At 37.7% G+C, this 72,089-nt stretch overlaps 2 protein-coding genes across 2 annotated transcripts; one reads left to right on the plus strand and one right to left on the minus strand.

The window, feature by feature from the left end:
• Positions 1–2,932: 2,932 nt before the first annotated feature.
• Positions 2,933–19,290, minus strand: rdh10a (retinol dehydrogenase 10a). The gene is made up of 6 exons (XM_053487710.1): positions 18,409–19,290; positions 17,268–17,494; positions 7,685–7,783; positions 5,573–5,718; positions 5,129–5,260; positions 2,933–4,531 (listed from the first exon to the last, which is right to left on the minus strand). Exons 1-6 carry the CDS (start codon positions 18,695–18,697, stop codon positions 4,408–4,410), a joined length of 1,017 nt encoding a protein of 338 aa, XP_053343685.1. The 5' UTR covers positions 18,698–19,290; the 3' UTR covers positions 2,933–4,407.
• A 4,217-nt stretch (positions 19,291–23,507) lies between these two features.
• Positions 23,508–27,719, plus strand: si:ch211-171b20.3 (uncharacterized). Its single transcript, XM_053488298.1, has 5 exons — positions 23,508–23,575; positions 25,160–25,265; positions 25,851–25,943; positions 26,072–26,124; positions 27,148–27,719. The coding sequence occupies exons 2-5, from the start codon at positions 25,207–25,209 to the stop codon at positions 27,285–27,287; spliced, it is 345 nt and encodes a 114-aa protein (XP_053344273.1). The 5' UTR covers positions 23,508–23,575; positions 25,160–25,206; the 3' UTR covers positions 27,288–27,719.
• Positions 27,720–72,089: the final 44,370 nt, after the last annotated feature.

The raw sequence follows: 72,089 nt of genomic DNA on the forward strand, positions 1-72,089 counted from the left end.
GACAGCCAGTTAACACCATGTTGATTATCAGTGTCGTCTGAAGCTTCTTTTAAATTCCAAGTCCCTCCCACACCTGGAGGCGGAGCCACGAGTTAAATTAACACACAATGTACTGATCAGATTCGTGGATCAGGAAAAGTATAAATGTCTTAGAGAATCAAGGTGTGTGTGTGTGTGTGTGTGTGTGTGTGTGTGTGTGTGTGAAGATCCTAATCTTTTAAGGTGTTGTAGGATCATAAATGTATTAGGATTTGTGTGTGTGTGTGTGTGTGTGTGTGTGTGTGTGTGTGTGTGTGTGTGTGAAGATCCGAATAAGTGTGTTAGTGTTCTAAGCATTAGAATTAACCTTTTAATGTGAGTAGAATCATAATGTGTGTGTGTAAATATTCTAATGTGTTAGGTGTGTGTGTGTGTGTATATATATATATGTGTGTGTGTGTGTAAATATTCTAATGTGTTGGGGTGTGTGTGTGTGTGTGTGTGTGTGTGTGTTTAAATATTCTAGTGTGTTAGGGGTATGTGTGTGTGTGTGTGTGTTTAAATATTCTAGTGTGTTAGGGGTATGTATATGTGTGTGTGTGTGTGTGTGTGTGTGTGTGTGTGTGTGTGTTTAAATATTCTAGTGTGTTAGGGGTATGTGTGTGTGTGTGTGTGTGTGTGTGTGTGTGTGTGTGTGTTTAAATATTCTAGTGTGTTAGGGGTATGTGTGTGTATATGTGTGTGTGTGTGTGTGTGTGTGTGTGTGTGTAAATATTCTAATGTGTTAGGGGGGTGTGTGTGTGTGTTTAAATATTCTATTGTGTTAGGGGTGTGTGTGTGTGTGTGTGTGTGTGTGTTTAAATATTCTAGTGTGTTAGGGGTATGTGTGTGTGTGTGTGTGTGTGTGTGTGTGTGTGTGTGTGTGTGTGTGTGTGTGTGTTTAAATATTCTAGTGTGTTAGGGGTATGTGTGTGTGTGTGTGTGTGTGTGTGTGTGTGTGTGTGTGTGTGTGTGTTTAAATATTATAGTGTGTTAGGGGTATGTGTGTGTGTGTGTGTGTGTATATATGTGTGTGTGTGTGTGTGTGTGTGTGTGTGTGTGTGTTTAAATATTCTAGTGTGTTAGGGGTATGTGTGTGTGTGTGTGTGTGTGTGTGTGTGTGTGTGTGTGTGTTTAAATATTCTAGTGTGTTAGGGGTATGTGTGTGTGTGTGTGTGTGTGTGTGTGTTTAAATATTCTAGTGTGTTAGGGGTATGTGTGTGTATATGTGTGTTAGGGGTATGTGTGTGTATATGTGTGTGTGCGCGTGTGTGTGTGTGTGTGTGTGTGTGCGTGTGTGTGTACTGTACGTTTCCTGGCCAACACTATGATTTCATTCAGCCACCTTCAGCTTTAGATGTGATGCTCAGGTCAGTCAGTACACTCAGGTCATCCTGTAACATTGCGGAGTCGAGACCTGAACACCTGAAGCAACTCCAGATCATAACGCGGCCTCCAGAGTCTTGTACAGGGTGACGAGTGCCTCACTTCCTGTGCTTCCCTTCTTACCCTGACACGCCCATCACTCTGGATTAGGGTCAGTATGACCTCATCAGGCCACGTGAGCTTTTTTAATTTCTCTAAAGTACAATCTTTATACTTTTCTTATTTTCTGATTAGTCTCACTGACAAGTGGTTGTCCTATGCGCACACACCTGTTTAGTCCCAATTCTGTAATTCTCATCACATTGTGTGTGTGTGTGTGTGTGTGGAACTTTTACTATTAAACATAGCTGTTTTTTCCCATGCAACTTCACCAAGTGTTTAAGTCGTCTCCATTCAGCTCCAGTGAGCTGCTTTTTCCCCTGAACACATTTCCTCCATTAAGTTGACGGTTCACCACCATCCTTCCATGTTTTGATCATGTGTTGGACGGTTCTTAAACCAGTTTTAAAACTCCTTAGTTGTTTTCTTTGCTTGATGCAGCATAATAATTTGTTCCTTTAGAAAAAAAAAATTGTGACCAGACCAGGTTTGCGTGTCTGTGTGTTAGCGTTTAACAATTGTGTGTTATGGATTTTGATATGTGGTATGTTTTTTTTTTTTTTTTTTGATCATTTAATTAAGTAAGCGTGTGTGAAGTCAGGTGCTGATGAGGCCTGGCTCACACCCAGTGTTCCAGACGTGTTTAGTGAGGTTAAGGTTATGGCTGTGTGCTTGCGTGATTTTATGCACCTGTTAATAGCAAAAAGTCCGTAATTAGGATGGGCTGTCCACATACCTTTGGCCATATCATGTATCTGTACAGTGAAGGTGGGTGATGTTTGAATGTTAAGTAAAAATAAAACAGTACTGTCCAATACTATACAAACACAGACTGAAGAAACCTCAACTAAACAGCAAATCCTACTAGATGTGTTTAGCTCCAAAGTGTTCCACCATTTAATAATTTAAATTTTCCTTTTTTTTATTATTCTGGAATGTCCCATGTTCTCAGCAGGTTGTCTTTATTTCTTTTCTTTTTATTTGGCTGTCAGTTCAACTTTCCTGATCTTTTTTCCCCTCTTCTTTTCTCTGTGTTAAGTCTTAATCTTCCTTTTAGAGCTTCTGTCCGTCCAATTAGTCACGCGTCAGAAACTTAAAATCCTCGTTAAAGGCATTGGCATCTCAGAGCTGTGTGTGTGTGTGCGTGTGCTGCTTCTTTAGTGAACTCTTTACTTGGTGTTCTAATCAGGGCATTGTAAGGATCTGGACCAAACACCAAAGCATATAAAATCCGTTCTAATGAGACATCTTGTTAGTGGTTATTTTGAGATTGTGTACAGTGTTGTTCGTGGTAGTCATGTCTGTTACTTGTAATGCACAGGAAATGTACAGAACCAATGAGGTACCTGGTTAAATAAAGTGTAAACTCATATGATCTTTATGAAGAAGCGTCCATGATATTCTCAGTGATCGTGAATTGACAGTGAAGCACAATCTAAAATCAGTTTATTAATTTAAGTTAGGCAGAGACACTAAACATGGGATCCGCACAGCGTGCAGCTCCTTATGAGAGTTACAAAAAAAAAAAAAAAAAAGAGGCATCAAATAAACGGCATACTGTCAACAAAAAACGGCAAACATAAAGAGGTAGCGACTTCAGACTCGTCACTGGGAACAAACGGCACCAGCTGCTGGAATGTACAGCAATCCCATCGACGCTTCTGTTCGTAAAACGTACAGGGTCTCCGGATCCCCATCGGAAAACAAACTGAATGAGTCACACATCCGTCGGAAGTTAAAATAATATATGATGATAACGTATACGCACGTCTCAGTCCATGTTCTGCTTCTTCTAGCAATTTAAAATATATACTGATGTTTTTTTTTTGTTGTTGTTTTAAAAAAATATATTTGTAGACACACACCTCAACCAGCTTAAATTTCTATCAATTTCTAAAAGATAATAATCGAGACGGAGCTGGCTGAATAAATAGCGTGTGACCTACAGTTACTTCCAAGTCTCTCTCTTTCTCCAGGACGAATTTCCAGCAACGATCGTAACATAAATGACATAAATCAGTGACGTTAACATTATTGATTATTAATTAGCATTGCTGGTGATAACATTAATGCCCTTCGGTGTTAGCATTCCTTCTTGCTATGATAACATTAACACCCAGCGTTAGATACATTTCAATGGATGTATTGTGTTTTTTTCTGTTTTTTTTTACAACCTCTACACATTGCCGTGTTACTGAAGGGTGAATCTGGAAGATCAGTCTGCTGCTGTTTGTGAATATTTTGTGAGGAGAAAAATAAAATAAACACATATATACAGGAGTGTTTGCATCAGCAGCCATAAAAGTGACACATTAAGAGTCTTTTCTGTGATGATGATGATGATGATGATGATGATAAAGGACCAGTCCGGTCAGACTCCTCCACAAGCCTGGAGTTTAATCCATGTCTCCAAGAGATGAAGCGATGCTCCGGGGGATTGAGGTTGGTGCAGCGGTTTTGGCTAATCGCGACAATAATGGCAGTGTATGAAGAGAAATGACGTGATTACAGTGCATGTCTACAAAACACAAAGTGACAAATAAAAAGGGGGGGGGGGTTCTTACTGCCTGTACAGTAACATACTGTATATTTCGCAAAAAGACGCTAGATAATGCTGGTGACTACATGATGTAAATAATTACTGAATACCTCACATATGATTTCAGACCTATTGACGCGGTATATAGGAGCTCGCTTCACTTTCAAATGAACTAAACGAAAGACAAACACAAAGAGGAAATCCTCAGCATAGTCCACAGCGCTCTTAGTTCCAGAGGAACAATATGGTAAACGTTTGCATCTGCTCAATGCAAGTGCACCAGTCTAAACTTCTCAGTCTCTCTCTCTCTCCTTCTCTTTCTTCTCAGTGGTCGTATCCTCTTGTTGTCTCACGAAGCGAGCTGTTTAGATCCCGTTTTTCGCCTCGTTGTTGTTCATGGCCGCTTTCCTCTGAGCCAGGAATGGGTACATGCACTTGTCCGCGCCCAGGAACCGGTACATACAGACGATGGCCTCGAACGGCAAGATGCTAAAACACAGGGGGGACAGAATATTATGTTATGACTTAAATAAAATCATAGGACTGGACATCACGTTAAGACAAAACTATGTGCTTTTATTTTTGAGGCACATTTAATGCAACACGGCTGACCAAACGTTAGAAACGGACTAAAAACTGTCATTAATGAGGAAATAAAAATTAAAAAATCCAAATAAAAGGGTAAAACAATAAATGAGTCATGAATTAAAATAAACAATATAACACAATAAATGTCCAATAAATGGAAGAAGAGTTAGTAGTGTTTGTTGTAGCTGACACGTTGCAGTGGCTGAGAGGTTTTTTTTTATGTAAAGCCGTGACATGAACATGCTTAGGTGATGCTTAGGCATTTATCAAAGTGTAACGCTAGTCGAACTTTTTATAAATCTGGCTTGTATTTTAGTTTAGTGTGAAACAATGAATAAATAAAGCACATTAACCACACTAATGACTCTTTTTACAACCTTTCATATTATATTATATTATATTACAATATATTATATTATATTATATTATTAACTAGTTAGACAACACAGCCACAGGTTAAAAAAAAAAAAAAGAGGGTCTGTATGGTCATAAGCTCACCTCTTCATGAAGGTGACCATGTAGACAATGCGTGGTGTACAGATCATGGGCTGGTCAGTCAGGATGGCCTTCATTGCCTGCTTGACACAGAACTCGGGCTTCAGCGGAGGCAGGAATGGCTCGATCTCCTTACTGAGAGAGAGACAGGAAAGGACAGATGCTGTGACGTGAAATCTACACTTTGAAGAGAAAATATGTAAAGTGACCTGTACTGTGTGTGACCTTCCATTAAAGTCGACAATTTAGGTGTGACAGAATAAATGCAAACGGCGTGAAGGATTTAAACTTTTACAAAACATCGCAGTTATATTAACAATCCTTGCTTTTAGCTTAACGATTCAAAACCTATCGTCTACCTACTCAAAGGATGAGGCTCGGGCTCGTCTATTCGCTGTTCGAATTCAAAAGTGAAAAATATATATTGTTCATTGTTTGTATATTTACCGTATCCTGCATCCTCTGAACATGCCCGTGTCCACCAGATATGGACAAACCAGCGTCATCTTGATTCCATCTTTCTCCGAAGCCTTGATCTCGTGGCTGAGCGACTCGTGGAAGCCGATGGCGCCGAACTTGCTCGCGCAATAATCCTGTTGTTGTCAAATAAACAAACATAAACACCTTTAAAAACAACAAACGAATAAACAATCTATAGAGTAGAGTAGTGTTAAAGGACAGTGATGGCTGTTAGTGTGTTAGGGCTCGGAAGGTCTGCTCCAGGGGCGCCGTAAAAAAAAAAAAAAACGGCCGACCCTGAACTCTGACCCCATTTTTACTAACAAGGAGATGGAACAGGCGACGGATAGAGAATTTCACTGTGCAGTGATGTTCAGTATATGTGATGAAGTTTCCTAGTCAGGCCTCCGTAGGCTACGATGTGGTGTGATGCCATACTAGCTAACAAGTTATGTAGCTTACTAGCTAACTATGCCATGACACTATGTATAACCACATTAGCCGTACTAGCCGACCACACTGAACTCCCAGAATCTTCAGTCTCTTTATACAATGATGGGCTGTGTCCCAAAAAAAAAGTGAACAGCACTTTATGCCTTCGGGCTGTGTGTGTGTGAATATGTGTGTATGTGATGACACGGCCAGACGTGTACAGTTTCATTAGCGTTCTTCGCTCTGCGCAGCCGCAGGGACGGTTTTGATGTGGTTCGCTCTTCAGAACGCGGCCCGGCCAAACACAGATGCGTGTAGATAAACACAAGGGGGGATAAAGAGCCTGGAGTGTGTCCACACACACACATACACACACACATGTAGACCGACGGCAGCTCTGAGTCACTGCATTAATGCTGGGCCATAAAAAACAATAAAATACTGCCTTTGAAGTAGGAAAAAAGGAGCTGAAAAAACGAAACAAAGGAGCAGAGCTTCCCTGAAGGAGAGGAAAACCAACACCGATGCTGCGGAGCCGAGGAGCTGAACACACCAGCGCACATTAACACAGCCGGGCCTTTTCATTAACGCTGTGTAACTCACTCGGCATGATGCAGGGAAAGTGGAGAGGAGGATCAGAGTATGAATGAATGAATGAATGAATGAATGAAAGGACAGATCATGAATGTACACAACAGAATAGGAAGCTTTCATAGTCAAAGACAAACAGCTTACTGTATGTCTGAGTGTGTGTGTGTGTGTGTGTGTGTGTGTTCTATACAGTGAGGCCCAAGTACCCCTGAGGCAGAGAGACACTGAAAAAAAAAGAAGACAGACAGAAATACAGACAGGAACAGTGAATGAGAGAATATTAAAGAAACAGGGAGAAGGAATTGGAAATAAACAAAAGAAAAAGAGGAAGATGTGATTATGTAAAGTGAGAGCTCGATAAACAATGTGCAAAAAAAGTGAACAGAAAGAGAGAAAGAGAAAGAAGAGATACAGAAAGTAAAAGAGGAAAGATAGACAAAGAAAAATACAGAAACAGACAGACAGGCACTGAAACAGGAAGACAGAGACAATAAGACAGACAGAAAGAAACAGTGAGAACGAGTAAGGGAGGGAGGGAGAGAAAGACAAAGAAAGAAAAGATACTGACAGTATGAGAGAGAGAGAGGAAAAAAAGAGCAAAGGACGGACACAAGGACGTCGCCCTCGCCCTCTCATCAGGGATAATCTGATCATCTTCATTCCAACACATTTTCCATAATTTTCTTTTAAATCCGTGAAGCTGCTTTGCGACGATGAGTATTGTTAAAAGCGCTATACAAAATATATATTTTTAATTATATTTAATTAGACAAAGTCTGTCATCTTTTTTTTTTTTTACAGTAAGAGAGATGGATGGATTAAATTAGTCTCACTAGAAAGTGATACAGAGAGTAAGACAGAAAGCGAGACATCTCTAGGGGGTGAAATGTAAAAATATCTCAGTTCAAACCCTCTTACATTCAAAGTATGAAGAAATGACTGACTGCAGATGAACCTGCTGATGCAGTGTGAACTCTTTCGGTATTATGATTAGCTGCTGTTGTATTCTGTGTGTGTGTGTGTGTGTGTGTGTGTGTGTGTGTGTGTGTGTGTGTGTGTGTGTGTGCGCGCACTGACCTCGATCCCTGCCGTGCTGAAGAGGCCCAGAGAGCTGGCGACCGTCACGATGTGGCCGTGATTCATCTCCAACATCTTGGGAAGAAAAGCCTTGGTGGTCTAAAAGAGGACGGGTGGGGGGGGGGGGGGGGGGGGGGTGTAGAGGGGGGGGAAGATGGGGGGGGTCGTTATTAGATGGGGTTATTCTCCTTGCATTCTTCATCTCTGCCAAAGTGCTTTGATCCCTGTGAGTTTTTCCGCCCTCCCTCTTATAATAATTCACCGAGTCTAAACAATACTCGCCCTACGGAGGGAGCGAGGGAGTGACGGCCGTTAGTGACCGCTCCGCTCTCGCACGCACCCGAGAGATTCGTTTACACGTATGTGGGAAACAACCTCGACACGTATTAGCAGGGTTTAACTTGGAAATGAAACACGAGTGAAAGAAGCGTTCTGGTTTGTCCGGCGTTTCCTCTTTCCACGCACATACACACACATACACACACACACACACACACACACACACACACACACACACACATACACACACATACACACACATACACACACATACACACACATACACACACCAATCCCGTTTGCAGGGTAGCGTTTCAGCCAAGAGAGCAACTCTTATTCACCGCCCTTACACAGCATAACTCAGTCTCTCTCTCTCTCTTACACACACACACACAAACACATACACACACACACAGGCAAACATCCAAGCAAAGTCTTTAAAAGGACATATCCCCTTTAAGAACGCTAAAAGTGATTTTAGACATTTTAGCATTAACTGGCAACCACAAGGTTTCTAAATTTTTTTTTTCCCTCATACGTGTAAATTTATTTATTTTGCTATTTATTTTAATATTTTAGTTGGGGGCAGGTTTAAGCATTTCGGTTACAGTATAATCCTGTTGTCTATATATATATATATATATATATATAAATAAACACCTCATATGTACTCTACATTACAAAGGGTGGTGTTATTTATTTATTCATTTATTTTTGATGATAAATAAATAAATAAATAAATAAATAAATAACCATTCACATTTGTTCTCAGTTAAGATAGATAGTACTTACACCTGTAGCTAACACCTACGCATTTTAAATATTGACATTCATACTTTGTGTACTCTGTGTGATTTGCATGTGTGTGTAGTTGTGTAGCGGAGTAAAAGGTCACGCTGCGTCATTGTAACGTCTTATCAAGTTTTCCCTTCGTGGCAAAAGTGACAGAAATTTCAAATTGCACAATGAATGGTAATAAAAATAGAAAAAGATAATTTTATTATACTATTATATTATTTTATTTATACTATTGATATTTTAACATTGTTTCATTTACTTGATGTACTATACTGTATAACTCAATTTTTTTTTTTTAAATAAATCATTTTGTTCTTGTGATCAAAAATAAAATAAAATGACACAAATGAAACAGACACCGAATACGTCTGCATACACAAATTTTGGCTAATGACATATTATAATAAACAGAATGAGTAGCTCAACTCTCATATCTTCTAGTCTGAGTCGTTCATTCTTTTGAATCTATTGCGCGTTTATGGAAGTCATGTGACAAAATAACGAATGATTCGAACCAAAAAGACTAAAAAAACAACTCAAAAAGCTAACTACTCATTTCTGTTTCCTGTACATAACCTACGGAGGCTTTAGACTGCTTTGCGCATGCGCGCCCAGTAGAAAATGAACTAATCACTTTCTGAGACTACTTGTTCTTTTGAGTCACGTTAAAGATTCGTTCAAAAGGCCTCCGAGGATCGCTGGTTCGAAGCCCGGGTGATGCTGTTTCCCTCTCACAGCCTGGAGAGAGCTGATTGGCCGAGCTCTCTCAGGGGGAAGGGATGAGAGGTACTTGCGCTCCCACATTAATCACGACTCTACAGCCAATCAAGGGCGTCTGTGAGCTCGCACACGCGGAAGAAGCGGCTAGCGCTTTACTCCAAGTGTGTTACTCCGCCCCTAACGGTGCGTGAGCAAGCAGTTCGAAAAGATGCGGTCGGCTGACGTCACGCGGTTCGGAGGAAACACGGGATAGTCTGACTGAGTGGTAGTAGCAGCCTTAATGTGGGAGCCCCCTAGCGACGGGGAGGAATTGGCTAGGAGTAATATTGGGGAGAAAATTGGGGGGGGGGGAAATATAATAATAATTAAAAAAAGGAATGAATCGTTTATGACCGACCCATCACTAGTTGGTACCCCACCTTGTTGCCTTCTTTGGGATATGCTGGATATGTTTCGAATTAGAAATGTTGAAATTAAACAATGACCTTGCAGTGATCGATATCATTAGTCCACTGGACGCATTGATACACATTTTCAAACAGGTAGTACACGGATATACATGATACCGGTAGTTTGTTGCGTTGCACTTTTGATTTAAAGCATTTCATATTACAGGTAGTCCCAAAAATTTCCGCAGATACAAACGAACCTTGGTTCTACTTACGGTTAAAAATTGCTCATGTATATTGTACAGAAAAATAGACGCTGCAGTGCACCAGACACCAATATTTATAATTATATTTATACATTTGTATATAATATACAATATTATACAATATTTCACTTTCAGTGTGTAAGTGAATGTATAAAATGTCAAAAGTCCAGTATATCGCATGTGCTTGTGCATGTGAGGGTGCGTGAGCAATGAGTGGACCTCACCGGTTTCAATGAGTCAGTCCAGGAGTAAAACTGTCCCAATGGAGAATAATCTTAATTTCGAAAAATCCCCAACGAGACAGAGTTCACAGTCCAATACAGTGAAAAACAGTGTTCCAACACTGTTACGTTTGACATTTGTGAGATTAATTCCCGTAGGCATGGGGTATGGGACAGAGATCTAGTCAAGTGGACTGGTATGTATGGGTTACATATGTGTCAAAGGCATGTAATACACACTTTAACGGACTTAAAAACAAATCGGACTTAAGAAGTTGCTCCTGGAACAGACCTCGTTTGTAAGTCGGGGACTAATATTACATTGAAGTTTGTGACCGGAAATTGTAGCAGGATTGTCCATGCCGGTCAGTATTATGTATTCCGCTTACCCTGTGTAGGATCAGAGGGGACCTGAAGCCTACAGTATGCTAGGCATCTTAATGGCGCAAGGCAGAAGAAACTCTGGATAGGGTGCCAACCTATTACAGGGCACAAGCACACATGATCATGCACCCAATTAGCCTACAGGGCATGTCTTTGGACTGTGGGAGGAAACCTACAGGAATCCCACTACATGCAAACGCCACACACACACGCAGGCCAGGAGACGTGATTTAAAGCCAGGGAAGGTGTGAGGTGATGGCACTAACCACTACGCCATCCTGGTTAAATGTAACACATTTCAATACTTACTTTAGTATTCAGTATATTTTTTAATTGAATACACTTAAAAACAAACAAACACACAATCAAAACTTCACAGAGGTAAGGTAAGCGCTCAGTTGGTGGAAACAGACAAGGTGGACCTGCGTAATGCTGACAGAGAGCATTAAAAATAATTTTATGGTGTGTTGGCTGGAGCTGTGCAGTCAGTAGATTTATGGAGACAGAGAGCAGTGGAGTGAAGAAGAGCAGAGCAAGCGATTCGGTGATGTCAGCGTTTATAAACGCGTTTGGGATGGTACGAGCTCACACAACCTTTAAAAACATCAATCTCACAACAATCTGGAATTTCTTTAGTTTAACACACACACACACACACACACACACACACACACACACACACACACACACACACACACACACACACTTTTCCTCCCTCGAATATCCATTAGTCATCTATCAGCTGTGCTCTCTCTTTCTCTTTCTTTCTCTCTCTCTCTCTCTCTCTATGAGAGAGAGAGAGAGAGAGAAAGAGAGAGAGATTAGAAAAATGTTGTTGCAGAAAAACCAGGCTGTGTGTAACATTTTTTGAGAGACAAAGGGAAGTCTAACGCTAAAACGATATCGTAGGAAGAACTGTTATACTTGTATTGAGGAAAGAAATGTACGAGTGGAAAAAAGCTTTCCAGTGTTTGACTGGCGTGTCCAAAGTGGATTGTGTTCGTGTACCAGCACATCCTGTTTTCTTTTTTATTCTCCTCGCACCACAGCATATAAGCCAAACATAAACCTTAAAAACAAATAGTAATTTAATAGTAAATAAAACTTCAAGTAAAAAACAGGAGGAGTTCGTGTTATCACTTGTACTAAATTAGTACAACAAGTCAATTCTTCATTTACGTTTATGTAAAGTTAATTATAAAGTTGCAGCCTTTTAACTGCAACTTGAAAACTTGAAAGGTCACTTCTAAAGGCTTTCCTGTTTACACCCGAGCGCTGACACCTGAGATCCCATCTAGAAATGTTAAATACACGCCTCTTCACCTCTACAGCTCTTTATTAAATAAAAACATGTTTATAAATCCAATTACTACTAGGCTAATTAAGTTATTGTTTAGCGTACAAGTCCCTGTAGATGAGCTTCCACTATAGAAACAATAATATACTTAAACGAGCACATTTAACAGTGATATGATAAAAAAAAACAATCAAACAAACAAAAAAAGCAAGCACGGACTAAACAACCCCGACTAAATGAACTTGGCTGTGAGCAGTTTTAAGCCATATTGCACGCGCACACACACACACACACACACACACACACACACAGGTGCGGGAGCTGAACAGTGCCGTGCGACAGACTCTTCTGCCTGGCCGGATCTTTTTTCAGTGAGAGCCCCGCTCTGGAGAATTTGGCTCCTGTCGCTTGGCATCTCGTCAAACTAATCTGAACAATAAGCGATTGTGATGGAAGTGGGTCAGACAGCAGCTCGCCATTACAGCCCAGCTTATCGTAATTTCCCATGATGCTTTTTTTCTGTGGAAATCCATGCAAAAATATTTATGTATTTTATGGTATATGATGCTGACGCGCTCCTATAAGTCACGAGCTAGAAACCGCCGTATAAAACACTACACTACACTAAAAATCGGTCAGCACCATAGGTAGTCTGTATAGTTGTTTGGGACACAGCCAATAAAATAGATAAGGTGCTGTCTCGATGTATTATGTAGTAGGGTAGTGTGCGGTTCGAGACACAGCCAATAACACAGCTAAGGTGCTGTTTTAATGTACTAAGTACTACGGTAGTGTGCGGTTTGTGACACAGCCAATAACACAGCTAAGGTGCTGTTTCGATGTACTATGTAGTACAGAAGTGTGTGGTTTGGGACACAGCCAATAACACAGCTATGTAGTAGGGTAGTGTGCGATTTGGGACACTGCCAATAACACAGCTATGTAGTAGGGTAGTGTGCGGTTTAAGACACAGCCAATAACACAGCTAAGGTGCTGTTTCGATGTACTAAGTACTATGTTAGTGTGCGGTTTGTGACACAGCCAATAACACAGCTAAGATGCTGTTTCGATGTACTATGTAGTACAGAAGTGTGGGATTTGGGACACTGCCAATAACACAGCTATGTAGTAGGGTAGTGTTCGATTTGGGACACAGCCAATAACACAGCTATGTAGTAGGGTAGTGTGCAATTTGGGACACAGCCAAGGTGCTATTTTGATGTACTATGTACTACGGTAGTGTGTGGTTTGGGACACAACATAGCCTTTCACATCCGTTGTTCTAGTTCTGGCACAAATTGAACTTTCACGTAAAACCAGATGGATGGAAAACACACACACACATACACACACTGTGTGTGAGCTGGCTGTGATTCTTCTCTGCAGCTGCGCTTAGAGTCTGTGAAGAGTGCAGGGGCCTCCTCGGGGCGTTCGGCACTTGATGACATCACTTCCTTTTGGCTGCTGCTCCATTCCCATAAGGTAGTAAAGACGAGCTCCATCTGGAAACGGGCTTGTCTCGCCTTTGCTGTTTAAACACGAGCAAAACTTGTGATGTTTGGATCTGACACTGAGAATCACGATCAGGTCAATATCGGGCTGAATCACTACTTTGCAATCAGATTGAAGTTGCACTGGTGTTGGTTTGTACACGTATTACTCAATGTTAGAATTAGATAATTGCACAGCATGCCTTTCACATGGTACCAGACTGATCAAACCAGAGTGGAGTAGGGAGCACTGTTGACTGTACAATGCATGCCTTATTATACAATTCATTTCAAATGAATCTTTGGGTACTGTGCAGTAGTTATTGGTCTGCACACCTGGTGTATTTATTTAAATGTTGTACCTCTGTACATAATTACATTGTATTGCGTAATATTTAAATTCTCTAGTACACACTGTTTTTGTAGTCGTTCTTTCTTTAGATGTAAATGTATCTTACAGGATTGATCAAATCATGCTATCTATTAATCAACAAACTTGCTTTTAGTAAATAAATCAGTGTTTTTCTGCATAAATATAAATAGCCTAACTCCTGTCTGCCATCTGTAGTTAATCTAAGAGCCATTAGTAATTTTTTGAGGCGAAAAAAAACAGAACAAACTAATCCTATACACTTGTAGGGACTAATTACTGCTACAAGAGTGTGTGTGTGTGTGTGTGTGTGTGTGTGTGTGTGTGTGTGTGTGTGTGTGTGTGTGTGTCTGCTGGTTTTGTGGTATTAATGAACCACATCCTCTACTCTGCGGCCCGTTCATGTCCTCATTCATCACACAACGCTTTCATCTCACAACCACAACACAAAGTGCTTAAGAAAACACAAGCAGATTCTTAACAAGAGTCTAAACTACGCACACGTGCACCACTTACAATCTGATTTTTTTTTTTAGCTCCATTTACGACCACTGACTGACCAGAGAAAATATGAACGCAGCCTGTGGACTGTCTGAAACTGTTAAAAAAAAAAAAAAAAAAGGGTGTATATATACGTATATTTGTGATGTGATAATAAATATCACATTCATCGTGAGAGGAGTCAATGACTTAAGCAGAAATGACAAGTTACTCTTCTGTGGTTTATACTGTTTGACCAGACTTTGGCCTTTACAGGAACAACTGCTCATTCTAAATCCCAAATGTCTGCAATAAATGTTTTGTTCCCAATTTGTGTCTACAGCGTAGTGCCCTTCTTCCTCTCTGTCATTTCTTCATTTTAAGTTTTTTTTTTTAGTTTTTTTTTTTAAAATATCATTCCTTCATTGCAAAATATCCTGTCAGGGTCTGTGATCCAAGGAAAAGGACAATGAAGACGCCATTTAGACCTGGACAAAAAGCCTCTTAAACAAAAGAAAAATAATAATAATAATAATAATAATAATAATAATAAAAGTATAAAATGCAGTACTTTACTGCTTAAGAAAACATGAGCAGGCTTATTTATTATATTTATTAGCATGCACTTTATTACTTTATTCCTTTTACCCATCGACAATGGTAGCTCCATTCCCAAGCTAAATACAAGCTAAGAGATTAGTACAGAAATGGTAGGATTATACGATGTGCCGTTAAGTCTACTACACTGATTTGAGCTACTCCTTGCAGACTATGACTAAAGAGCAGTATGCGATTTGAGACAGCTCATTAAATAAAACAGGAAGCACGACCACAGCAGTCAGTGCAACAAGCAATCAACATCACTTAGTTAATTTAGGTCACTTTTCACAGGTGTTAAAACTGTGTGTGTGTGTCTTTGTGTGTGTGTCTGCCACTCTGTGAACCTTCACACTCCTCTCTACCGGCCCATCAATAACTCTGTCAGGCCGATAAACAAACAGATCCTCCCTGTGAACGTGTGAGCTCAGCCCAGCATGGTGCTGCACAAACTGCCCCCTCCGCAGGGCGCTGCGGGGGAGAAAGCACACTCGCTTACCAACACTTACCAGCTCAATTAGGGAGGGGAAAAAAAGCCACCTCCAAATGGCCCCATCAGTGGGCCTTTAATTAACAAAGCGGGGAAAGTTCCTGTGAGACGCCGACTGGCCGGCCTTTTGTGTCTCTGCAGAGTGGAAACCGAGTTCCCTTAGAGATTCTGCACTGCGCTCGCTCTCCACTGATTACTGAAATTCATCCTGACAGGCATGTGGTATATATATAGCAACATTAAAATCAACACAAACACCTAACACACTATGCAATCTGGGAGTTTTTTTGGCCAATCACCAGCACTGTGCACAATTTTGACATGCTGTTTGCGGTTTGGCACGTAGCCGATCACACAGTACTATGAATATCCAATCACACACTTGTCGTATGTACTGTTTAGTATGGTACTATACCAGTTACATAAATAACACACTCTTTTTATGTTAGCATCTATTTTCATCCTGGCCTTGATCCATGCCACAACATTTACACCTAAAGTCATGCTCCATGTCCCAAACAGAACAATATCATAATAGGTAAATAGTGCACCACCTAACATCCACAACAAAGAGAGACCTGAGCACCCTCCACCCCAGCAGGACTCAGAGGATGTCTGGGATAGGGCTGGGCAATTAATCAAAAACGACATTCAGAACCTTTAAACGACATGTCAATTATTTGTCTATTTATTTTTTATCATTATTTTTTTTTTTAGTTCTTTACTTTTATAGTTAAGGATATTTACAAACCAGTACAAACCATGTCAGAAATTTAAGGGGGAAATTAAAAGATAGAGATGAACTTAACACACACATATATACTAGTGGTGATATCACCCAGCACTAACCTGAAACCAATAAATGAATAAAACTTATTTTTTTTAAAAGTGGTTTCGCTGAAAAAAGTACTTAATGGGATTTGATTAATATAAATGTAACAAGGCTGTCTCTTCTACATAGTGCTTGTGCAGGGAAGCAGAAAAGAGAGAAACCCTTAAGTTATCGGATATGGGAGTTTTTTTTTTGTAAAACTTGGGGAAAAAGTTTTAATTGATAATATTAATAAAATGATTAACAGGTAAAATACTTAAGGATCATCTAATTATAAAAAAAGTCACTCAAACTCCTTTAAGGTGCAGATAAGCCCAGTCAGTACCTTGAAGAACAGAGGATTCGGTGATAATAAAAAACTGTGATAAGAAATAAAAGTGTATGTGTATTTATACATTTAAACATAGGGCTGTGTGACGATATAAAGTAAAAATGTCCTGACTGCATTACTCAATATTCTCATTCCTACATGCATCTGTTATGACTCAATATAAAACTAATTTTAATTGAATATAGAAAGGTTATGTGTGCTGAGTATCCCTACAAACAACGTAGTCTCAGTTGCACATCGACATTTCGTTCTGCCTGTGATGTGGCCGCGCGAGGGATCGTCTTTGCTCTTTTGCAAATGGACAAAGGGAATTAGGTTCAGCCGTTTGGTCTCTGTGCAACAAAAGGCAAACATCCTTTCAAGAGGAAAGCGCAAATACCGCAAATAAAAGGAACGAGACGTGACTCACAACAGGTCAGAGACTACGTAATAAACAGTAACATTGAACTGGCAGCTCTACCTCCAACCAAACAGAATGCCGAAGTGTTAAAAGAAAGGGCACTGTTTATGTCTTTTCATCATCTGCTTTTCTAAAGTAACTCTCTGCGTCACGCTTTGGTCTAAGCACACTGTGACACCGTGGTCTTAAGTCTGAAGTGGTTTGGGATGAAACCGATCATGCAGCGATGTTTGACTCACCCAGAAGTGAGCGTGGCAGTTGACCACCATGGTCCTCTCGATGAGCTCGTCTGGACACTCCAGCAAGTGCTGTCCGGAGACCACGCCCGCATTGTTGATCAGCAGGTCCACGTCGCCCACCTCGCGTCTCACACGCTCCGCTGTCGAATACACGCTCTCACGCTTCCCTACGTCACACACGTACGTGTACACCTGAGGCTTGAATGGCTGCACCTCCTCCACACCGCCTAAAACGCACAACATGAAACAGGCATAATATGTCAGTTATTTTCTATTAACTAGGAATTTATACATAATACATGTTCGCATGGATCACAAAATTATTGCAATTTTGTCTCTGTGATGGAGATCTTCCTCAGCGAAGGTTGAGTGTGCATTGAATGTCACGGTGCATTATGACTCTCACAGCTGCTGTCTTCTATCATGCATATGTCTTTATTAACCATCATGGTACCACTTAACATCTCTAAATATGTTTTTTTTGCAGTTAAGCAAAGTCGCACACTAAAAAAACTACTTCATCGCCATGACCCTTTTTCTTATAACTCTTATAACAACAACGTGGTAATACTAACAATGTACAAAATTTTATAAAGACATGTTGTTATTCTTTCGGCTGCTCCAGGCGGGGGGGTCATCACAACAACTTGCCACTATTTTTTTCTCGCCAGATGCCCTTCCTGACGCAACCCTCACATTTCATTCAGTATTGTGACGAGGATTGTATTCAGTGGCTGGGGTTCGGCATCAGGTGGTATTTGAACCTGGGCCTTCCGCAAGAGAAAACTACCACTGGGCCAACAATGCACTGTATTTTATTATAGAAACATCATTCTTACAAATCTCTTTACTATTGTGTGTGTTTTAAATGGTTAACTAATACTGATTTCAAAGTGATATTTTAACACTAGTTTATCATAACATGAAGTCTTTAAACCTCTATGTCTAGATTAGAACTGATTGAATGCACAGAAAGCCTTTAGTTCTTATTATAGTTCTATACTGTAACAGAATAATTCTCCATTGTGTGTGTGTGAATATTAAAGTGTTCATGTGCATCAGGTTACAAAGCAAGTTACACAACATGATACACGCTCGCACCCACCTGTGTGTGTGTGTGTGCGCGCGTGCGTGGTTTTACCCTCTCTGTCCGCGTGCGTCTCCTGCTCCCGGTAGATCTGTCTCACGAGCTCGGCGGTCTCCTCGTTGCTCTGGCTGTTGATGTCCCACAGCACGAGCACAGCGCGGCGGCGCGCGAACTCCAGCGCGAACAGGCGGCCCAGCTGACCGCCCGCGCCCGTGATCACGCACACCTGACCGGCCACGCTCTTCTCGCGGGGTCGCGCGACCCAGCGGAACGCCGCGAGCGTGATCGCCCACATCACCTTCATGAGCACGAGCACGAACTCCAGCAGCAAGCCGAGCATCATCACTGCACACACACCTTCTGACTTAATTACACTAAAACTACTGAGGCAGTGGGTTATATATACACTCACACACACACACACACGCCAATAAAACCTGTTCTAAACGTCAAAAGCCTATCATAAATAACCGATTCTATTTAAAAACACTTAAAATACTCCAAACTACTGTTTCATTACAAAGCTCTACTAACTAAATGAATGAAACCAAAGTAAATAAACAACCTGGTGTTAAACTCTAAGATGGAAAAAAAATCATTATTATTATTATTACTATTAAGAAATTAAAAATAACAACGAATTAGCACCGAGAGCTAAGAAAACGGATCGGTTAGTTCGGTTTAAACATTCCGGTCTCTCAACATATCAGACTAACAGATTAGCTTTATCGACAGAAAAAATAAAAATAAATAAAAGACGGAAAAGAATCGTTTTAAACTCCTGAAATTGCGGACTCGAGCTGACCGGTCCGGTGCGTTAGATAGGGAATAGCTGCCTGTTTCGCGACTGCGTGCGCGTGCGTCTGAGTGTATATGAGAGTGCGCGCGCCTAAGAGCCAAAGCGCCACTTCCACAGCTGGTGTGTCCGCTCCGACTTCATCCGCGCGAGCCGCATTTAAACCCGCCCAGCGCTGCGGCGAGGACCCGCCCCCCTCTCCCCCACTCTCTCTCTCTCTCCCTCCCTATCTCTACTGTATCTCTTCATCCCTTACTCTATCTCTCCCTACCTCTCTCTTTCTTCCTTTCTTTTCCTCTCTCTGTTTCTCCCTCCTTCTTTATTTCACACTCCCTCTCTCCATCACTCTTTCTCTCTCTCTCTCTCTCCCTTCTTCTTGACAGGCACTGACTTCGGGCTGGCCGCTTCAGTGCCTGACTGGAATAAGTCCCATAAAATTTGTGTGTGAAAAACATGCCTCATCTTACATAAATATCCTAGTCCTAACAAGGTTAAAGAAGTTCACTTTAAAACATTACACATTGTATTTTTTCTTTTAATTCCATAATTGCAAAGTTTATGTACATTGTGGATCTATGTACTGTACACTCTGCAACCAACAGAAACAATGTATTCCTCATCTTTTTTTTTTATTTTTTTTTTTTTACTTGTGGTGTGGTCAATCGTTTTGGCAGCAACCATAAAAAGTATATTTTTTATTTTATTTATAAACCTTATAACTTTAAAGGATATACTTAACCTAAAGTTTATTTAAAGGATAAACTTTTTTTGCCATAGTAGCAAATTATTTGAATATAGGGTCAACTTTTATGTTTTATTGGCCAAATTCTATGTTCATAAATGTACATTTTCTAAATCACCTCCTAAAATATCACCTTTCCTCTGAGAAATCCAAAACCTCATCCAAACTCATAAAATGTACAGAAAACCACAAATCTTCTGTTACTGTCTCGACATTCAGATTGAATCAATAAATCAGTGATTTTTTCCCCACATTTAGTCAGTCTCTCTATTATGTTATTATTTATTTATTTATTTTTCTTTTTGTTCTACATATTTTGGTAATTTTTTTATTTGGTTTGCTGTATATCTTTCTCTGTTTTGGTAATTGTGGATAAAAAAAATACAGCATGCCTATACTAATTCTATATACCAATTGTATACAATTACATTGTTACTTGTTTATAATAACTATATATTAATTATATACTATAGCCTATATGTAAAATACATATATTTTTATATACAATTATTATAGACAATTATATATTTTTATTATATCAATTTTAGTAATTATATAAATTACAATGATAAAATTGTAAAAAAATATAATTTGTACGTAATACATTTTTATAATTGTAATATGTAATTCTTGTTATTAATTAAAAAAATACAAAGAAAAAATGGTCACATACATCATCTTTTCTTTTAGTAATCTTTTAACTTGCTGGTGCGCCTTACATACAATTTTTGTTACTGCCTGTATATACAATTATCTTGCTGCATGGTTTCATGTGCACATAGAAACAGTATGGTCTTCTTAATAGAAACCATTTTATATATATATATATTCCTCACTTCAAAGATGCTTGTTGCTTACTTGCTGCTTGCAATTTCCCCTTGGGATTAATAAAGTATCTATCTACCTACCTAGCTAGCTGTCTAGCACACAGAGTGATATTAGTAACATTTATATTCTAAAATGCAACCAGATTTGAAAATAAGAAGAATAATGAAACTAACATAAAAATGCATTTAATATATAAACATCATTTTGATGTGTGATGACAGTTTCTATTAAAGATATTATCTAGTTATTCTGATTATTTTAAATCTAAGTGACAGATTTGTTTACAATGGTGCCAAGACACACTAAAGTGTTTATTCTAAGATAAACATGCATAATATAACCTTGAATTAAAATGCAATTGAATAAATAATAAGGACAGGGTGCTGTTTAGTGGAAATGTAAAATGTTTTCTCAAATGATTTTTATATGTTTGTCTGATGTATAAATAGTTGATTTATACTGGTTATGTGTGGATCTGAAGCAGAAAGTAGTCGCACTGAGTTAAGTTAAATTTCTGACTGTGTACGAGCGCTATCTTGTGGTTCGCCGTGGTACTACTATTTGACTAGTTGAAATCTAATACATTTTATTTAACTCCACGATGCTAAAATAACATGCATCCGGTAGAAGAAATTTAATTTAATTTAATTTTTAATAAATATAGTCATTATTATAATATATAGACGCGCTTTCTATCGTGCTTTATTTTTTTGCTTGCTCAAGTAACTACGCATGCGTGCCCACGTGAACGTTTCACTTGTACCATAGTAACCACCATAGTAACGCGCGCAGCGTACTTATTATGGGATGCGGTAACTATAGGAACGTAAACAAGATGAGGAAGCAGCTAACGCTTTTCTCGCGAGGATAAGTTATTACATAATGTTCTCATCAACGCCAAAAAAGGCAAAAAATTTAGATACTTTAATGTTACTGTATAGGAAATACCATGACTGAAATACGACTATTTGTTCCTTCTAAAGTGAGAGAAGCAGTCAGTACAGTGTCATACATTCCAGAGAGGGACAGTAATAAAACCCCAAACTGCGATCCGTGCCATCTGCATCGACTTTCCTGTTTTAGATTAATACCCATCGAGGACACGGATGAAGGAGTGAGATTTAATGTTTCGTCGAACCCACAGCAGCCAAATGGCTTCAGAAGTGAGTACAATTAACCAGAGGATGCGAGAGGCCTACAGGATCAACCATGTGATCATTCATGTGTTGATACAAGGCTGTTATTATACAACTTTGTCTGTTATGCATACACACAGGCTATTATCAGACTTAAATATTTAATTGTCAGTGGATATTATACCCAACATTGAAGAAATTGAATAAATTAATATTAGTATAATATTAGTATAGTGAGGACACGGATAAATTGTGCATGTGCAAAAGAAAAAAAAATATATATATATATATATATATATATATATATTATATTATATATATATATATATATATATATATATATATATATTTTTTTTTTTTTTTTTTTTCTTTTGCACATGCACAATTTATATTTTCACTCATCTCATAAACAGAAGTTCTTTGCTTTAGGTGTGCTTTCATTTCTACAAATAATAATTAGAAAGCAAAATAATTTTTATCCTCCACCATTTTTTACAGTAAAACTGTAAAAGTCATTGTTCTTCGCTTCAAGATTTTGCATCAAACACAATTATTTCATTAGATCAACCACTATATTGCCCAGCCAGTATGTTTTTTTCTCTGATCACAGGAGAGAAAGAAGTGATGTACAGTAATTGGCTCTTACTTTAGATACCTGTAATGCATTTTTTTTTACTATCCTGTTTGAGAGAAAAAAGCATGTAAGGTTAAATCTTTTTACTAAAAAGAAGCACAGATCACGATGTGCAAATTTTCTATCTCTAAGTTCAAAATGTTCAAAATGGCATTTATTGCACGTCTAGAAAGATATAGAGGTAAAAAAAAATCAAAATACAATGATAGATACAGTATTTAAACATGTCTGTCAGATATGGTACTATTGCACTTCTTTACATTTTCAAATTGCCCTTTTTCTTAAGGATTAATTTCACATTTAATGTGACAGTTTCTATATGGCACTTTGTTCTTTGACAATAAATAAGGTAAGATACACTACCAGTCAAAGTTTGGACACACCTTCTAATTTAATGGTCTCTAATGACTTTTGTTTCTTTCTCCATTTTAAAACAATGCTGAAGGCATTCAAAATATGCAATAATTTCATTTGAACAGTTTATGTTAAGATTTGTCTGCTACTTATGCTCTATAATGCCTTTGTCACGGCTTTAATCTGAGGCGCTGTTTGTAATTGGTGATTTATAAGGCTGGTAACTCTAAATTATCTTCTCCTCTGCAGCAGAGATAAGTTTTGGTTTTGCTTTCTTGGGATGGACTTCACCATGGTGCTTGATGGGTTTTGCAAATGCACCTGACAACAATCTTTGTGCAAGAACTATTCCAGAACATTATTTATTTACAGCTTTGTGTCTTTAAATAATTATAATAATAAACTTACTCCATACATCTAGAAAATTCTGCACTTCAACCAGTTTAGGCCAATGGACTGTTGTAGGACCTGCAGTCAACATTCACACGTGCATACACACTACGAGCGATCTAGGAACTTAATCTGCATAGTATCAAAAATAAATAAATGAATGAATTACATATTGGATTAAGTAATTCCCTTTGTGAATGTTTTTTTCTCAGGAGATGTCCATGTACCAGTGCTGAGTTTGAGCTCAGAAACCACTCAGGGTGATGGTTTTAAGCCACGTTTTCTGTTTGATCCGAGATGGGGGAACAGGATTTACTCCAACACTTATCAGCAATCAAAAGGTTTGTTTTTGTCTCTTCATGAGCCTAACCATAGAGTCAGTTATTCCTTTAATGAGCCCTGATATGTCTTTAATTTGTCACATACAGTACGTGTAGATAGATAGATACAGTGCTTTGCAAAAGTATTTCATACCCCTTGAACTTTTCACATCTTGTGATGTTACAAAATGTAACTTTTGTCCAAATTTTATTGGAATTTTATGTAATAGACTAACACAAAGTGGCATATAATTGTAAAGTGGAGGGAAAAATAGAAATTATTAAAAAAATGTTTACAATAAATATCTGCCACCCTTCAGTGGAACCAATTGCCCTTAGAAGTCACCTAATTAGTCCACCTGTGTTTAACTTAATACTAGCATAAATATAGCAGTTCTGTGAAGCCGTCAGGGGTTTGTTAGAGAACATTAGTGAACAAAAACATCATGAATCCCAAGGAACACACCAGACAGGCCAGGGATAATGTTGTGGAGAAGTTAAAATCCATTCTGTTCAATCCATTATTTGAAATTGGAAAGAGTATGGTGCAACTGCAAACCTACCAAGACATGGATGTCTACCTAAATTAATAGGTTTGGCAAGGAGAGCATTAAGTGGGACCCAAGAGATCCATGGTAACTGTGTAGAAGATGTAGAGATCTATAGCTTAGGTTGCAGAATCTGTCCACATGAGAACTATTAGGCCAAAAATTTGGCCTTTATGGAAGACTGGCAAAAAGGAAATCTATAAGAAGTCTCGTTTGCAAACATGTGGGAGAAAGTGCTCTGGTCAGATGAGACCAGATGAGAACTTCTTGGCCTAAATGCAAATCTACAGCATGTTTGGCAGAAAACTAAGACTGTACATGGTGCTTTTCTTCAGCTGGGACAGGGAAGCTGGTCAGTTTTGATTGGAAGATGGATGGAGCCAAATACAGGGCAATCTTAGAAGAAAACCTGTTAGAGAATGGGGTGGAGGTTCACCTTCCAGCAGGACAATTACCCTAAAAATACAACCAGAGCTACAATGAAAGACCCAGTCAAAGTCCAGCCCTAAACCCAATTGAGAATCTGTGGCAAGGCAAAAGTGAAAATTGCTGTTAACAGACACATTCCATTTAATCTGATTGAGCTTGAAATGAAAAAATTGATTATTTAGATGTGCAAAGCAGGTAGAGACATACCTCAAAAGACTCGCAGCTGTAATTGCGGTGAAAGATGGTTCTACAAAGTATTGACTCGGGGGTGAATACTAATGCATGCCACACTTTTCAAATATTTTTTTGAAAAAAAAAAAAAAAGTGAAAACCATTTATAATTTTCCTTCCACTTCATAATTATGTGCCACTTTGTGTTGGTCTATCAAATGAAGTTCCAATAAAATACATTTATTGTTTGTGGTTATAAAATCTAGAAAAGTTTAAAGAGTATTAATACCTTTGCAAGTCACTGTAGATAGATAGATAGATAGATAGATAGATAGATAGATAGATAGATAGATCTGTTGATTGATTACATAAATATCTACAGTGATGGAAAGAATTTTCATGCTAATGATTTAATAATAATTTGATTTAAACTCATTATAACCTGGTTATCTTTCAGATCTGTCCTTCAAACATACAAAACCTTTACCTTCAGTTCCTAGTCCGATGTGCAATGTAAACAGGAAGGAATCTCCTTTCACAGTTACAAAGTACCCTACTTTAGTGTGAGTATAACAAAACATCTGTCACACGTATGTTAAATGGCAAGGTTGACTTCTTTTACTGATCAGTGCTGATCCCCATATGCTGACGCCTATGTTTAGGATTTTTATGCTGTTTCAATAATATCTGATAATATAGCTGTTGAACATAGTGCGCAGATGAGCATCAACGAGCGCGGATACTTAAAAATAACTGCAATCCCGCACTGACCCCCAAAACAACATGTAGACCCTGGTGATCTAGGAGATAAAAGGCACCTGCATAAATGCTTTGTGCTCGCGGAACTGAAGTACTCTCACATGCAATACAATCATCGACTCGAAATGCAGTTTTGTGTGGGTGTTTGTTTGTGCAGATCATGGCAACTTGCACTCATTAAAAAAAACAATCTATTATTATAATTGCCTCAAGAAGACATCATCAGGAATTCTCGTAATGTAAGGAGACACTGTTGTTCCTCCTTCAATCAATGTCTTCACAGAGCTTTGATTATTAACCAGCTATTCAGTTTTACGAGCGCAATTGAATGAGCAATGTACCAGTCTGACATCTGATACGAGTTTTGACGCCCAGTGTTCTGATCTCAGCTTAGAAGACAGATGCAGACTTGGTAATGTATTGTCAGTTCCGGTATCTGTTACAACGGCCTCTATCAGTGCACACGGCAACTCCAAAAACAGGTGAGGAAACGCACATCAAAACCTCTTAGATATGTGTTTTTTTTTAAATTTTTTTTTATTGTGTCAGCCTGTGGGTGTTCGTGTGTGTGTGTGTGTTTGTGTGTGTGTGTGCGTGTATGGTTACGAAGGACGCTAAAGAACAGAATGAGTAATCCCTCACCTGTCAAATTAAGCATCACGGGTAAGTGCATATCATTTTTCACATAGCGTTCATTTGAAAACCATTAGAAGTGGGAACGATGCCAGACACGTGCAAGCGTTTCTTTCTCATCACGGTAATCATGTGGGATTTCATCACAAGAGATTTTCAAAATTTATGGGCGTTACCTTAATTTTCCCGTCCCTTGTTTCCAGGCCAATTAATAATAATATTTATACTCTGCTCATTAATATAATGAATTCTTATGCATACGTCAGTTCCACGTAAATCTCACAATTTACATGAACACAGTTTATTTAATGTTTCATGTTTTTTTTTTTAAGTCCTGAAAAAAAAGCCACACTTTCACCTGTGCTCTTGATAGAAACCATGTCATGTCAATCAAGTGGCATTGTGACAGGACAACGTTACCACACAATGATGTCAACACGGTCGATTTCACTCGGTGGTAATTTTCCAGCAGCGCCAACGCCTTTGTGAGATTTTATTCCAATAATCTGCAACACATTAACGCAGTGTGAATCGATTACAGTCACGCTAGATAATTGTAATTAGTAATTAGATCCTTGTTCAAATGAAATATTTTTTTATGAGAAATCTATATATCTTTTAAATAAAAACTGTACACGTGTTCTTAAATCTGATATTCTTTCTTTCAGAGTAGTTTACTAGACTTTAGATTCATCGACCTCCCATTTTCTTCCAGTTTTTTTTTCCACTCTGGAGCCGTTCCTCCGCTTTCCACTTCCTCCAATTTACAAGGCTCTTGTTTCCTTCTTCACTATTTGTTCAAGTGTTTCTCATCACAGATTCTGCTTAAATAATTCCTTTTTCTCTAGTTGTTAAGCTTTTCTAGTTTATAGCCTAGCTTACAGCTCTATACTTTATGTTGTTCTTTGTTTAAAGTGTTTCACTGTTCCTTGTTTTCATAGAGTAAAATTGAGTAATATTGTGTAATTCGGTAAATTGAGTAAAATTTTGATTAATACTCCCTCCGTTATGTGCTCAGACATTTGGAGTCCCTTTTTTTTTTTGTTGCTGTAGATCAGTCGTTCGCAGATCCGTTGTTGGGAGCTTCAGCGTCATTCATCCAGAGACTTCTCGAAATGTCCACACTGCAGGAAAAAACAGTTCAACAAGAGAAGCTCAAAGAATTCAAGAAGAACAGAAGGCAGGAAGCGTGAATGCACAATCTGCTGGTTAATAGAAAAAGCAAATATAAGTGATTATTGGACAGAAATATTTAACTGTGTTTCTTCAATTTTGAATGTGCTTTGAGGTTTCTGTCCATCAAAGGACAGAAACTTCAAAGCACTTTTGTAAGTTGGTCTGGATAAGAGCATCTGCCAAACGCCTGTATATGTAAGTGTAATACATAATTAAGGGAAGCTTAGAGCTTCATTCAGGCTTCGTGGAAATTAACTGTTAATTACTGTTAAGGTGCATTGGAACGCTGTCAGTACAGTATGTTAAGTCAAGCTTTAATTATACTTCCAACCCATTATACAAACACGAAAGAGGAATGGACTTATTGGGCAAAATATGCCCAACTCCACTATGACAGGTGGCGATATGCCTGTGTTATAAACATGCTGTATGACTTTTGAGGACCCCCCCCCCCCACACACACACACACACACAAATTTAGATCTTGAAGATATACAATATTTGTACCTTATTGTAGAATTCTATGTTCTGTGCCAGCTTGACTAAGATAAATAATGTCATTTAAGACAATTGTGTGATGATTTAAGCATGAAGTTTTAAAGAAGGACAAACATCGCTAGCCAAATAATGTGTGTACCTGACAAAATGCACATGAGCATGACTGCAAGTTTGTTCGTCTACTTGATAACTAGTTACCTAGAACATTTTCTGTAATGTGTGCATGTGCACATGTTTCCTGTACTGTAATGTGTGCATGTGTCTGTGTGTGTTTGTGTGGGAGAGAAAGAGAGAGAGATGTAATAAACTCAGCTTAACTGCATTGACTGTCCTTAATTAGTGTTTGCATCTCACCCACTGGGTGGAGACGACATTGTGTCTGAATCACATGGGACCATGCATTGATTGTACTGTAGGCGTGTGTGTGTGTGTGTGTGTGAGAGAGAGGGAGTGTGCACGTGTTGTGGTTGAAGCACGTGTGAATAACAATTTTGTTTAAAATAAAAATAATTTAAATAATTTATTCCGTAAACATGCATCTCCAGAGTCCGGGTTCGATTCCCGGCCAGGCTTAATTCCCAGCTCTGTGTGCATGGAGTTTGCATGTTCTCCTCGAGATTGGTGGGTTTCCTCCGGGTACTCCGGTTTCCTCCAACAGGAATCATGTCATAAACGATTGCAGTATAGATTTGAACCTATTTTGTCTAAGATACAGAACCTCAACACTGATTGTGTAACTGTTTCTGTGCGTGTGTGTGTGTGTGTGTGTATTGATCAGCCTCTATATTGATCAGTGAGTTCATTGATTAATGTCTGCATTGATTGAAACACACAACAAACACGCTTAATACACAGACTGAAAGTGAGTACGGACAGAGTGTCTGAGGGCACATGGTGCGTCTTTATGGCAAATTTATTTTATACTGTTGAAGCAATTCTAAGCGGAAGCAGCGGTATAAGCGTGCTATTCTGCAGTGAGGGGACGTGTTTACTGCAGCTCTTCTTTCAAACCGAATGAGCACCGAGTTGTGTTAATGAGCTTGGATATCTGGGACTCAAAGATGTGAGTAAAACGATCCTCTTTAGCCTGATTGTATCCTTTTTTGTGAGGTTTTACAAGCTAACTGTGTTATTTTTTCATTGCACAGTCACAGTTATTATTATTATTATTATTATTATTAATATTATTATTATTATTATTATTATTATTATTATTACAGTTAAACCCAGGGATAAGTTTGTCTCAGAGGAGATTTGTAAACAAGGTGAGAAAGTGTGAGGAAATGATCATCAGTAAGTCATACATCTTGGACAACTTAGAAATACTTTCTGAAATTTTTAATCATGTCTCTAATAAAGTTTTATTTCAAACAGTATAGCAGACACACTGGAACTTGAGGTCTGATCACACTTGCAGTATGTTTTTTTTTTTTTTTTTTGGTGTAGCTCCGTAACAGTCTGTCCCAGTCTGGGGTAACTCTCTCTCTCTCTCTCTCTCTCTCTCTCTCTCTCGCTTTCTTTCTCTCAGACTGAACAGTTCACAATATACAATGCACCATATAAAATATATCCTAAGGCATAATATTCAGTAACTACAATAAAATTCAGTTACTTAACTAACACTAACTAACAATTCTTAACTCAATTTTCTTTTTAATTCTGATCAAAGATGGCTTCGGGACTAACGATAGCAGATCGAATAGAACCTTTTGAATTTGGACACCAGGACGAGTCAGACAGCTCCAGCGGGCAGAGGGGTCTGGATCACTGGCAGCTCAGGAGCAACATGTATAGCTCGACAGAGAGACAGGGAGAGTTAAAGAGAGGGAGAAAGAGAGAAGAGTAGAAAAGAGTTAGGTATGGTCGCAGTCACACAATGTATAATGTTAATGTATATTTAGTGCAGGGACTCCAGCAGGGACTAACTGTGACAGCATAACTAAAAGGGAGAGCCAGAAGGAAACATAGACATGAGGGCTCCCTGAGTGACAATATATTCCTTATCTTGTTTCTGAGGTGAAAGAATGCTATCCTGGTTATCTACATGAGCTTCGAATGAAATGATGGAATCTATAACCACACCGAGGTCTTTTACTGTTGCACTTGATGGAACAGAAAGGCCATCTAAAGTTACAGTGATCAAAAAGCTTGCTTCTAGCTGCATGCGGTCCTATGACTAGAACATCTGTCTTATCAGGTTTAAGCAGAAGAAAGTTAATTAAAATCCAGTCTCTAATGTCCTGCACACATTTAACTTTAGTAAGCTGGTTTTTCTCATCTGGTTTTGCTGAGATGTTTAACTGTGTGTCATCAGCATAACAATGAAAATGATTACCATTGCCATGTTTCCCAGAAGAAGCATGTAAAGAGAAAAGGCCTAAAACTTATTTGCCTATTGATCCATGAACCAGCAGAATGTCATCAAGGCTAGGGTGTGGCACAAGCACATGATCGTCAAGGCTAGGGTGTGGCACAAGCACCTGATCGTCAAGGCTAGGGTGGGGTGCAAGCACAACATTAATAATCGAAATGCCATTAATGGTAGATTGAGGGGAAGACATGACTGTGCTTACTTATTACATTTCTAAAAATTATGCCAGAGTTAGCCAGGAGACTAATTTTAGTCTCCTGGTTATGTAGTCCCAAGACATGTACTGTATATTTAAACAATTGTAATACAACCATACATTACATTAAATCATACCACAAAATTATTTAATTAACAAAGATAATAAAGTGAAGATAGTACTAAAAGTGATAAAGATATCTAATAAGATTTTTATTACAATACAACTAAATCTAGGGATCTCAGGACATGAACAGGTACACCCTGTATGGGGTCCAATCTAACGCAGGGCACACACACGTACATACACACATTCATTAACACAAAATGGGCAATTTTGAAACACCAGTTACAGTAGCCTAATCTGCATGTACTGGGACTGTGTGAGGAAACCGGAGCACGTGGAGGAAACCCTCCCAGCACAGGTAGAACATGCACAACTCCATGCACACAGACTCGGAGTGTTAATCAAACCCTAAAAACTGAAAAAAGAATTAGAGACAGAAAGAAAAGTGATGCAAGACAAATCAGACTAATAAGATTTTGCTCCACCACCTTTAGTTTTGATTATGGTGAGCAATGTGGTGGTCAATTCATGAGTGATACTCCTTATACTCATAGAACCACTCTCACATGTCTGCCCATGCTATCAGGGAATGAAAGAAATCCATTACCTGGTCATTCAGTACATTCAGGTTGTCAGCTGACTTTATTGTATTGCCAAATAATGTTGCTGGGCCTAGAACTGACCAACTGAGGCAACCCGAGATCAGCCTCCAGAGTCTTGTACATTGGGCACATTGCTTATGTGCTTCCCTTCTTACCATGATGCCCTAAAAAAAGACAATCTTTATGCTCCTGAGCAAATTTTGCTAAGCCTTTTCTCCCCAAGTGCTCTCAGTAACAAGTGGTATATATAGTGCCAGGCAAAAGCTTGGACATACCTTCTAATTCAATTTAACGTTTTTTTAGTTTTCTGATTTATTTTCTACATTCTAGAACAATACTGGAGATTTTGAAAACACATATGGAATTAGGTAATTAAGTAACAACAACAACAACAGTCATTACAACAACAAATAATAAGGTCAGCTCTTCTGAAATAGTTCTTGCAAGAACAGTATTGACAAATGCATCAAACCCCAATGAGACTGGCTCTCATGAAGACCCTCCCACCAAAAGCATGGCCTAAATGTACCTCTGCTGCAGAGTTTGATGTTTAGAATTAGAATTAACAAATGGCACCTCAGATTAGAACCGTTATGAAGGCTTTACAGAGCATACCTGTAAGTAGCAGACACATCTCAATATCAATTGTTTTTAAAAACATTATTGCATATTTTGGACCCCTTCTTAAAGAAATGCAAATCAGGAAGGCACATGGAATTATGTTCAAACTTTGAACTGTTAACAAAATTCTTCCATGAAGTTGATACTTCAGCAGTACTATTCTTCCAGGTTTTAATAATGAGTTTAAAATGAGTTCTTTACCTACTTCTAGTAGTTTCAGCAACCATCTTAGTTGTTTACTTTGCTTTAATGAAGGCCAATTTGACCCTACTGGAAAAGTAACTTATTTTAGCCAAGCAGTGAACGTAGGTCCTAGTGAGATATGAATTCAGGCACGCAGGCACATACTGTACACATGAAATCGTCTCAGGTTTTTCTTCCTTTTTTTCTCCTTCTCATTTTTGTATTTTGTTTCAATCTTTTCTAAAGTTCATTGCTGGGGCAATTAACACATTTTTCCTGCGTTCAAGAAAGGCCTTTGGCGTCTTTTTCATGGGAACTTCCTGCTGCGCCATGCAAAGCTTTAACATCACCCAAAGGTTGGAGGTTAAATGAAATCCACCACTGTGCATTATACTAGCTATATACTATATATACACACATTACTGTTCAAAGGTTTGGGGTAACTTACAAATAGTTTTTGTTAAGTGATTTATTTTCTACTGTAACAGGCAGTTGCCTATTTACGGGCTCCCAGCCAGTGGGGGCGCTGCAGCTGCTAATTATGTAATTTTAATAAAAGAGGAAGAGAGACTGGGCCTAGGTAACAGCAGCCATTCCATAGCCTCAAGCTAAATGCTAATAGCTAAAAGCTAATACTAAAGCCTAAACCCGAGTGCGGGATATCTTTGTCCAAAGCGCATGAGGGTTTTTGTTCCTTTGTGTTGTTGTTCTGTGTCGGTGTGTTGCCTGGGAGCTGGAGTGTCGGCTATCCTCTGAGATTAAACCTGTCAGCGACAGTGTGCGCGCGGTGCCGAGGGCAATCGTTAAAGGGACGGCACGGCACGGCTCACGGCAGGGACATCAGACCCGAAGCGGGACGTCCCCTGGTTCTATCATTTCACTTTTAAGCCCTTTTTGATTAAGAGAAAGGACTCTATATCTATAATCACGAGCACGGACGGACTGAGTGAGTGTGTGGTACGAGTGGCCGGCGTGTGTGAATGGTATTTTGTACAGCACAATATTAAATGTAAGTTCACTTTGATTATATATTGTTGTCTCTGGTGGTCTTTATCCTACTCCCTGATTCTGTTAACGGCTAGTTATTGATTTAATAACAGTAGCGAGTTTGTTACAGTGGCGCCCAACGTGGGGCCATCAGAGTTTACATATTTTTTTTTGTGTGTATTTTACATTCATGCATTTTTATTGTTGCTGTTAGCTGTTACCTAGCCAGCCTTCTCTTACTCCATTTTACACTCTGCAAAACATCACTCAGGATTTGGTTAAACATTTTGTTTTTTAAAGGTAAATTGGGGCGAGTCATGGCCGAGTCCGATGCACGAGCTGAGGGAGGGTCGGTAGCTCATGACTTCACAGCAGGCCTTTTCGTGACGCTTCGTGAGCCCATTCAAGACGAGGGCCCACAGGGTGACGATGGGGAAGAGCAAACACTCGCTGATGACGAGCTGCCTCCACTTCCTCCCCCCATCGATGCTGAAGACGACCAAAGCCTCATTTCCATGGTGTTAGCAGCCCGTCTCGGTCAGATGGAGATGACTCTGCAGGCGCTGGAAGACAAGCTCACCAGGCGAATGGAGGAGCTGTCGGATCGGGTGAATGAGCTGCAACGCATCCACTACACAGAGGTATTAACCTTCCAAAGTAAACTGGAGAATGCCCAGGTGAAGATGCAACAACTGGGCCAGGCAGGGAAAAAGCAGTGTAAGGAACAGTTAAACAACATAGGCCGTTCCATGGTGGAGTGCCTGAAGAAGCAAAACTCGCAGTTAAAAGCCATGATGAGTGCGCAACCGGTCGCTACCTCCACTCTTCATCCTCTCCCTCCTAGTAGCTGCTCACACCCTCCTACTTCCAAACCACCCGTGAAGCAAGTCTCCCTGCATGTGGCCAATCCATTGCCCCAAGTGTCTGATGTCATCAACTCCGCCATCTCCAGCCTGGTAAGCAACGCCCCCCCTGTCTGAAGAAAACAAATATCAGTTGCAGGAGTTGTTATTAGAGTGGCCGCCTGTGTGTACCGACCGAATGGGCCATACCAAGGCCATAACCCACCACATCTACATCACTGATGAAAGATGGCATACCCTGTTCCTGTCTACAAACAGCAAATTGTGGAGGAGGAGGTCGCCAAGATGCTAGAGGCAGGCATCATTAGACCATCTACCTCGCCATGGGCGTCCCCTGTCATGCTGGTGGATAAAAAGGACGGTGGGACTTGTTTTTGCATGGACTTTAGAGCCCTCAACAGCAAAACACCACTAGATGGCTTCCCTATGCCCCAGGTCCACGAAATCTTGGAGGCACTCTACGGGGCTACTGTGTTCAGTTAGTTAGATCTGCGTACTACTGGCAGGCGGAGATGGATCCGGACAGCATTCTTAAAACGGCGTTTGTCACCAAGAATAATTAATATGAGTTCCTCCATCTTCCCTTTGGCCTGAAGAATGCAGAAGCAACTTTCCAGAGACTTATGACCTCGGTTTTGGCAGAAGCCATCGGAAAGTATTGCTTCTTTTATATTGACGACATTGTTGTTTATTCAAAAAATAGCACCTCTCACCTTAACCACCTTCGACAAATATTTACACTTCTTGAAGCTGCCGGTCTCACACTCAACCTAAAAAAGTACAACCTCTGCCAGTCATTCCTCTCCTTTCTAGGACATGTCATATCTGCTGAAGGCATAAAAAACTGAAGAGGCCAAGGTAGCAGCGATACAAACTTACCCTGTGCCCTGCAACCTTAAGGAGCTACAGCGCTTTCTAGGTCTGGCTGGTTGGTACCACCGGTTTATCCCCCACTTCTCAGAGTGTGCTGCTCCTTTGCACGCCCTGAAGAAGAAAGGAGCCAAGTGGGTGTGGCCCCCCAAATGCCAGTCAGCCTTTGAAGATCTGAGAGCGGCTCTGCAAAACACTCCTGTTTTAACATCTCCTGACTTCAACCGTCCCTTCAAGGTGCAGACAGACGCCAGCAATGTCGGCCTGGGGGCAGTACTCACCCAGGATCACGAGGATGGGGAACATGTGATCGCCTACGCCTCCCGGCTGCTGCACGGGGCTCAAACCAGGTATCCGGCATTAGAATAGGAATGTCTGGCAGTAGTGTGGGTGATGAAGAAATGGCGCCAGTATCTGGAGGGGAAACCGTTCGCCATTATTACAGATCATGCAGCTTTGACTTGGGTTTTTAATCAGCCGAACCCCTCCTCACGCCTAACTCGATGGGTGCTCAAATTGCAGGCATTCGAATTTGTGGTTCAGTGCAACACCGTACCCGATTCCCTGTCATGGCACTGCGGGGGAGACACCACGAATGCCCATTTGGCTGTGCACAGAGGCAATGATCTGCAGTGGGGTCTGCCCTGTGACTGGGAGGAGCTGGAGAAGGCCCAGAAGGCGGACGAGACGCTTCACGCACTGTGGAGAGAGGCAAAGTCAGGGCCTGACATCAAGAACCAGTTGCTGCACAATGAACCAGTTCCTGTATCGTCAGACCCCTAAGCAAGATGGGTGTAGTCTCCTCCAGCTGGTGATCCCAACATCACTCCGGCCTCAATATCTGCAGTACGCCCACGACAACCCTCTCAGTGGTCATCTGGGGAGGATTAAGACCCTGCGAAGGCTCCTGGAGGTCACCTACTGGCCAGAAATACGTCGAGAGGTCTGGGAAAATTGTAAGAACTGTATCACCTGTCAGAAGTACAAACGCCGCATAAGTAAGCTGGCAGGTCTACTGCAAAGCACGCCTGTGGTGGAACCTGGTTTCATGTTGGGGGTAGACCTCATGGGTCCTTTCCCACGTTCGCCCCGATTCAATGAACATCTGCTAGTGGTCGTGGATTACTGCAGCAAGTGGGTCGAGATGGTTCCGTTAAGGACCGCAAAGGCTCCCAACATAGCCAACATTTTAACTAGGGAGGTTTTTCCCCGATGGGGCACACCAGCTTACCTGGTCTCTGACAGGGGTTCACATCCTTGCTACTCAACACCATCTGCCGGCACTGGGGCATCACCCAGAAGCTCACCACCGCATACCATCCCCAAACCAATATCACGAACCGGACATTAAAATTTATGATCGCAGCATTCGTCAAAGAAAACCACCACTGCTTGACCAATGGCTTCCAGAGTTCCGGTTTGCTATCAACACGGCCTGGCAAGAAAGCACGGGTTATACCCCAGCGGAGATAGCACTGGGACGCAAGCTGAAGGGACCACTGGAGCGAATACTGCATCGAACCATCCCACCTGATCATCCTGCCTATTCCACAGAGGAGCGGCAGGAAGCCCTGTTCCAGATCGTCCGGAGCAATGTAGCCCAGGCCCAGGAACGGCAAGGGAAGTATTACAACGCCAGATGATGGGCAGTCATGTACAATGTGGGCGACCTTGTCTGGGTTCATACTTTTCCTCAGTCTCGGGCAGAGGACTCTCACATGGCCAAGCTAGCTGAAAAATGGAAAGGACCTGCCAAAATCATCAAGGTCCTTAATAAGGTAAATTACCAGGTGCAAATGATTATTCAGGCCGGGCCATTCACGGTTCATGTGGCCAACATGAAACCCTTCTATGGCGAAGTCACGCCTTTTTCCGAGGGGGAGGGGGTGTAACAGGCGGTTGCCTAGTTACAGCTCCCGGCCAGCGGGGGCGCTGCAACTGCTAATAATGTAATTTTAATAAAAGAGGAGGAGAGACTGGGCCTAGGTAACAGCAGCCATTCCATAGCCTCAAGCTAAATGCTAACAGCTTAAAGCTAATGCTAAAGCCTAAACCCGAGTGCGGGATATCTTTGTCCAAAGCGCATGAGGGTTTTCGTTTCTTTGTGTTGTTGTTCTGTGTCCGTGTGTTGTCTGGAAGCTGGAGTGTCAGCTATCCCCTGGGATTGAACACGTCAGCGACAGAGTGCGCGCGGTGCCGAGGGCTCGGCTGCTCTGGCGCAATCGTTAAAGGCACGTCGCTCACGGCAGGGATATCGGACCCGGAGCGGGGCGTCCCCTGGTTCTATAATTTTACTTTTAAGGACTTTTTGATTAAGAGAAAAAACTCTATATCTATAATCACGAGCACAGCCTGAGTGAGTGTGGGGTACGAGTGGCCGGCGTGTGTGAATGGTATTCTGTACAGCACAATATTAAATGTAAATTCACTTTGATTATATATTGTTGTCTCTGGTGTTCCTCATCCTACTCCCTGATTCTGCTAATGGCTAGTTATTGTTTTAATAACAGTAGCGAGTTTGTTACACTACATTCTACAACAATACTGGGGATTTCAAAACTATAAAATAACACATATGGGATTAGGTAATTACGTAACAACAGGAAAAACAACAGTTAGTTGTTATTTAAGTAAAACACAGAGGTCAGCCTTTCTGTGACAGTTCTTGCAAAAACAGTATTGTCAAGTGCATTTGCAAAATCCGTCAAGCACCATAATAACACTGGCTCTCTCAGGGCGAGACCAAAACCTACCTCTGCCGCAGAGGAGAAGTTCATTTAGAGTTATCAGCCTGAAAAATGACCAATTAACAGCACCTCAGATTAGAGGGTTTAAAAAGTCTTTACAGAGCATACATAGCAGACACATCTCAATATCAACTGTTTAAAGGAGATTAAAGCATTTTTAGGACACCTTCAGCATTCATTTACAATGTAGAAAGAACTCAAAATTATTAGAGTTAGAAAGTGACCCCAAACTTTTAAACGGTATATATATATATATATATATATATATATATATATATATATATATATATATATATATATATATATATATATATAGTGAGGTAAAAAGTATTTAGTCAGCCACCAATTGTGCAAGTTCTCCCACTTAAAAAAAAGAGTGAGGCCTGTAATTTTTATCATAAATATATCTCAACTGTGAGAGACAAAATAAGAAAGAAAATACCAACAAGCAAGATTTCTGGTTCTCACAGACCTGTAACTTCTTCTTTAGAGGCTCCTCCGTCCTCTACTCATTACCTGCATTAATAGCATCTGTTATCAGTATAAACTCAAACAGTCACACTCCAAACTCCACTATGGCCAAAACCAAAGAGCTGTCAAAGGATACCAGAAACAAAACTGTAGACCTGCACCAGGCTGGGAAGACTGAATCTGCAATAGGTAAGCAGCTTGGTGCGAAAAAAAATCATCTGTGGGAGCAATTATTAGAAAACGGAAGAGATACAAGACCACTGATAATCTCCCTCGATCTGGGGCTCCACGCAAGATCTCACCTCATGGGGTCAAAATGATCATAAGAACAATAAAACCCCACAACCACATGGGGGACCTAGTGAATGTCCTGCAGAGAGCTGGGACCAAAGTAACAAAGGCTACCATCAGTAACACACTGCGCTGCCAGGAACTTAAATCCTGCAGTGCCAGACGTGTACCACTGCTTAAGCCAGTACATGTCCAGGACCGTCTGAAATTTGCTAGAGAGCATTTGGATGATCCAGAAGAGGATTGGGAGAATGTCATGTGGTCATATGAAAACAAAATAGAATTTCGTGTTTGGAGGAGAAACAATGCTGAGTTGCATCCAAAGAACTCCATACCTACTGTGAAGCATGGGGGTAGAAACATCATGCTTTGTGGCTGTTTTTCTGCAAAGGGACCAGGATGACTGATCCGTGTAAAGTAAAGAATGAATTGGGCCATGTATCGTGAGATTTTGAGTGAAAACCTTCCCTCAGCAAGGGCATTGAAGATGAAACGTGGCTGGGTCTTTCAGCATGACAATGATCCCAAATACACTGCCTGGGCAATAACGGAGTGGCTTCATAAGAAGCATTTCAAGGACCTGGAGTGACCTAGCCCGTAGAAAATGTTTGGAGGGAGTTGAAAGTCCGTTTTGCCCAGCGACAGCCCCAAAACATCAACAGGAATGGGCCAAAATACCAGCAACAGTGTGTGAAAACCTTGTGAAGACTTACAGAAAACATTTGACCTCTGTTATTGCCAACAAAGGGTATACAACAAAGTATTGAGATGAAATTTTGTTATTGACCAAATAAATTTTTTTCCACCATAATTTGCAAATAATAAAAAACAAATCCTACAATGTGATTTTCTGGATTTTTTCCCCTTATTTTGTCTCTCATAGTTGAGGTATACCTATGATGAAAATTACAGGCCTCTCGCATCTTTTTAAGTGGGAGAACTTGCACAATTAGTGGCTGACTAACTACTTTTTACCCCACTGTATCAAGTGATATATATATATACAGTGGCTTGCAAATATATTCGGCCCCCTTGAACTTCCACATTTTGTCACATTACAGCCACAAACATGAATCAATTTTATTGGAATTCCACGTGAAAGACCAATACAAAGTGGTGTACACGTGAGAAGTGGAATGAAAATTATACATGATTCCAAACATTTTTTACAAATAAATAACTGAAAAGTGGGTGCAATTAAAGCTGCCAGTCTTTTAGGGTATGTCTCTACTAGCTTTGCACATCTAGAGACTGAAATCCTTGCCCATTCTTCTTTGCAAAACAGCTTCAGCTCAGTCAGATTAGATGGACAGCGTTTGTGAACAGCAGTTTTCAGATCTTGCCACAGATTCTCAATTGGATTTAGATCTGGACTATGACTGGGCCATTCTAACACATGGATATGTTTTGTTTTAAACCATTCCATTGTTGCCCTGGCTTTATGTTTAGGGTCGTTGTCCTGCTGGAAGGTGAACTTCCGCCCCAGTCTCAAGTTGTTTGCAGACACCAAGAGGTTTTCTTCCAAGATTGCCCTGTATTTGGCTCCATCCATCTTCCCATCAACTCTGACCAGCTTCCCTGTCCCTGCTGAAGAGAAGCACCACCAGATCATGATGCTGCCACCACCATATTTGACAGTGGTGATGGTGTGTTCAGAGTGATGTGCAGTGTTAGTTTTCCGCCACACATAGCGTTTTGCATTCGCCTCTTGGCTGCATTTCTGATCAGCGCTCGCCTTGTTCGGCCTGTGAGTTTAGGTGGACGACCTTGTCTTGGTAGGTTTACAGTTGTGCCATACTCCTTCCATTTCTGAATGATTGCTTGAACAGTGCTCTGTGGGATGTTCAAGGCTTTGGAAATATTTTTGTAGCCTAAGCCTGCTTTAAATTTCTTAATAACTTCATCCCTGACCTGTCTGGTGTCTTCTTTGGACTTCATGGTGTTGTTGCTCCCAATATTCTCTTAGACAACCTCTGCGGCCATCACAGAGCAGCTGTATTTGTACTGACATTAGATTACACACAGGTGCACTCTATTTAGTCATTAGCACTCATCAGGCAATGTCTATGGGCAACTGACTGCACTCAGACCAAAGGGGGCTGAATAATTATGCAAGTCACCTTTTAAACATTGAAAATGGAGTTCTGTTACATGGATGATATTTGTAAGTTTAGTGTCAGTGTGTATAAGTGTCCAAACACTTCGCAAGACCAAGAGGAGATGGGGAGTAACATACAGGAATACATCGAAGAACTGCAAATGGTAAAATATTTTATAATACTTTAGTAATGAAAGGATTTTTTTTCTTTTATAAATAGGAATGCATTAGTAGCATGAGTTTGCATTTCGTAGTAAAATGTGTGCATGTGTGTGTTTGCATGCAAGAATTTGCTTATGCATTCTTGCATTTGAATCACACCTCGATCACATGCTCTCAACAACCTGTTTATAAAGATGCAAGAAGAGAATAGTTGTATACCATATAAAATAATCATGCAATTACTAAAAAAAAAAAAAAAGTGCTTATTCCTAATGCCCTAATATCATGTCGCCGGTCTATATGTAGATTTTGCACCAGTGCGAAAAATTCTGCTCTGCAATTTCGAGCAATTTACAGTTACAGACTGGTCCAACCAAGTGCACAAGATAAAATCCATCTACCACACGCTAAACCTGTGCAACATGGATATCACACAGAGACTCACCGTCGCAGAGATATGGTGTCCAGTGTTAGACTTCAGCTATGTCCAGCGAGTGCTCACCAAAGCAGCTGTGAGCCAAGATCTGTGCAATGTACATTTTAAAGTCATCTGATGAACATCGATGCCAAATTGGTCAATGTCTCATTATGTGTATGTATGTATGTATGTATGTATGTATGTATGTATGTATGTATGTATGTATGAATGTACTTATGTACTTACGTATGTGTGTGTATTCAGAAGCATGTTATTTCCAGTGTTAGACCTGCCCTTAATCGCATCCAGAGTGCTGAAACTCCACCCACGTTTAACAGGACGAACTGTTACACTGCAGGCTCTCAGCAGATCATCGATACATATGGTGTGAACAGTTATCAGGAGATTAATCCAGGTGATATCAGTTGTTTTCAGTTAAAGTACACAGATCCATTGTTAATATTTACAAAAATTGAAATGTGTCACTCAACAAGGCAGGTGACGCACGGTGTAGGTGCAGATGTCAACTTTGCACCTACAAAAGAGCTTCAAGACGGTGAAAACTAAGAGCATAAATAATCACATAAAAAAACACCTTTGAAACCCTTTGGGACACAAAACTGAACCATGAAGATAGAAACTATGATTATGTTCTTTGAACATGTTTATATATAGTTATAAAATCACATTCTTGCAATGTTGTACAGATGTCATTTCCTTGGGTTAGAACAGAGAACAGAGTTAGGAATAAATATTAGTGATATTAAGTACTTTGCACCTTTATTCTGGAATAAATATTTCACCCTTGGGCCATGTTCCCAAATTTATTGATTGGTTTGTTTTATTGTTAAATTGTAACCTGTGTATAAATTGTAGTTTTAGCAGTAAATCACATAATTTGATTCATATTCCTTAAGTGTTTGTGCATCTTACTGGGTTTGTTTTACCATTATAACCTTAGTTAATAGTTTTTTTTAATTAGACATGTATATTGTATTGTCTTGTAGTTAAGAATTGTAGCATGTAAAAGTGCACTGCTGTATTCTGTAGCAATCATGGACAAGTTTTGTAAGCAGACTTTATAATGTTCATTATACAAGACAGAACAATTTGTAACATGAATTAATGACTACATCATACAATGGCAATGTTTTATTTATTAATGTGTGTCCCTTTATGGCTTATTGTTTGCTGTTTATTAGGAGACGGAGGACATTTATTTATCATTTATTAATTCTTTTTTTGTGCAGATCATCCTGTATAAAGTCTCAGGATACTGGAACCTATCCCAGTTTTTTCCACTATTTTTCTTTTTTATTCTTCAGTAATCAAACCCTGCACAGTTCTGATCATCTCTATTTGGACCCTGCAGTTCCAGGGGTTTATTTTGGAACCCCGTGAATGCTTGGCATCGATCCAGTCAGTCCAACCACATTATACAGGATGTCATGTCATCTTAATACATCACCACACTCTTATATTGTGTCATTTTGCTTATGAAATGCAGAATAATTGTTTAGTTTAGTCTTCTAAAGCCATGGTTTTATATTCATGTTTTTTTTTTTTTACTCATGATAGTTGAACTGAACTTAATTTGCAGTACCTGATTTAGTCCACTAGATGGCTATATTCCACTAGTCCACTCTATTCCAGCAATTACATAAATGCAGTGCTTTGAACTTTCCACATCTTGTAGTGTTGCAAACTCGAAACAGAAATAGGTTTAATTGTTATTGTATGTCATGAATGTACACAAACCTTCTCATAATATAAAATTATGGGGGATCTATATAGTTTCTATGTATATAGTATAGTTTCTGCCAGATTGAATGCAAATATATACAGAATACTCTTGCCATCTTAAATAGTTCTGATGCCCTGGTCTGACGTGTGTGATCACATGTCATAGAACATAAAAGCTGTGCAATTATGTGCAATTAAAAACAGACTGCTATGAAAGCAAACCTGTGTATAAACAAACAGAAGTCACTGTCAAAATTTGTATTTTTATATGTTTTTGTAGTGTTTGTTGACCTTCGACATTCAATGCAAATTTGTGCTTGTTTAAGATTCCCCTTCCAGATGCAGATCAAGTGAGTTTGTCTATACTAGTATTGGCAAACCACATCTCCTTTGTGCACACAAGCACTATACTGATCAAACAGGTTTTCAGAGAAAAGTGAAAATTGCAAACCTCTGTAGACATTCGCGTGCTTTCAAATTTATGACAACAGTTTGGAAAAGATCTGCATATTGGTGTGATATTCAAGTTTTCAAAAACCTTTGGCCATATAGTTATAGATTTATAATGCTGGTTATGTTAGCTCACATTGCCCATGATATTTCAGTTGTCCTAGTGTCCTTTCTTTCTTCTTTCTTTCAATGACATACTGTATTTTTTTTTATATGTGTGAAATATCGCATCAAATAAACTCTCCTTCCTAACCTTCTATAAGATGAAGATGGCAATTATAATTGGAGTTTGTCACATGACTTTCGGTCTGCCCCTCAGTGTAATCAACTACATGTGCATAATAATGTAATTCAACTGAAAAAGTTAGGATAAAAGTTTTTGGTTTCCTTTAGTCCCATAACAGATATTTTCCCCTATTATCCAGGCATTTCAGAAATGTCCAAAACGTGTTGCTGGGCTTCGTGCCAGAGGTCGTCTTTTTGCTGTCTGTTTTCGGTTATCTTGTCTTCCTCATCCTTTTTAAGTGGTGCATGGGCACGCAGCGTGACAGCAGTATCCTCCTCATCTTTATCAACATGATGTTTTTCAACTATCCAGCAAATGAGAAATTTATCTACAGTGGACTGGTTTGAATTCATTTTGTTCAAGTAAATAATTATAATCTTCCTCATCTTTCATCTGCTCCTATTAGGGACTGCCACAGTAAATCATCTCTCTCCATTTGTCTTTGTCTGTCACACCAACCAGCTGCATGTCCTTCTGTTCTACATCCATAAATCTCCTTGTCACAGTTTCATCTACAACATTGTCACATCCAGCTCCACCTTCTTTCTTTTTATCATCTTCTAAACATACAATAGACTGTAACTTGTCTTACTACCAACTTTTCCTTTAACTCCTGCAGATACGTTTCTATTATAAATCACTACTGATACTCTTCTCCACCCATGTCACTCTGCATTCTCTTCTTCAATCCTCATACCATGAACAGTTGACACAAAGCATTTATCATTAACCTTCATCATTTAATCAATCACCTTCACCTCCTCTATTCCTAATCAAATATAATTTCTGTCTAGTTCCTATTCACTTTTGGAAAGCTGTCCAGATATTTCTGGTGGTCCAGGCACTGCTTATGGTCCCTATAATGTTGCTAATAAAGCCATTGCTTACTTACAAAGAGCAAGAAACGATCACAGACCTGGTAAGGGGAGAAGACTTATAGCTAATAAGTGAATATTCAATCACAAGCCAGTGCAAAATTATGGATATAACCGGATACATTTGATACAGTATGTAAAATTTATAATAAGAAAATTATTATGAAATGTTAATTATTGATAATTTTAATTTTATTATTTTCTATATATTATTATATAGAATTATATATTACTATTACTATGTATTATTTTTACTTATCTTTGAAAGAATCTTTTGTTTATAGAAGATGTTTGTAAATAGTCATGTGTTATGAAATACGTAAAAGCATATTTCAAAATATAGTAGCCCAAATTTCCTTTTTTACTGCCACACTTTGAAACGGCATCATTCTGTGTTTACTGCTGATGCCAACCCTCATCAAAGCAAGAAAATTTTATTTCATGTCCCAGCAAGAAAGAGAAAATAGAAGGCATCAGATGACGGCTGAATTTTTCAACAAGGCATCACTGGGTGAAGTCAGGGTGTGTTTGAGGACTTTAAAGGCTCAATTTCACATTTAATCGGTAGTGTACACCTTCTGTGCTTTTGAAAATTCAGATCCGATTTCAGATCCGATTTATTTATTTTTTTTGTCTTTAAAAAAAAGAAGGATGATTATATAAAGACTTTTACCCAAGGTTTGCTTTCATGGTTAGCGCTCATAATATTTAACAATATACTTCCTGAGGTGATGTTAGTCCAAACAGGTTTTTCTAACTGGTGTTACCTGATGGAAACACCCAGTATTTGTGTTATTAAAGATCAAACATGGAATGTTAGGCAGGCTATTAACTGCCAGAATCTTGGTATATGAATTTTCCATTCTAGTTTCAGAGCTGCGTAGAGAAGCAAAAACAAAGCAATATCGTTTCTATGTCAACACCCTGTTGTATGTATTGAATTCTTTCTACACCCACACGCTCAGCTCGCTCACATGATCATCATCATTATTACGATGCAATAGTGCAGTCCTGAGAGTTTACGCTTCATAAACTTTACACTAAATAGACATTGACACTAAATACACTTAAATGCAGATCTTGAGAACTGAAGTGCCATAAATGAATATTTCAGGCAAAAATAAAATGTGTTTATTGTCTAAAAGATTAGAATTTTTGTTAATTTGTTTTGCAGCAGAGATACTTGTTATGTAAAATGCATTTCCATATAATCACATAGTCATGTCAAATCGCTCTAATAACACAAACTGACTTGAACTGTACTTTAAATGTCTTGAACTTAAATTCTTTTGTTGTTCTGACATTCTGGTATGTATAGAATGTGAAAAATGAAGTTGCAGGTAGTTATAGATCCTTCTAGTTCATATGTTAGTGGAAGAGTTTGTAGCGAGACAAAAGTTAAAAAAACAAGCTGATTGGCTTTAATGTAATCAGTGATATTATTTATTTGAAGCCCACTTACATTTCTGCCTATCTTTCTGTACAGCAGAACTCTCTGTCTAACTTTTGATCAAGTTTGAGGATCTTATACTCAACCAAAAATTTGATTGGATAAAGATTAAATTTTGTCTTTAAATGACTCCAGCATTAAATTTCACTTTTATCATTTTAGCTGTTAATTCAGCAGGCATTTTAACGCATAACACTGGACTCTCAGTTAGGGTATTTCACATGCCCTCACCTCGGATATGTTTGCTCTAATGATTTGTGTTTATCTACAGTACATAGTTTATTAGCCCAAAGATTTCGGGACATATGAGACAAAGTGGTTTCAAACTTCCCGCAGGAAGAATAAACATATTTTGATCTGTCTGTCAAATCATCTTTCAAGGTTCAGTTTTTATAGTTTACTTTCTCTATTTTTTTTTTGGTCAAGCCATCATGTCATGCTTTTATTATAAACCAAATATAAAAGTAAATAAAAAAGAAATACATTTTATACATTTTTAAGTTCTTTCTTAGTAGAAACATATCCAAATAGTCAGTTAAATTCATTGACCTGCTTTATAACATTAAATCACAGTCAGTGAGGTCATGCTCATGGCCCATGATGAATCTCGACCTTGCATAAGCAGAAAGAATTATTTTGCTTTTCTCATAAAATGGTTCCAACATATATCAATCTAGCCCTCACGAATTTAAAATACTTTTAGGACACTAAAATCCATGGCATAACGTAAACATGCAACTTTTGTAAAACATGCAAAGTCAATATATTTCAATATATACTGTACGTTGTTTTCATCTTTGCATAACCTTTACAGATGTGTCAGCATTGCCCTCAGGTGTGTATTTGTGTATCGTGACTAGCATTTGTTTTGGGTATTGACTACAGGGTAGAATTTCAGAACAGGTTTTACCAAGGAGCTGGAATCAAATTTACACCGCTGACCTTCAAGACTAAAGAAAAAAAATATTTTTATAAAAATATTAAAATAATGATTTATAATATTTGCATTCTTGTATGAAACATTAATCTTGATGTAACCTAAGTAACCTTGATGTACCGTATGGATGCATGCAGATGTTAGCAAAGCTGTTAATTTTACTCCGAATTGCTGTGATTTGTATAGCTATAGAGAATTGCAAATAATATTACTCATTTTACAATTAAAAGTAAAAAAAATGTTAATGCTAAATGGTAAAATGTAAATTAATTTCAGTTGTAATTAGTTGAATCAAATATTATTTATCAGTATTGTATGTTCAATGGAAAGCAAAGCAAAGCGAGTTTACATATTTTTTGTGTTTTTTGCATGTTGTGCAAGATTAAATGAAGATATTGTACCATGGGTCCCAAGAATGCTTGTAACACTTGTATTAATTAATTAACCAAGATTACACAAATATGGGACTTTTATCTCATCTGCTAGTGTTAACAAAACCAAGACACAGAAAAGGCACCCAAACGACACTCAATATACCAAACCCAAATGTGTAATATACCAAACAGCACTGAATCCAACTATTTATAACTATATAAAAATATTTTGGTGTGTATGTGAATAAACGTATAGTCCCAAATCCTGTATACTGTGTGAGTGTGTGCGAGTGGGGGTGTGAAAGTATTGATGAGAAAGCGCTGCCCTGTGATACTATCTTAATGATAAGTAGTTTAATTTAAAGAGACAGAAGGATTTACAGTCTTATGCAGCGTTGGGGAAGAAAACGGTCATATGCGTATGAACAACAATGAAGTGTCGGCCTCTTCCCTGCTTCTTTTTAAACATGGCCAGCTAACTTTCATCTGTCCCAGGGATTCCCGGGGAACAAATTATAACGGCATATTAAAAAAAAATCAGCAGGTTTATAAAAACCCATCATGTAGCTGCAATACATGTTATCAATAAAGGGATCAAGAATGTTTTGATTGCTTTTATTTGCAAAAATATAATTATTATATTGAAAATTGGTAATTTTAGCAATATTTTTAAGGTGGCTGGAACGGATTATTTGCATTTACATTATTTCATTTGTAAAAATACATTTCACAATATGAAATTTCACCTTAGCTGTCAGAGAAGGAAGTGAGTCAATGTCTGCTCAAGCGCCATGTCTCTCAGAATACTTTAAACACCATATTGGCTGTTTTCTTTATTAAACAACACATCAACATTCTCTGCCAATGCATCTTTTAATTTATTGTTTAAGCCAGATCTCAAACCACATAAAAATCATTATATATCAGCAAGAAAGAGAAAATGAGGATCAGATTTCTGCAGTAAGGTGTATCTCTGGGTGTCAAGATGTGTGTCAGCCTTTTCACACTGTAGTTTGTCTCCAGGCCTCTAGGGGTCAGTTGTCTTCCCCTTAGCCTTAGTTCTTCCTTGTGTTTCCTTATTAGTTATTCAGATCACCTGTGTCTTGTTATAAGCTGTTCATTTTCTCCCTGTTCTGTGTCTCCTGCTGAACCTCCGGTAATGATTCAGAGTTCCCTGTTGTAAAATCCTCAGTCCTTTTATATTGAGCGTTCACTTCCTGGCTGTTTTCTCCCCTTGTGGAGGTTTTTGTTTGAGAGTTTACTGTTTCGCTTATTTTCATTAATTCCTCTAATTGAGAAGAATCTTTGTACCTTTGTTGATTATAACCTGCCTATTTAAATTTTGATACATTTAAAATAAATCTACTCTACCTGAGACTTTTTGCCTTGACTGCTTTTAGTTGGGTCCAAACCTCTGGGCTCAGTTGTAAACTCCTCAGCCATCACCCCGGAGACCTGGGTTCAAGGCCTGAGTCTGTCAATGTGCACTGTAAAAAAAAAAAAAAAAAAATTGGAAAAAGTTGTGATTCTCAGATTATAATTAATAAAAGTTTGTTTTATCTAACTCGAAACTCATTTTTGCTCTGTTTACAAGAAAAAAATAAATTTGATAAAATTGCAAGAAGTCATTTGGTCAGTCAAATCAGATCTGCGCAAGACTCAGATGAGGCTTTTCTGCCCAAATGGAATGCATTTTACAAATACTTTTTCCTGGGCTTTACCTTTTCACTTTAAGTTGATGTGAATAGCTAATGTTGCAATGGCCATGAGTCAATATAGAGGAGAGTATGAGTGATGCCACTAAATGAATTTAGTAACATTTCCAAATGAAAATTAAACGGATGAGTAACATTACAACAGTGATAGATGCATGAGTGTTGGAAGCTGTTGTGTCTGCCCCAATATTTGATGGAATGGTAAACCCTGCTAGAATTATAAAGGGAAAATAATTGATCTTAAAGGAAAACACACAAGCAACCACCACAAGCATCACTGAACAGAGCTGCTTTCTGTTGTTGTGAAATGTGGCTAGCCTGTCTAGCTAAATGGCAACGTTCAGATCTTAGCCGCGTTTCAGTAAAAAAGTCTCAGCGGTCTTTAGACTCACCTTAAGTAGCATAGTGTTTTCAATTATGCATTATTCCAAATAAAATACAATTTATGTTTGCAAATTTGTGTTTGGCCATAGAACTTTTTGCAAAAATTATACAAACATGTTACATGATAAACATTAGACTGAACAATTTAGGGCTAAAACGATTCCTCGAGTAACTCGAGTAATTCGATTACAAAAAATGATCCAGGCAAAATCTTCTGCCTCTAAGCTTCTTTTAATTAATTTTAAAAGCTTGCTTTATGTGTTTGTGCAATTATTTGTTGACAGCGCACTACACAAATAATTACTACAAATAATTCCGGATGCAAGCCCCTAGTAAACACCGACGAAGAAGAAGCAATTACGTCACCCACAAAGCGGAAGGAGACGCAAACAGTTAGCTGTGTATTGATTTAAGGGAGCGTTCTGGTGCCGGCTGCAAAATGTAATGGAGCGATTAAAATGTCAGCAAGTCAAGAGATGAAGAAACCAGCCAGAGAAAATAACAGAAATTGTCATTAAAGGCTTATGTTATGCCTGAGCTGTAGATTGTAAAACTTGTAGTTCTGAAAGTTTAGTTGCACACCTTAGTGTTTTTGTATAATTATTTATTTTAATGTGTTCCTTAGTTTTTTTGATACTTTAAAGTCATTTGAAATACGTTTTTTTTTTTCTTTTTTTTTTTGTATCTGAGAAAAGGCTTTAAAATAAGAATGTATGGCACTGTAATGCACTCCCAGTCAACTTTAAGCTATTCCTTGCAATTATTAAAAATAAAAGTTGATTTTTCTAAAAAGAAAAACAATTAATTGTATATATTTTATATTGTTGTTTAATTAAGCAAAAGTACATTTTATTCGATTACTCGATTAATCGAATAAATATTTGGTGGATTACTAAAATATTCGTTAGCTACCGCCCTAGAACAATTGCATGGCAAGTAATGTTGGTGAATGTTAGCTTGTTGTGGGCTGGCAAACTGCCACTACTGCCAAACTAACCAATTGCCATTAGCTAAATGTATTGTTCCAAAGTTACCAGAAGAACTTTCAGTAAAACCTAACAACTGTTTAACTTACAGTTTTGGGCGGAAGTCTTGGGAACATACAAAAAAATGCCATAAGCAAATATGCCTTTGACAACATAAAGATGATAATGAAAGATGGTGCCTAAGTTTTGTGCATTACTGTACCCCACAAAATCCCCAAAAGATTTTGAGCAACATGCAGTGTAAAGTTGCAAGTTACTACTTAAGACTTTTGTCCCAACCATCATTATCTGAAACATTATCTTTTAATTGCCAAGAATTACGGGTCACAGCCACAGTGTGAAAAAAGATGTGGATATTTATTACACAAACAAAACCCCTTTAACTTAAACAGGACAAGGCATGTTGCATTATATGAATCTCAAGCATCAAAACATAAAACATACTCCAGAGCACTTAAATTCCAATTTCCACCAAAATAAACCATGGTGCTAGTTCATGTCTGGTGATAGCGCCGGTTCAATATCGAATCTCTCAAAAAAAACTGCCTTTGTTTTTCCATGGGCTAGAGAGTCATGTCATTACCTCACTATATATGTCTGTGTATATCTTTACTTTCCCAGCAATGTTAGAGGCAATACTAGAAGCAATGATAGTAGGAATGCTAGTGCTAACGGAAATGCTAGCAGCAATGCTAGTCACAATGTGAGAGGCAATGGTAGTGGCAATGCTAGCAGCTACGATAGTGGGAATGCTAGTACCAAAAAAATTCTACTGGCAAAAAAAATGCTAGCGGCAAGCACAACAACAATAATGGAGATCTTCAACATGGTTTGTGAGCAGTTCTTCTGGCTTTATCATTTATCATTAGAAAGCATTTAAGCTTCCCATTGCATTTTTAGTCCATTTTTAAAAGATGGTAAACTTTAAATTGGTCATGATAAGCCTGCCCCAGCCCCTGACATAAGGGCTTCTTGTCTAGCAAGGTGTTGTTGCCACCATAAAACCAGTCTTACTGTCTGAGGGCTGGTACTTAGGCCGTCAGAAAACCAGATTGTTAAACAGGGAATGAGCACTTGGGTGGAAGCAGGCGTAAGCATGGGTAAGTGCTGGGTGTAAGCATGGGGCTTGGGGGTTGTTGGCTGTTGAAGAAAGCTGAATGGCAGCATGACATCCACCCAAAATAAAAGCACAGCATCCCTAAAGTTGAGTGGCAGCATTAGCCTGACATCAAAAAGGTAGCAACATGTTGCACTTATTACATCCTTATTTTTGGGCCTCGGTGCCAACATGACCCTCACAAGGCTGTGGTGCCAGAGAGCGTTGTTGAGTTGGCCAGAGACAGTGCATTGTCTGGCTGAGATGGTGCAGTGTCTGGATATTATAGGGCAGGGCATAGCTCATGGAAAGCAAGGTGAAGCAGAGCATGGCTCAAACAATGCAGAGCAGGGCTCAGATTATGCAGGGCTGACAGGAAGTACATCTGAGCTAACAGCATGTCTGGGCAGATAGAGTTCAGAGTCATCTTAGCCAACAGGATAGAGTTCAGAACTATCACAGCTAACAGGACAGAGTTCAGGGTTATAAAGATTAACAGAAAAGAGTACAGATCTATCAAGGTTAAGCGGACAAATTGCAGGGCTATCATAGCCAACAATAAGAGTTCAGAAATAACAAGACTTTAGGTCAGAAACTCGGGTCAAATCTTGGTGTTGGAAGTCTCCCTGTTGACCCTCCATCTAGGGTTGAGTCAGCTGAGTGGTGAGCACTGTGCCTTTATGCCGGAGCTCCTACAACTACTCCAACACATGCTGTGCCAGGAGTGCAGTTTTGCCAATGTCTGGCTAAATAAAGAGTTCCTTGGCTTGCTCCTGGATGGCTTGCAGTTCCCTGGAATGCTCTATTCTGCCTCCAGAAACCCTGTCTGGATCCAGTGGACATCCAATATCGCATTATCTGTATTATATTTTCTTTTCTTTCTAAAATTTTTAAATGTACTATTTACAATCAAATGTCTCTTTAGCTCTCTAAGAATAACCTCAATGATCCCAAACAATCTGGATTAAAAGTGAAACATTCCAGAGACTGCCCTTCTATATGTCTCTGAAAAAAGCTCCATGCTGCTACAGTAGATTAGCTGTCATCTCTTCTCATCCTCCTGGACCTTTCAGCTACTATTGCCATGGTCAACCAAAGATTCTCTTATCTATTCTTACAGGACTTGCATGTTGAAACACAAATCCTGACGTTTAGTTATCACAATGATTTTTACTTATTAGCAGCTACACCATGAAAGGGGAGCTATTTGTAACACTGGAAAAATTCTTGTTCCAAAAAGAAACAATGTTTATTTTCACATGTAAGTTTCCCAAATTGGGAACGGTAAAAAGTGAAGCTTTAAGGGTGAAATCATAGTAGTGATTTTTGAGTTTTATCCAGACATAGTAAGCAACAATATAGCCACATGTAAAACAAATTGATAGTATATTTGATGCTTAAATTCAACAGATATTTTAGAGTTGCCAGCAGACAAAAAAAAAGTTAAATGTACTCTATAATGTCTAGTATCAATTCAAGCAATCAAATATGTCTATGCCTTGTCTTAACACTGCATCTATGTCTAATTCATCTGACTCTTCAATTACCTCTAGAGGGGGCCTCATGGAGAGGGAGCAGTAAGGGCAAAGGCAATGAAAAAAAGAATCCAACCCTGAGCATTGTACAGTACATGTGAGCATCAACCGAACATGTTCCTTATGTCAGAAGGAATTTGTTGAACAGGAACTACTGATTGCCCTTGTCAGAGACGGATGGCCAGCTAATTGATTAATAAATTTATTTAAGAATTATATATTTATTACTTTTTTTACTTGTTTTTTTTAAGAGGCTACTGATGCTGAATGTAAGTATGAAATAAGATGAAAAAGTGGACATTCTGACTGTGATTGAAAATGAGGTAATCATCTATCATCATCATTAAGGAAAATGTCTTTAATAAGATCATTAATGACACACCAAGTGGCATTTTTTTAAAAAATATTTCCTGAATGCAAAAAAAAAAAAAAAAAAATATATATATATATATATATATATATATATATATATTTAGGATTAGCAATTTGTATAGCTAGATAGAGCGTATTGCTAGATGGAGATATCACTTTAGTATTGCATTGTCCTGTGATCTAAATTCTTTTGTGAATTTGTTAGGTGCTAATTACATCCTTGTTTTTTTTTTTAAATACATACAGGGTTTGGGCACACAGGGGTGCCAATTTGTCAAAAAAAAAAATATTTTTAATTGTGATGTACTATAACACTCCACTATAAATCCAGTCTTTAAAACTTTTTTAAATTATTGAACTTAAATCTTACATTTCTGCTAATTATATGCATAAGTCATAATATCTTTGTATAAATATAATAGGCATTTTACCATTGCTTTCAACAACACACCTCAATAAGTTTGGTGCTCTTGAATTCTAAATTGAGAAACCGCATTCGTTCAGTGTGTGTGAAGTTTGCATGGTTTCCCCATGCGTGGTGTTTTTTTTCTTTGTGTACTCCAGTTTCCTCCCACAGTTCAAAGATATGAAGAGTAGGCTAATTGGCATTTCCGAATTACCTGGGGTATGTGTGTGTGTCTGTGTGCTTGTGCCCTGTGATAGATTGGCACCCCATCTAGGGTGTACCCGCCTCTAGTGCCCTGAGCTCTGTGGGATAGACTCCATGCCCTATACAGTATAAAGAATGAGTTAGTGAGGGGGTTTATGTAACTGTCCTCCTAAATGTTATCATATTTCTTTTTTCTTTTCTATTTTGTTTTGACATTATACATGAATAAAACATTTAGCAAAGAGTTAGAGATGTTAATCTGGTATGGTTTTATGTTTGGTATTATATTATTGAAGATCAGGCATGGTATGTAATTAATAATTGCAGTAATTTTGGTCTTTACATTTTTACCAGTGTCTAAGCAACATAAACAAACAATATACACTGCTGAGTTTACACCCTGTTCTTTGAACAGAATTCTTTCTACACCCTCATGTTCTGTGAGCTGTCACATAATCCTTATTAAAGTCACTGGTTGCAATCCTAAGGGTTTGTTCATGCTGTTTGTCCAGGTGACCTGATGCCTGCTACAGGTCTCAAAATAGCTGGGATAGGGACATGCTTCCATGTCTTTTCAAGTCAAGTCAAGTAGGCTTTATTGTCACTTTAACTATATACAGTTAGTACACAGTGGAATGAAACAACGTTCTTCCAGGACCAAGGTGCTACAGTACATGCAACATAAATTCACAACATAAATTAACAGAAAACGAATTATTTAACTAAGAGGCCTGATTAGCTGTCTAGCTGAAATAAGACAGATTGACACGATAACATAAATTAACAACATAAATTAACAAAAGACTAACTAGCTAACTTAGAGACCTAATTAGCTGGCTAGCAGGGACGAGCCAGATTGTTTTATAAAGACAGATTGTATTAAAGGCTTTTAAACTAAATGCTGAAGGACTACCTCCTCTTTATCCTGGAGGACACGACATCTGTGATTTCCAACGAGACTGCCAAATTTAGTTAACTCTACTGACCATAGACCACTTTCCCACTTTGAAACAGTCCATTTTAAATGAGCCTAGTCCCACAGGTCCTAAAAGTGCCCAACGGCACTTTTTTTATGCACTCTTTTACAGATTGGAGAGCCTTTGTCAATCTGTACTTCTGAGATACTCTGCTTAAAATGCAATTTTTTAAACCAATGTGGTTTAAAGCACAGTTCTTGAATATCTTGAATATACTTGATCAGCCAAAACATATGATGACAAAAACTTGTTAGGAACAGGAAAGGCCTTTTAATTGAATTTATTGACTAAATTTAGATGACTAAATCAATAAATTGCTTTTAAACTTTAAACTACAGCCTGATATAGAGGTTTTGATCGAAAAGCCAAACATTTAATGTGATTCAGTGTGAATAATTCAGTGTAGACATAAAGGATAGAACATACTCATTAAACATTTTACAGTGTGGACATCTTGGATGTAGATATTTAAAAAAAATAATTCAACAGTTTTTGAAGGTAGGTACTAGAGCTCATATAGCGCACCATTTTAAACAGTAAAAAGTTTATTTTTATAGACATACACCAAATTAGTAAATATGTTGACTTGGTTTATGACAGTAAATCACAATTGCCATTAATGAATCTTGGCCATGCATAAGCCCCAGAACAATTAATTTTTTTTGCATTAAATCTTTTTATAACTATACACCGCATTAATTTTGATTTCATTTGACTGCATTTAGATTTAATCACAGCTCGCAATGTGGTGGCCAATTCATGAGTGGAAATAATTCCTCATGCTCCAGAACAATGACACCACTACACTTTCGAATAGGATAAATCTGAATTGAATCCTTTATTATTATTAGTAATACTTTTTTTTTTTTATATGGCCACCGAACTGACTAGTCCTATTCCACAATGTTGTGTATTCAGAATTATTCTTCCAGGTTTTAATAAGTTCTCGGACAGTTCTTTTTCATCTGTTTTTTTTTTTTTTACACAATTACTGTAATATTAGCAATTCCCTTAATTTTTTTTTCCTCTCATGATGCATGTCCTTATGAAACAGAAACTCTTTTGGGGGCTAGGTATTGTATTATGGTAGTTAACAGATATGGCATTCTATTTGCAGCAGATGTGTTATATTTACAATGGCTTGCAAAAGTATTCATACCCCTTGAACTTTTCCACATTTTGGCATGTTACAACCAACACAAAGTGGCACAAAATTGTAAAGTAAAAGTAAAATGCTAAATGGTTTTTAATTTTTATAATGTAAAATTTAATTTTATTGTTGGTGTGCATGTATAACAAATCCAGTCTGATAACAAATCACTCAATTCATCTACAACGAATAGTTACAAAATGATATTTAAGCAAGGGACAGATCCATGATCTGCAGGTAAGCACTGCTAGGTCGAGTACTTACGATGCACACACCTTCAATTTACACCATGTATTGTCACATAAGCTCCATAGAGCACTTGATGTTTAAACACAGTCTGTAAACAATGTCTCCAAATGCACACTGCTAATACTGGATTTAACTAAGGCATATTGGCAGACTCCTTTACCTCCAATATTTTGTGAATTTTTTTTTCTTCCGTACACTTTTTAACACTCGCATTTGGTTTGTTCAGGACTACTGCAATGTTTCAGTGTCTTGTAGATAAAGTCCTCCACCCACACACATATTTTAATTCATATAATTTGGGCGGGGCTCATGGGAAAAACAAAGAAGTTGGGTGGGTGCAGTCATGGCCAGGTGCATCCCAATATGGATAAGACTGCAGCAATTATAGCTTACTTGAGGCCAAAGACCTAAGAGATGGTGAGGCAATTCCTGACGCCTGCATCAGGGACTTTGTGTGAGTGGATCTCCAATTTCCTAACTGGTAGACCACAGTCAGTAAGTATGCGCAGACATGTCTCAGCCTCACTTAACCTCAGAACTGGAGCCCCCCAGGGTTGTGTTCTGAGCCCCCTGCTGTACTCATTATACACCTATGACTGCGTGGCCACAACCAACTTCACCACCATCATCAAGTCTGCTGCAGACACTGTTGTGGTATAACTGATCTCTGGCAATAATGAAACAACCTACCTAGGGGAGATTAGAAATCTGAAGAACTGGTGCCAAAGGAACAACCTCCTTTTTAACGTCAGCAAAACAAAGGAGCTAATAGTGGACTTCAATACAAAGCAGGAGAGGAACTACCAGACCCCAGTGCAGAGAGTGGACAGCTTCAGATACTTCAGTGTTCACATCCTGCAGGACCTGTCATCGTCCTGTCACATCAACACTTTCGTGAAAAAGGCCCTGCAGCGTCTCTACAACCTCAGGCACTTGAGAGCCTTTAGACTGTCTTTCAAGCTGCTTAGAAACTTTTACTCTTGCACCATAGAGAGCATCCTGATGGGACACATTGCAACCTGGTTTGGGAACAGCACTATGCATGACAGATGAGCTCTTTAGTGGGTTGTGCGATCCGTGACCTGTGCTCAATCTACAGCAAGCGGTGCTGGAACAAGGCCAAGAAGATTGTGAAGGACTTTAGCCACCCCAACAATGAACTGTTTTCTCTGTTGTAGTCAGAAAAGCTCTACCACTCCTTGTAGGCCAACACAGAGAAACTGAGGAGGAGCTTCTTCCTGCAGGCTATAAAGCTTTCAACCAGAATTCCACATGGGACAGAACTAATTGAACTTGCTATATTTCCTTCACAAATGTGTTGAAGCACATAAAAACCAACCATACAGAATATTTGAACATTTGAATATTTGCACATTCCACAGATCTGCAATACACAGAACATATATGCTACACATTTCTGGTTTTGTTTATCACTGCGACTCATCATTTAATTTAATTTCAATAAAAAAAAAAAACTGCTGCTGTTTGCACACTGCACACATTGCACATTTCATATATTTTATACAGAATATTTTTTGTATAATTTTTTATAATTTATACAGTTCATTATTTTTTACATTTGTATATACTTCTACTTTATACTTTATTTTACTTTTATTGTACCAAAATTACTACCTATTGTAGATTTTATATTTTACATTTTTTTCTATTGGCATTTGCCTCTATTATTTCCTTTTTTTAGGTCGTGTTAGCAATTCACTGCATATCATACTGTGTATGGTTCTGTATGTGATGAATAAAAATTTGAATTTAATCTGGGGACCTTGTGTGATTTAGGAATCCTTCCCCGTCCAAATTTTTTGGGGTGCATTTGCACAGGAATAGTGAAGCCTGTGATTTTACTAACTTAATTTACTGACTTATCTCCCAGATAAGAAGGCTTTGTGTAACAGTCGCTTTCGCTCTTTTGATGGTTTTCAGCTTTCTCTTTTTGCACATTGTATTGTTGTATGGTGATATGACCCAACACCCAAAATACTTTTAAAGCACTCCAATGGAGTCCAATCCATTTTTTACTGAAGCTGAAACTCTAAAGAAATTATATATGACCCTACCAAATCCTGGCCAAGTCCTGGCCAAATCACAGACATGCTGATAAATATGATTAATATTATCACAAGACCCCGATAAAAAATGGTAGGTCATTCGCAGGGGAATTTTTACTTTACAAATGACAGACATGGCCGATTTGCACAAGATTAAGATTACAGACAACCTCCGCAATTATTACAAATGACTAGAGTGAGAATTATCCTTAATTCTAATTCCTTTTTAGAGTAAAAAATCCTGTGCAAATTGGGCTTAGATAACAATTGGGCTTTTAATAACAATTGTTAGTCTAGTGGAAAAACTAACCTTGATAGAGGAAAGAGTTTGGATCATACCTTAGGATTAAAGAAAAAAGAAGTGGATACATTAGGCATAAAATTGCATAATTTTTCCTTGCAAGCTGTCTTGCATGTCTATAGAGCACTTCTAAAGAAAAGATTTGAGCTCCTTGCAGTGTAAAATTTATGACCACGTTAACACAAGTTACTATTTAGGACCTTTTCTGATGTGCAGCTTTGTTACAAACATTAACTTGAAACTTATCTGCTTGTAATTATACAGCTTGGACCATTGCATAACTTAGGAATGCCTTTTGACATCTGTAGATTTATGAATCTTCTCATGACTCTTGCGTCTAGATATAAGTTAAAGGTTTCATACCTTTTCATGGCCCTCAACTCCTAAAGGCACATCTAAATATGAATAGATTTTCATTCTAGACCAGATGGAATTGTATGGCATTATAACATTACATTTCTTTTAACTTGATCATAAATGCACACATTACATCACAAATGACAATGAACATAAAAAGAGATGCAAGATGCAAAACAGTAAGCAGTACCCATATCCATGTAATACACATAAAGACAAATACCAATCATACATATACACTCTAACAGCGATAATACCTGAGCCAAATACAGAACACCTGTAAGGCTCCTTGTTTGAAGTGCAGTCATGGTTTAGTGAGGCTAATTGTTAAAGGAATACACACTTTTGGAGTGGAAAATTAATATTATTAAAGATAATTAGAATGTGGAAAGAAGCTCTTGTAGAGCCTGACAACATTGCACCAAATGCTTCTAGAAGGCAGAAGGGTGAACAGGCCATGAGAGTGACGACAGAGTCAGTAATAAATCTGGTGGCTTTCCCCAAACGGCATTCATGGTACCAGTCCTAACTAGAAAAAAAGATCCTAATGATTTTCCCTGCTGTCCACTCTTCATATGCTTCTGTTCTAAGACCTTGTAGCTACTGTAACATATAGAGATGCTGCTCAGAACATTTTCTGTGGTCACCTTAAAATGAGGTAGGGACAGCAAGTAAGTATTTTGTCCTGTCCTTTTGTCAGGTCCTTTCTTATGTGTGCCTTCAGAAGCTAAAAATAGACCTAAAAATATGGACTCTTCCAAGTGTGGGTTGGGCGTTATGCCAATTGGAACTAGGTATGATCACTGTGACGTTATGGACAAGGCCAATGGACAATTTATGTGGGCAGGACTAGTTATGACGTTCATTCATTAAATTATTCAGGGCATGCCCACAGGGTGCTGCAGTCTACACAATATGAAGCCAGGCTTTCCCGCGCCTGCTTTCATGTTGTGTGTAGGAGGATGTTTGAGCGGCTTTTCGGTATGGTGTTGTGTATTTGCACAGGCTGTCAACAAGTGCAATTGCTTTGTGTTTAAGCATTCAGTTAGCCTCAGGGTAGCTGCTACTGTTGGTACATTGTCACATCTGGTAGCCATAGTGCTGCATTGCCTCCTCATGATCTACTGTGTTAGCTCATTGCCCTGTGGCTCTCAGGCAAAAATGCATCAGGATTTGGAGCCCCATAGTTGTTTTGTGCAGACCCACCGGTGTGTGGGAACACATCCTGGTACTTCAGCACCCTTGCCCCAGTTATGGATTAAACTTGTTGTTAGGCTTTTGAGCCAAAGGCCAAGAAAGTCCACCCTGACAGGAAAATCCAGTGTCAGTATGTCAAAAAGGTGCCTCCATCATAGTTAGAGAAATGGTAATCTGAGACTTGTGACCTACCAGGGGAATCTATTGGCTGAAGAATCTCAAGTATGGTTAAGCTAACTAAAACAGAGAACCAGAAGAAAACACTGGGTGCCATGGGATGTAAGGTGACTGGTCACTTTACTTTCAACAAACCTGTATGAATTCATGAAAGTGGGAGGGGACAAAATCAAAACATACTAGTTTGCATTTTAACCCTTCGGATTTGCTGCAAAAGGCTAACAAAGCAAATAACTATTTACCCTAGATATCATAACTGTGGAAACTGAGAAAGTCTCGGATCCCCAATGTTGTCTTTATTATAAGACAGAGGATAAATTGAAGTAAATAAAAGCAATACAAACTCAGAGTGTGGAAAATATGGTCTTGAAAAAGGTGAATTTCTTGCTCACCTTGTGCAACAAACAACCACCTGGAAAGACTGAAGTCCCCTGAAGAGGGAAGCAGTTAGGGCAGAACTAAAGAAAAATAATCCAACCTTAAGCACCGTACAGTAGATGTATGGGCCACTTTTGACTTATGTCAAAAGGATGTTATTGAACAAGAATTAATGATGGCTCTTGTCACCTTGCAACATCAGTTATTCTATTACTGTATTTTACTCTTCTTTCCTGTTGAATTTCTGATCTTTCTTTTAAGACTAATTTCTTATTTGTGCGATAAAGCTGTGGATGAAGATTTTGAAATGAAATGAAATACATCCATAATTACAATCTGCAGATGGTTCTGCATTCATCTGCACACCCATTCTTTGCATTTGCATTACTTGCAAACTTGTAGACACATGGATTTAAAACTCATATAATAAGAAAATGAAGGATAACATTTTTGTATTAATGCTAGGCATAACATAATAAGCATTTAATGAAAACAAATCAAATTACTATAATACAATATACACTTATCCATTTGATGATTTTAATAAAAAACAGCAGAACTTAAACTTTCAGAATATCCAAACTGTGTTTGTGCAACAAAGCATTGTCGAGTAATTCTACTTTGCAATAACAAACATTCCCCTTCTTATTCAACACTGTCTAGCATCAAACGCTTTTTGAATCGAGCTTTTCATATTAGTGGTTATCACTGTCACCTTCCACTTTAAGGGTATGGTGTCGATTCACACCTGAGGTCTTGAACGTGGAGTTTGCATACCCAGCCCCGATTTGTTGATTTCCTTCGGGTGCTATGGTTTCCTCCCATAGTTCAAAGTCATGCAGATTAAGCTAATAGGCATTTCCAAATTGCCCATAGTGTGTGAATGAGCATATCAGTGTGTGTATGTGTGAGCCCTGCGATGGATTGGCACCCCATCCAGGATGTCACCACGCATATTCTTTTTCTACAAATATACTAGATCAGTTAAGGCTAGTTAGGTTTAGATAAAAAAAAAAAATTACATAGAACCTTTTTTCCATCATGTGCAGCAGTAAAAGACCCTTGTGTATGACTCAGCCATTCGTTTGAATCTCATATACCATACATAATATTGTTAGGGTAGCCTTCTTTTATCATCAATAAAAAAATCCATGTACAAATATTTAACTACATAATGTAGAGAAACTAGTTCCAGATTTTTGTTACCTGTACAGTAAGTAGGATTATAATAATACCTTATTTTCTGGACGTTGCACTAGGTGCATAAACAATCTCCAGTTAGACCAGAATGCACCCAAGTAAGTAGTATGCTAAGTGTATTAACTCCTAGCATGCCAAAGCATACTTAAGTGTACCTGCTCCAGACTAATAACTTGAAGTTTGCTATTTTGGAACAACTAATTTTGTAGTTTATTTAAGTTGTAATTAAATTGTACAAAAGCACAATTTAGGTGTATTAATTATACTTTTGTGTGCTAAAGTGGAACAACTTTAAGTATACTTAGGACACCTAAAGTATATGGCTGTCTGGTGTATGTACATACCTGACTAATTCATTAAATTTAAGTATATACTTAATGTATTATAAGTACATTACAGTAATTCTTACTGTGTTACAAATACAGTAAGATTAATATATTATTATTCATTATAATAAGTTATATTATTATTAATTATTAGTAAGATTAATGATTAATATACTATGAGTATATTCTTATTACAGCAGTAGCTGTTATACATCTGGCCAATTACATATACTAAAATAGTACACTTTGTGTTTAATACAAATGAACTTTATTATATCATACACACAGTCTTCTATAATACTGTAATGCAAATGTGTTACAAGTACACTAAAGGTGTTTAGGATAATTTACAAATGCTGAATGCATTTTCTACACTATAACTACTTTCTACTTTAGCACACAAAATTATACTTAATACACTTAAAATCAGTAATTATGAGGCAGATTTTATTTATGAGATCAACAGATTTAATTTGCACAAGATTACAAAAAAACAGTACTATAGTTTGTGTTTAACAAAACGTCAGTTTGTCTTACAAACACACAAACTAAAATCAAATCTGTTGTCTAAATAAAGACAGACATTAGTATCAGAATATACAGGTACAGCATTAGTTTAAACCTGGTGTGTTGATTCTAGCTGTTACACAGAGACTGAAAACAGGCTGAGAGCTACGGTGCTTTATACCAGAAGTGAAGTACAGTGGAACCTTTGGTTATGAGCATAACTCGTTCCAGAAGTGGGCTCGTATTCCAAAACACTCGTAAACCAAACCAATTTTTCCCATAAGAAATAATGGAAACTCTAATTATTCGTTCCACAGCCGAAGAAAATAAATATATAAAAATAATTAACTCAAAATATAAAGTAAAAATGAAACAAATTAATCTGCACTTTACCTTTAAACAAAAATAAAAATAAACCCAAACAGATAGGTGTTTCCGTTTGCACGTGCAGGCGCTGTGTATGTGTGTGTGTGTGTGTGTGTGTGTGTGTGTGTGTGTGTGAAAGTAGGAGGGGTCTGTGTTTGTGTGTGTGTGGCACAATGTCCAAAGATGTGCACACACACAGACACAAAGAGGGGGCTGAGCCTTAAGCAAAGAGAGAAAATGGATCTTTAACCTCTCCAATGAGACTTGCTTTTGCTTTAAAAGCGCGCGAGAGAAAAACTGACAAGTCAAAAACAAGAAGTGCATGCGTGATATATGATACTCGGTCTTGTAAACCAAGACTTGTTTGTTTTTTACAAGTCAAAATTTATTAAAAAACTTTGCTCGTCTTGTGGAACACTCTCAAACCGCGTTACTCACAATCTGAGGTTTCACTCTACATAAGATTTAACAATAACACATTGGACAATACATTAAATAGTTGAAACTATGTACTTAATATTTAGCTACATAAAAAACATAAAATTTACCTTATGCTGATAAAAATAAAATAATAAATTTTCAGTTTCTGATTGGCTGGTGTTGCACTAATTCTAGTCTCTGGTTGGCTGGAATAGTTGCAGTGTTATAATGCTGCTGCAGTTTGTGCAAGCGCAGCTTTATGATAGTGAGCGCACAGAAGAGTGAGAAAGTGCAAACATAAATGATCTTGAATGGGTAAAAGCGATTTTCATCACACAAAAGCAAGTTTGAGAGCATGTGAGAGAGAGAGAGTTTCAGCGTGCAAAAATGAGCCACACGGGAGAGTAGTGCACTAAATATAAGCATAAATAAGTACATATGAATAAGAACATTTTAAATTTAACTGAAAATATACTGAGACTACTGTATATTAAAATTTGTATTCTAATGCGTACTTTCTGTACATTTGTACAATGATTACTTTTTAAAAAAAAAATATACCAAAAATAATTTTAAAAACAAAGTTTAAATAAGTGTGCCTTAGAAATTAGACCAACCTATTATTTAATAATATATTTTTGGAAAGTGTACTATAATACAATTATTTTGAAGTATGTTTAACGTTTAACTCCAAAAATTGGTAAAAGCATGATGTTAGTATACTTTTTATATATGATGGTACAACTTTTTCTTAGCATATTTACAAAGTACTAACAAGAATTTCAATATATTTGTAATACATTAAGTGTATTTTTTTTTCACTGGGGCAATCCTTACTAAAACCAGGTGCTATGACACATCACACATACACACTGCATTCGTTCCATCACTTCTAATTTACTCCATTATTTACTCTTTATTGTCTCAGGATTGCACAGAATAAGGTGACATATATATTTTTTTCAGCACAGAATAGGCAATATAATTAATGAAATTTCCGATAATCTCAACCAACTTCCCCAAACATGACTGAGCAAAAAAAAATAAAAAAATTGGGTCAAAAAGGCAGATAAATAGCACAAATACACACAATCACGCTTCTATGGTTGCTTTCGGTTGTTTTTTTTATGACCAAATATTATTATTATTATTATTATTATTTTTAATAATAATAATAATAATATTAATAAATATACTTGCAAGCAACGATGATGGGCTCAAGCACCCTGTGTCATCGCCACCCCTGGGGCACCGCACAACCTGTGTGTTATTTGAATAAGACCTCAAAAAAGTCATCGCCACCCGGTTGCACCACACACTATATAGGTTTAACCTTGATCGTATGAATTCCCTAGAAGGAGTATATCAGAGACGTGACTCTCGGGCATCCTAATGGCACCAGATTCCAACCTGTCTGCCAATTTTCATGAGTTTTTGAGCATGTTAAGACCCCCAAAAAGTCCAAAAGGGTGGAAAAAATCCTTAGGAAAACAAGAGGGTCCTATAGTGCTTGTGCCCTAACGAGAGGGTTCTGCGCGCCCTATAGTGCTTGGGCCCTAATAACATTTAATAACAAAATTTTTGCAACATAATTTACATATGCTGGTAGTGGTAAAATTTAACCTTTATAAAAAAAATTATAACTTTTGTTCTCCCTGACATATCTGAAAACCCAAATTCACAATTTGAAGTTTGAAGCCTCCTCGTTAGCACTCACACCAGCATGGCTTCTGTATAAGCACATATATATTTTCTATTTGTCATTGACCTATGCTGGCTTACCGGTACGTTTCTTTGCCACTTGGGTTTTAAGGGTAAAAACAATAGTTTAGGCAAAAATTAAATGCATACATGTTTCCTAAACATACTTCCACATGTACTGTAAAATAGTTTTGGTGTCTGAAAGATTTTTTCTTTTGCATCAAACCTACTTGTTACATTTGCATACTTACATAATTACAGTGTCCTTAAATCTGATATACTAGTCTTATAACAATATTAGTCTTGAACCTGGTTTTCTTTTGTTGTTTGGACAGGTTGTTACAAGAAGCATGTTGCAGTATGTATAGAATGTACAAAATGAAATTGCAGACAATGATAGATCCATTTTGAAGCCTAAACATTTTAATCCATTCAGAACCAGACTTGGGTGGAGGTGTATATTGTAGGTTAAATGACAGATTTCCTTTTAAAAATGATTCAGTTGATGATAGGTTACTACAAAGCAGGGTTGTACAACCACTCATTTGAGGGTGTAATGCAAAAATGACATCATAGCAAGAGAAAATATCCATATATGTATCTGAATATCTCAATATAGGTACATTTTATCTAGGGCATCGTAAAAAAAACAATACAAACCAAATATAAGATTATTAAGTTTTTTTTTTTAAATACAATCTTTTTTTGTTCTATTGACAAATAATTTTGTTAGTTTTATTGATTTATTTCTTCAAGGAAGCAAAATTATCAGCTAATAGAAGACATTTTTACTTGAATTGCTTTTGTAAAATTTGATTAGAAATAAGATTCATGTTCTTACACTGTATTTGGTTAGTTGTAGCCTTTAAAAAAAGTAATTGTAGATAAATACGACTTGATTTCTAAGATGCCATCTTTTGAAAGTGTGGTATTTAAAAGACATTTAGGGTAATAATAACTATACTTGAAGATAATTTAATGTTTTTTTTTAAGCTACAGCCCATTTGCTAGTTTGTGGTTGTCAAACATAAGTCAAACATGAGATGTGGTGCAATCAAAATGACCTAAAGTAGAAATAAAACAGTTTTACTACATTTTTTTTTTCACTCAAACTTGAGAGAGGACAAAGAAGAGAAATTTTTCCTACAGCATCAGAATACATCAGGAAGTATAGCAGTCTTATTACTGTTTATCATAAGGTAAATGTCCTAAGGACAGACGTTATATAATTTATTTAAATAAAAATCACATGAACAATTCTGATGGTTTGTCTATGGAAACCAATTGTCTTTTAGGCTGTATGAAAAATAAACTGGGTTAAACTGGTTCATCGCTGGTGCACATTGATCCTCTTCTCCACTGTGTGTCGCTATAATAGTGGGTCAGTTATTATAGTAACGGATGGACTACATGCAGTCCTGCACCTTGTGCCTGGCATTATGACTGCTTAACCTAGTAGGCACACGTTAAAAGAACCTGTTAAACTTGTTGAATTGCTCTCAGTTAATAATTCTGGTTATGCTGAAGTTTTACCTATTGGTCCTGCATGCACACAGAGTAATCATTCCACACACCCATAATATGGTTAGACCTATTAAAAATGAACCAGTTTATAATTATGTTATGATGGTTAACGGACATTGCTTTTCTTTAGCGGCTAAAAAACGGTTGCGTTATATTTATCTCAAAAGTTCAATTGTTTTCTGTATTGTATGGTGTTGTGGTTTGCGTTTAACGTCTAGCTCATGTGAGTCATAATTCATGTGAAAACAAAGTGCTGGTTATCCAGGCTCAGCATTTTTAATAACTAAAAATCTTGTTAAATAAACATTTATTGTGACAAAGTAAGAGTGAAATTCAATTTAGAGTGAGAACTTTATGCAGTTTTAAGTAATGTAAAAAAATCACTAAAATGCAGGGTTTATGAACTGGTGTGCTTTAAATCAATAGTTTAGTCAAGAATTAAAGGTATATATTTTATTCAATTATATGTGGTCAGTCACAAATTGGCTAATCGCCATTATTTATGGTTTCTAGATGATCATATGTAGAGAGTTTTAATATTTCATTTCATGACAAATTTTACATAATCCACAGTATTATTAATCTGAATGACAAATTTATTATTTGTATAATTTTTCGCGCTGTTTGCAATGGACAAGAGAACAGTTTAAGCACAGCTTTTGAGAAATTTCAAAAAGAAGCGAACTGACGGTATAGATACTGTACGCACAAATCCTCTCAGCAGAGACGCGATGAAAAGGATTTAGTTTAATGCGGGAGTTTTCAAACTGACTGACAGCTTTAATGATAATAAAAGACGAGTTTTTCATCCAAGTTGTGTAATTTTATTTTCAATTTAAAGAAGAGTTTTATTAGATTTTGTGGCTTCACCTACATGCCTAGATGCAAAAGGGTCAAAAATATTTTTTTAATGCATTAATAGTAAATTGATGATTTGCGTGTGTGTGTGTGTGTGTGTGTGTGTGAGAGAGAGAGAGAGAGAGATTGGTGCGTAGTCATACAAAACTACAATATTATTAAATTATTTCGTTACTAATGTTTATGAAATCCATGAAAAGGATCGAATAAGTGTTTTGACAATTACATTTCTTTAATGCATGTTTTGTTTTGATTGATAGCTTATATTTTGTTAATAAAACTGTTCTCAAAATTTTACATATCATTTTGTATGGTTATTAGTAGTCCCCTACAATTTTTAATTATTTAAGTCTAGTAAGTCAGTAACACCTTACTGTACATTTGACATTAAACATTCAACTCATTTTTTTATTTCTATGTTTGATTTATAGCTTTAATCAGCCACTGTAATTATCAGCCTTTACTAAAATGAAAGGCTAAAACAGGGAAAACATTAAATGTGCAGGAAGGTTGACTCTCCATGATCGGAGTTGAGAACTATTACTACTGTATACATAATCTTATTTAAAATAAAAATAAGAAATGGACAATTAATGGCAGTTCGCTGCAAAAAGAAAACAGTTTTCATCTAATCCATTGCCAAGTGATCTTTATATAATTCTGACGGCCTGGGATTATGATAAAAATTGTGTGTAACGTGATCCACTCCACAAAACACCTCCTTTGTTGTGTCATCAATACAGAATCATTTATTACAAAATGGTTTGTTCCTGGCGCTCACTAATCCTCCGCTGCTTTTTACGTCAGATATAATCATGGAGAGATGCCGATGTGTGTCACTGGCGCTAACTGATCTTCTGCTGTTTTTTTTTTTTTTTTTTTTGCCTCAGACGTAATAGTGTGTTAATCATAATAGTGACTGAGGGACTACCTGCATTCCTGCACACTTTGCTTTACTCTACATATGTGTGTGTGTACTGTACATTATATGATACACGCATTAAGACTGCATATACACACATCAAAATGGCCGAGTTTTTTTTTTATCAGGTAATAGTGAGGTCTAGTTTATGACTTCTGATAAATCTCAGGCATTCATAATCCAAGAGGGATGTTTTTTGCACGTAAAATTGTTTCTAATTTTTTTATTGCCTAAAGTCAGAATATCTAAGATCTTGTTTCTGAAGATCATAAAGTAAATGTCCTTAAAACTCTGGACATAATGTTCAATTTTATATTCAAACACATAATATGAAGCAACATGTTTTACTTTAAAATTCATCAATTTAATTATTATTTTTAATTTATAATAAAATTTTAACAGTAACAGATTACATTTACAATTAAAAGTGCAGCTCCTAATTAATATATTTTTGTGTGTGGCTTTATTGCCAAGGTATTGCATACAGTGCAGTGATAAATGGTTTCCCAGGGAAAAAAAACAAACCTAGACCTAAAATATAACCGCTGAAAAACACATTTTGAACTCATCATATGCACTTGTGGTTTTCCTTGAGGTTAATTACAGATGTTGTATTTTCTAACTAACCTGACTGTTACATTGTTCTTTTGTTTGTTAAAAAAAAAATTGCTTAAATGATGAGGTCATGAATTGGCGAATTTCGCTCCTCTTTTGTCCTAGCATTCCATTCATAGTATCTGAGGGCTGTCTGAATTCCGTACAGGGGATGATGGAGAAACAAAGGACATACGGTCTTGGATTAAGATAAACAAAAAGTTCTTTGCATGTGACCAATCCATGTTATAGAACACCGCCTTGCTTGCATCACCAAGACACCATTTTTCGTTCGGCCCTCAGCCTGTCAGCCTCACCCACTTCAAACTTCGATATGCACTTACTGTATATACCCACACCAGAAAAAAAAATCACATTTAGGATCTAAATAACATCTATTTTCTTTATAGGCATGTAGAGTTACTTAAATGATACAACGGATACTGATGTGTGTCGCTTTTGGCAGTAGGTTGTCGCTGGCGCTCACTGATCCTGTGTTGATTTTTGCGTCAGACATAATTATGAACGGATGCTGATGTGCGTCGCTTTGTGCAGTAGGCTGTCATTGGCACTCACTGATCCTCGTAATAGATTTAATAGTGTGTTAGTCATAATAGTGGAAGGAAGGACAACCTGCATTCCTGCACACTTTTACCTTTTACCTGTTCACAGTAAATGACTGTGTACATTAAACGAGGTGTGTAATATACTAATGTGTGTAACTGGGTTGACACACATCAAAATGGCATTTTCTTCGTGTGAAGTCACAGTTGCCGGCCCTTTCGCCTTTTACCTCCAGGGTCTGGGTTTAATTCCCGCCTCGAGGTCTGTGTTCCTGGGGTTTGCATGTTTTTCCTGTGCTTGGTGGGGTTCCTCTACTTTTAGATTAGATTAGGCTAATTGGCATTACTAACATTGTCCATAGTGTGTGAATGTTGACGGGAGGTCCTACCATAGTCGTAACCATGGGAATAAATACAGTAGTCACCACTAGCCATTAGTAATGAGGTTAATGGTCATAAAGTGATAAATTTAGATCTGAGCAGAAAGATGTTTTTTTTTTTTTTAACATACAATGGATCCACCAAATTACTCTTTTTATGATTATGCTATGATGGTTAGCAAAAATGGCATTTTATTAGTCTGTGGCACTTAATTCTACTTCTATTTTATTATGATAAGATGATTGTACTAGTACCAGGACCACAAGTGGCTGGAAATAAGCGATGTACATGTATGTACAAATAAGCATACACACTGTATGCCCTTTCTGTTTTATTACTAATTCTCAGCTGTATTTTGCACAAGATGATATATATATATATATATATATATATATATATATATATATATATATATATATATAAAGCATGTGGGGGGGTGGATCAAAATTACAATGATCAAATTTACGATGAGAACTTGATATAGTTTTAATTAATAATTACATTTATGTACATTAATGAAACTTTACAGTACAACAAGATGACCTGATACACACTAGCATGCAAGGATATGCTAAAATGGATGTCTTGGGAACCTGTGTGATTTAAAACAATAGTCAAAGCAAGAATATGATTTAAAAAATATGTTTGAACAGTCAAGACATGTTTGGTATCATTGTCCTTCCTATCATTCCTTCATATATATATATATATATATATATATATATATATATATATATATATATATATATATATATATATATATATATGTGTGTGTGTATGCATATGTGTGTGTATATACGGTATAATACGTTTAACACATAGTTAGGTATGTTATGTATGGATTGGACAAAAACAGGTTACAGATATTCATTAATCTATGTTGATTGCTTAACAATTTCATAGTTTAGTATCACTCCATTCAGAACCAACATAGGTAGAAAGCAGAGATCTTTGATGTGATTAAGATGATAGGTCACTACAAATTGGGGTTAATTCACTGACAATAAATTAATGAATTGCCCTTAAGCTTTAAAGTACAGGCCGTTTGCTATATTGTTTGCTTTGGGTTGATGCACCACACATAAGATGTGACTCAATCTGACAAAAATTCTGACGTAACAATAACAGCCATTTAATCTCATTTATTGTGAAAAAATAAATTAATTGCCCTTAAGCTTTAATCTGTTTGGTATGACTATTTGGTGGTTTGTGGAATGAGTTGTGACAATCAAAAATGACGCAGTGTGGAAATGAAAAGGATTTAGCCTCTAATGTCATTTGGAGGGCTAGATCCTTTCCCTTTTTCCTACTGGCATTGGGTGGGAAATGAAAAAAAAAACTTTGGGGAATATAATATTGTGTTTAATATTTTCTTTGAAGAAAACACCACAAAATATTTGGATAAACTATGAACAATATATATGATACCATATTTAAACTCATATTTGGGAGAAAATAACAGTTTTTACATCCATTTGTGATTTACATATCTACAACTACTAACGTCATTTGACAATAAAAGAGCAACTCATTATTCATAAATTTCTTAGGTTGCTTCATTAACAATGCAGTGTGAGAATTTCCATTTTTATTTCCATTTAAATTTGTTATTTTGTCTTTTGTACAGATAGGGTTTATATTTCTTATATATTTTAGATTTTTTTTAAAACACTTTGTTCTACTGTGTATGTGACAAGATTTTAATGTTAGATTATACTGTAACTTAGTTGAATATTGAATATACAGTAACTTAGTCAAAAACTTTGTTGTTGAGCTACAAGAAAAAAATTGTAAAGTTGAGTTTCTTACGCCTTGTTCATGCTAAGTTGTACTTCATTCGTCGTCAGCCAAATACACTCCCTCTTTAAAGTAGATTATTACATCCGGCACGCGCCCTTACTTCGGACTGCTGTGAATATGTTTGCTCTTAGGAACCGAGTTTTATCTCAAAGTAGCGCTTCACATTACTGATTTTATTAGCACCACTGTTTTGGACCATATGAGACAAACTGATTTTCAGCTTCCCGTAGGAAAAATAAACGTACAACGATCTCTTTGAAGATCAATTTTTCAAAAGTTACATACTTCTTTTTAAAGCCATGCTATTTTGTGCATTTGTTTGAATTTAATGAGGATTTGTGCACTTTGTAGATGTACAGTATAAAAGTAATTTCTGCATAGTGACAAGACAAGAGTAACATGTATACTGTAGCCATGCCCACTACGAGGAAAAAAGCGCTGTATACATTAAAAAAAAATAGGCTGTAATGTAATGTAATGTAATCAATTCTTATTGTTTTTTCTTGAACTTTTGTGCTGGTTTGGGACAAAAAAGACAAAAATGACTT

The sequence above is a fragment of the Clarias gariepinus genome, chromosome 26, assembly GCF_024256425.1.
Source record: "Clarias gariepinus isolate MV-2021 ecotype Netherlands chromosome 26, CGAR_prim_01v2, whole genome shotgun sequence".
Classification (NCBI taxonomy): domain Eukaryota; kingdom Metazoa; phylum Chordata; class Actinopteri; order Siluriformes; family Clariidae; genus Clarias; species Clarias gariepinus.

What these genes read in the sequence shown, in the direction of transcription:
- rdh10a (XM_053487710.1), bottom strand. Translation starts at nt 18,697, where the DNA reads ATGATGCTCGGCTTGCTGCTGGAGTTCGTGCTCGTGCTCATGAAGGTG. An exon ending in ACTGCCACGCTCACTTCTGG is followed by an intron (nt 7,784 to 17,267) that starts GTGAGTCAAACA and finishes GTCCTCTTTTAG; the next exon opens with ACCACCAAGGCTTTTCTTCC. An exon ending in TTCAGAGGATGCAGGATACG is followed by an intron (nt 5,261 to 5,572) that starts GTAAATATACAA and finishes TCTCTCTCTCAG; the next exon opens with TAAGGAGATCGAGCCATTCC.
- si:ch211-171b20.3 (XM_053488298.1), top strand. Translation starts at nt 25,207, where the DNA reads ATGTGCAATGTAAACAGGAAGGAATCTCCTTTCACAGTTACAAAGTAC. An exon ending in CACGGCAACTCCAAAAACAG is followed by an intron (nt 25,944 to 26,071) that starts GTGAGGAAACGC and finishes ATGGTTACGAAG; the next exon opens with GACGCTAAAGAACAGAATGA. An exon ending in TGTCAAATTAAGCATCACGG is followed by an intron (nt 26,125 to 27,147) that starts GTAAGTGCATAT and finishes TTGTTGCTGTAG; the next exon opens with ATCAGTCGTTCGCAGATCCG.